We start from the raw sequence: 72089 nt of genomic DNA, 5'->3' as shown, positions 1-72089 counted from the left end.
TCTATTTAACTTTAAGTGTGTGAGTGCCTATTAGATATAATTATATCTAGTTGAATAATTGAAATTGTGTGGTTTATATTGCATCTTATGGCCTATAAATAGCTCACTTGATTGCATTTGTAAGTGTGATTATTATTCTTGAATCAAAGTTTAGTTGTTTCCTTAGAATTCTCTATTTGAGAATTGCTTTTGTTCTTATTTTCTCTATTGTTTTCTCTTGTGATCTTACTTCATTTCTTTCTTCTTTTAAATTCTTATGTCATTTATTGATACTTTATTATTCACCACCTAAATGGCCGGTTAGTTTATGCCTTTAAATTTCTGCAATTTTAATTCTTGTCTTCTAATTATCTACCGCCTAAATGGCCGGTTAGTTTCTGCTATTTTAATTTTTGTCATTTAAATTCTGTTATTTAAATTACGTCGTTTAAATTCCTATCAATTAACTTTTAAATGAAAATGAGTAGCTAAATCTAATCTTGGGTTAAGGCAAGAATAGTGTCCAACGCCAATGATTCCCAAAGAAAGCTGCGCTTTAAATGAGTAAATTTAATTTAAATTTTAGTATGAGTGTGTCTTAATTATTGAAAAATCACTAGGTTTGGATTAGAGCGTAAGCCTAACTTAGAGCTTTCATGTCACGTATGAGAGTTACTAGAACTAGAAACGCTATCATACCCAAACCCGGATAGTTAATTTAGTTGTCTTGTGTATTAATTGTAATTAGATTTATGGTAATTTCTTAAATTAGAATCCCGCATATCATGTATGGGGATTGCTTAAACTAGAACTATCATCATCTCTAATTGCATTTAATAACAAACCTTCATATCTGAAATTAAATTAATGTTGCTAATCTTTTCTGCTAAAATTTGGGAATCAACGGGTTGGCACTGAAATTATCTTAACTCAAGTACTATCTAATTTCATATTCTCACGTTCAGTATTTATTTCAATTTCTGTCTTGCTTTATTTTTTAGTATTTGTTATCTAAAAAAAACCATAAAAAAATCTTGTTATCAATCCATCTAAATGCATGTGCGTGTGTGTGACATTCTTTTTCTTTTGCCATAAATAAATCTCTCAGTGGACGAGCTGGACTCATCCAAAAAATATAAATTTAAATTTGGACTACAACTGCACTCGTACACTGACGAGTATAAACCTCTCACCTAAATAAAGAAAAAATATAAAATTTTTATTGTATTTTGTTTTGTGTTTTAATTGCAGGGTGAGAGTGCAGTCACCTCTCGAAACCTATGTGGCTCTAGCAAACCTTTACCCAATAATACAAAGTTTACTAGTTGGCCTTCTTTGAAAATGCCTTACGTAACTTAGATGCTAGCTTGATTAGCAAATAATGCTTAAAGAGAACAAAAATGATGCACAAGAGTTGGAAGGCATGCTTTTTCATTCGCTTAGTTCAAGTTGTTATACATGGTTGATAACATCTCATATATATAGGCATTCCACCTCCTTAATGGACGATGTAGATCTATTTGATCCGACAGTCTTTTTTGATACTCTAGAATACTCCTAGGATATTCATACATTCATCCTTATCCATTTACATCCTAGAAATTTTCATAAAACTCCATATATTTCTATAATATTCTAGGCATGTCTATATTTGTCCATAAGGTTCTAGAACCTTCCAAAGCCATCCAAAGAGTTCTAGGTCATTTTGGACCCTCGTGGAACCTTTTGGATCTTTCTAGAAACTTTTGGAACATTCTAGAATTTTATGGAACTTTCTAAAATACGTTTCATAAAATGCATCAAAACCTCATAAACCTTTGAGATATGCATCAACTAACCTTATTCAAGGCCTTAGTTGGAAATTTGTAACATTCTCCCCATCTAAGTTGGCAACGTCCATGTTGCCTTCAAGTCCTTGCAGGCCTTGATTTATTCCTTAAATTGCCACAAGTCATGAAACGACTTCCAACTAGCTTTACTCTTGGATAATTTTTTCCATTCTACTAACAACTCAAGTTTAGGAGGCAAATTAGAATAACATAACGCACGATCCACTATTAGTATCTCAACATTTTTGTCATAATGTGCTTGGATGCCAATCAACTCCTTTTTTGATGACCTACAACTTAGATCATCTTGATCCTCCTTATAGGCTTGAGTAAGCTTACATGAAACACTAGATGCAACTTGATCCTTGAAGGTAGCTCAACCTATAGGGTCATTTTCCAATTCTTTTCACAATCAAGAATTAACCTTTGCACCTTCTCATCAATCCTCAATGTAGACCTTGGGTCTTACCATGTATGTATAGTTTCACTAACACAAGGTCTCCCACTTGGAATTCCCTTAGTCGTCTCTTTTTGTCAGCCTATCTTTTCATCCTCTTGGATGCTTTCTCTAAGTAGGCTCGAATAGTATCAGCTTACTTGTTTCATCATTTCACAAACTTGTAAGCGGATAGACTACTTCCTTTATATCCCAAAGTGATAGTATTTGAATTCAAAGGTTGTTGTCCCATCACTATCTCGAAAGGACTATACCCCATGGATTTACTTTTTTAAAGATTGTATGAGAATTGGGCAATGTCCATCAACTTAGTCTAATCCCATTAGTTGGTGCTTACCATGAATGCATTATGATTCCAATAATGCATTCATCCTCTTTGTTTTCCCATCAATTTGAGGATGCATACTTATAGAGAATTTGAGGTTAGTGCCCATCAGTTTGAATAGCTCCATCCAAAATCTCCTCGTGAAGTAAGTGTCTCAGTTATTCACAATATACTTGGGCGCGCCCCAATACTTCACATAAAGGGCCTATACTATTGGGGACGGCATCCAAGCCATCCTCCATTAATTTTTTGACCCTCTTTCATCTTCTTCCTTTCTTATATGTATATATGGGCATATTTCACAAGAAATAAAGGTTTCAATATAATAAAAAAAAAATGCAAGTTTCTCTTATTAATTGGCTTCCTTATAGGGAATATGAAAGGTCCTATAAATTGAGGGAGGGTATCTCATTTGAGGTATTTGAATCAAGTGTAAAATTAAAGAAGAGAAAAAATAGAGAGAAAAAGAAAGAAAGAAAGAGATAAAACTAGTAAAGGGAAGAAAAAGCTTACCATCAAAGTGACCAAGGAGATGTTGAGAAGTTAGGAGAAAGTAATATATTTTCCCAAAAGACTCCAATGTGAGGTTCTCTCACCCACAAACTTTTACTTTTGTGATTTTTTCACATTGCATGAGAAATATGTTTTGAAAATGTACCTTATTTTGACTTCTCATTTGCACCCATGATCATGTCTAGTCATGTTATTTTACTCTACCCTAGTTAGACCCAATGTGACATGGTCAAGGACTTTCCAAGAGGTAATTTTGGCACCAATTGAGAAAACTCTTAGAAGAAGGCCGACACGATCACAAATGACATTGCAGAGTAGAAACTCGTATTTTCTTTGTAGCCTAGGCCCGACATGACATGGTTAAGGACTTTTTAAGAGGTATTTCTAACTCCATTTGAGAAAGCTCTTAAAATGAGACTGACACGATCACAAGTGATACTACAGAATAGAAACTTGTATTTTCTTTCATACATGCATTTCATATAAATGTTTTACTTTTGGAGGATGCTCACTTTGAAGGTTCATCTTCTAACTTAAGTTCGTCATTTAAAATATTCAAATCTTTTAGGTGAGGCAAGCAACTCAAAGGGGAATGAAGTTTTTGAAACATAGGTTTTTGGGAAGCTTTGTTATTTTTGTGACATGTAATGTTTTGTAAATGTTGTATATGTTTTATGTGACACATTAAAAGCATATATAGGTATTACTTTGGTGATATTAAGTGCATTAAATATGTCAAACATGTTGTAAGAATTCGATTTTCATTAAAAGTTTGTTATTTTATTTTGGTATAAATAGATGATTTTTAGGTTCATATATTAGGTTGTAGTGACTTAAAAATTTACTCTTAGGATTATTAAAGATTTTTGGCCGGGACACCCAAGAAGTCTTTGTTTTTCCTTTAAACTCGATATTTTAGAATTATTTGAAATTTAGACTTCTTAATACTAGTTATGACTTAAACTATGTTTGATATATTAAAATAAACACACTCACAAAGATCTCGCCTTAATGAACTAAACCCAACAAAAGAGTTTCGATAGAAAGGTAAGGTTACTAGAGGTAAACCTCCATAAACATCGTTTAGGAGAATAATTTTTAATGAATTTAAAAAAAAATGAAGGTCAAGCAAATAAAAGTTTTAAAAATAAGATATAAATCATAAGGGTTAACAAATGGCTTCTATAGAAAATATTTTTAAAATAAATCTTCAAATTATGACATGACAAAGTTGTTGGACCGAGAGATGCTATGGCACATACCAAGAGGGGGGTGAATTGGTTATTTTAAAAACTTAATTGAACTTGAAGAACTTTTTAATACAAATTGAGGTTTTAGGATTTAAAACGTGAAGTATATAAAATGACATATGTAAGTTTACAAAGATAAATATGTGAACCAATTGAGGAATAATGAAATGCTTGGAAAGATAAATAGATCAAAGTACACAAGCATAAGAAACACAAGGATTTATAGTGGTTCGTCTTAACCCAAGCCTAATCCACTATCTTAGCTCCTCACTAAGGATTTTACAAATAATTCACTAAAACCCCCTACATAAACCAAGTAGGTCCTCTAGTACAAGACTAGGAATTACAACACCTTGCTTATACAAGCAAGCCCTCTAGCACCTAACTATGAATTACAACCCCTTACTTCAATGATCAAGTCCTCTAACACAACAAGTTAGGAAAATAAAAGTGATACAAATGTAAACGAGATGCTAAAAGTTGACACTCTTAGTTACAATTTCTCTTACAATGAAAACAAGGCTTGAATGAAATAATACAAGTTAAAATCAAAGCCTTGAAGAGAGAAAAAAATGAATCACAATCATTGTAAATACAAACGAGAGTAACAGTAAGCTCAAATTATTTCATTCTCGTCCATTAGCCGTCTCTTGATCCTCCTTGAGTTGTATATATAGGATTCCCAAAAGATTGAAGAGAAATGTAACCGTTTGTGACCGTTGGGATTTGAAAAACTAGCCGTTGGAAGTTTTTTGCGAAAAGAGATAATCGACAGAATATAATGGATAGTCGACAGATTCATAAATAAAACAAGGTATAATCGACTATCCTTAATAGCATAGTCGACAGAATGAACCACATAGTCGACTATCCATTTGAAAAGATTGAAAACTTAACAAATCCTCATTTTGATTCTTTTGAAAGCAAGTTGAGATTATCAAAAATATATTTTGAAATAAACCACACTCAACCATATTGAACATATCTTCTATAGATTTTCATACCTTACTTCAAACTCATTTATTAAAGATTGATTTTCATATAGTCATTATCAAAACCACTTTATTACCAAGAGTAGAATATCAATCTCCCCCTTTTTTATGATGACAAAATAAATATGAAAATCAATTCACTCATTTTATCTCCCCCTTTTTGTCAATATCAAAAAGATGAATACTCCCCCTTTTTGAAACACACTGAGGCTCCCCCTTAAACCAATCTACATATCGAGATTATTCAACTATTGAAGCATGCAGTTAGATTTAAACATACATTAACAAGAGTGAAATGTCAATACTTAAACATTCATTCATAAAGTGATAATGTAGTTCAACAAACCATATGATAAAAGCAACAGTTAAATTTTCCAAAGTAAGCATACATAAAGCAAAGGTAAAGTAGAATGTATGATGAGGGCATCATCTAAACATCCGAAGAGATTGATGAAGGAGAAGACTGAGCTGATGAAGGAGATGAAGCTGATGGTATAAATGGAGATGCAACAGGAAGAGGGAACTAAAAATAGAGCATCTGAATAAGGTGTCCCATCTAAGATGAGAGTTCTTCTTGATGCTGATGGAGACTCTACAAATCTAATCTGACTTCTTCTCTAAACTCTTGCAAACTGGCTTCAACTCTTGATATGTCTAATTTTAAATTTGTCATTCCTTGAACCACTAACTCTTCATGAGATGAAGATGGTCCTTCTGATCTTCTCTTTTTCCTAGGATTTTCAAGCTTATCAACCTTGAGCCATTCCTCATCCTTATTTGCATAGCCAATTCTAATGGCTGTCTTGTCATTTATATGCTAAGAGAGGCTGAAATAGACTTTTCTAGCACTTTCCATGTTTCCCACTAAACTATCTAGTAATTCACTAATTGCCATGTCATAGGGAAGTGACCTAGTCTTTGTTGAAAAGGAGTCTATCATCAAGTTGATCATCAGTAGACATAGATTTGGCTTTCTCTTAGCCTTAATACATTGAAGTAGCCACAAATCAAGTCTAGTAACAAGAGAAAAACTGTCATTCCTAGGGTAAATCATCTGACAACAAATGAGATGGAGAATTCTGGTGTTCAAGTCTATACTTGTTGTGTCAGTGATTTTAGATGTAAGAGAGTCATCTCCTATGACTTCTTTGCTAGCCTGAATATAGTCTTGTGTCCAAGAGACATATTCCTCACCATCTAAAGGAATTCCAAATTGATTATGAATCAGTATCAATGTGACTTCCATATGAGAATCCCTAATGTTGGTCTTAAACTTCTTATTTGACTTCCTCTTGTGATATGTATTATCAGCATTTGAATAAAAAGCCTTAACAACATCTTCATATATGCATCGATGAATTGTTAAGAAGTCCCACCAACCAAAATCCTTAAACGTTTGAATATAGGGAAAACCAATAGTTTCTAGAAATGTTAAGTCCAAGTAACGACCTTCTAGGACTTCTCGAGACTCAAAGTGAATGGAGTATCTTTTTTGTTGTCCCTCAAAATTGAAAAGTTGGATTTGAGGCCTTGGTTGAGATGGAGGACGGCTTGAGGATGCCGGTTCCTTTCCTTTGCCTTTGCCTTTGTCCGAGTTCTTCGTCCATGCCATTGAGAGTATCGAAAATGCACTTGAATAAACCACATTTAACCGTACTCAATATATCTTCTATAGATTTTCATACCTTACTTCAAACTCATTTATTAAAGATTGATTTTCATATAGTCATTATCAAAACCATTTTATTACCGCGAGTAGAATATCAAAAGCACTTGTAAGAAATGGGTGTTTTATTATTTCTCCTTCATTTGAAAACACAAATGATTGTCAAACCATGACTAGCATTTGTATTTTTTGTTGATTCTTTTATGGGCTTTTAATTATGTGATGAAATCCCAACACATTGCTTTATTAACCATGACTTGGACCTTTGTGTAAATAATTTGGTGTCAAACCCTCAATACTAAGTATGAGGTATTATAATATTTGTGCAGGGCTTTAAAAGAAAATATATTAAAGTTGCATAAGTGCAACATTTAAATGGCTTAAGAGCAAGATTGAAATAAAAAATGTCCCAAGTGAAATTAATGAAAGTTAATGGGGTATGTGTGAGATATGCAAGGAAATTGTAATATAATTTTTCCCTTAATTTCTACATTTTGTGGGTGGGTTATTGCAGTTCACAAGCCCTTAGATGTGTAAGCCCCTTGAGATGGTTTAAATTCAGGAGACTCTGTGGGTTTGTGAATCCACTGATATGATATGGCAGTACAGGTGATTAATAAGGTGGCGACCCATATGGTTTATATAGAGGACAATGAGATGGTTTTAAACTTAAAATAAAATAAGTAAGTGTTAAACTAAAAATATAAAAAATAATAAAATGTGACCCTTTATATTTCTGAACAAGTTTTTAAGTTGTTTAATGTTTGATAACAAAGAAAATGACCATTCATTTTTAGATTTTTTGCATTTGTGGGCAAGATTTTGAAATCTCTTTGTGTTAGTTTATTTCTCTTGATCTTAATTACCTTGTCTTCTACATTCATCGGCGTCTGATTCTCATTCTCGTAGTGTTCGTTACCTTATCTTTATTGTCACATTTATTAATATTTGATTCTAACTATTTTAACCTCCGTTGTCTCATTCTCATTATCATTGATGATTGAAAATCACCGTCGATTGTTGGTCTCATCCAAAAAGAAAATGACCACAATGTTTAATTAATCTTAAATAATTACACATAATTATATTATCACAAATCAATTGAAAAATAAAAATACCAAAGTTACTCAAAAGTGGCTCTAATTGATAATTTGAAAGGAAAAAATAGAGAAAAAAAGGTGAGAAAAAGTAATCACTAACTCAAAAAGAAAATAAGAAAATTTTAACTTTTGAAACTAAAAGCACAAATATTGTTTGAAAATTCAATCAAAAAATATATTTATTGAAAAAAAAATTAAAGAATTGTGTGTTTAAAAATTTAATCAAAAACTATATTAGTGAGGGAAAATAAAAAAAATAAAAAATTACATGTTTGAAAATTCAATCAAAAATCATATTTATTGAGAAAAATACAAGAAAATTTAAATTATTTAGAGGTTACTTTGCTTCTCCAATTTAAAGATGAATTATAGACTAATTTTCTTTTACACTTATTTGGAGGTAATAAATTATTTTTTTTTTTACTTGGGTTTAAGGATTGATTATGATTAATACTTACATTTTTACAGTTTTTTTTTTTTCTGTATTTTTACTTCTCAAATTATCAGTTGGCGTCAGTTTCCTCCACTTAATGATAAGTTTAGTATTTTTATTTTTGATTGATTTTCTAATAATAAAATTGTTTAAAATTAATTGAGGGTATTTTTTTTTCAGCATCTAAATTTAATTTTTTTGCTAAAAAATAATGTTTCAAACGAGATATTATCAATTAAAAATAAAATTAACAAAATAAATATCTAAAAATATAAATTTTAAAAGAATTTAATGAATTCTAACATCTAATTCTTATTATTAACGAGGAACGGATGATGAGATATATGAAATCTAATGTAGGAAGCTGCAGCACTGAATTGCTTGCATCTTAGTTGATTGTCATAATCGTCCTTCTTACAATTGCAAAGTTCAAGAACTACTCAACAACGCGACAAACAGCACATATATATATATATTATATTAAGTAATGAATTCATTCCAAGTTGTGCTTGTATTGTTATTTAAGTACCGACACCTTCACCATGGCAATATAGAGTAGATATATATAGATAGATAGATAGATAGAGAGAGAGAGAGAGAGAGAGAGAGATTAGCATCCAAGTTAGATGCAGCATTATTATCAAGAATGACCCATCCATCCATCCTTGATTTATTTAGTCGTAGTTGGGTGGCATGCTTGCTTGCTTGCTTGGGCCATGGGGGGAGGGAGATGAATGAACAGCGGCCTAATTATTTTTATTACTATTGTGATTCACGAAGAGGGTGCGACTGCCTAGCTATTAATTATTATATAATTAATATCTGTGAACTGTGATTCATAAATAAAGAGCTCGAAATGGGATTGAATGATGGGGGCGATGGCGATGGGGATAGAGTGCCTACCAATGCCATGCCTGATGACGAATGCACTGACCGCTTCCCCCATCTTTTGTCAATCCCCTCTCGGCGCTCGCGCCCGTTTCGATTCGAGTCCATCTCATCGGATGATGCCTTTCTTATTTATTTCGCCACCTTAATTACTACAGTTTGTTGTTCCTATCTACATTTACATTTATAAATAACATATATTTATTATTATTATATTCTAAAGAATAAAAACTGATTTAAAACTTAAAAACGTAGCAGATAATTAACGACGAAAATATGAGAATTATAATAGAGTGGTATTATTATTAGTTAAAAATGTCCGGTAATTACTTGAAGCATCAGAATTAATGACATGTGCAGTGTGCATGATAAATTAATGGACTGGAATGAATTCCGGATTGTGCTTCAAATCAGATGATGGTAGTGGCAGTGGTAGTGGTTGTGGTTGGGTTGTCTTTTATCTCTGTAATAATGGGCGTTGCTGCAAATTAATTATATTTAATTTCATACGTAATAACCCAGGATAGGAATGGGATAGATGACTTAGGTAATCAATACCCATCCATGTATATATAGGCTACAAACTCAGTATGTGAGGAGCACTGCACCCACCTGATGACTGGTTAGGTGGGTGGGTGGTGATTAATGGTTTAATGAGGGGCATGGTAGCTCAGTTACCGATTAAAATTGATAAGAAAACGAATTACAGAGAATTCAATGGAGCCATATCCATCCAAAACCAAACCAATTATCCAATCCAATCCAATCTAGGCAATGGAAGATGAGATTCGTACGTAAAAACCGATGAATGATCCACTTCGACACCCACACAAACAACCTGCAAATATACATTCCATTCTCTTTCTATTATTCTATATCACCGGATGTGAACCTTGAAAGGAATTGAAGGAAATGCCCATGACCGGAATGGCGAACGAAGTCTCCATCAGAATCCTCTGCTGCACCGACTCCATGCTCGCGCTGCCTTCCACGATGTCCCTCACCAGCGACCGGTAGTACTGCTTCAGCTTCCTCAGCCTCTGCTTCAGCCACCGCAGCCGCACTCGCCGGAACAGCCTCGCCACCCAAATTCCCCGCCGGGGCTTCCTCCCTCCCAGGCGTACATACGGCCGCTTCCGCCTCCGCAGGAGGAAGGCGGCGGCGGGATGGGTGCTGGCTCGGATCGGGAGTGGATTGGAGGTGCGGTGGTCCGGCACCGGATCCGCCATGACATGGGCTGACCGTGAGGCAGATTAATGATATTGATTCACTTGCAGAGAGAAGCTGGCTCCCTCCCTCTATATATAATAAGACATTGAAATATTAATATTATAAAGTATGTTTTATTTTATAATAATTTTATAGATAAATTACAGTAGTCACCTTTATGTTTGCCTAAATTACAATTGTTACCTCTATATCTTGGAAATTATACATTAACATCATCATCGTGACTTCTAGCCTAAAAAAGTTAGGAAAATTCTATTTACAGCCACTATTTTACTCTTCACAGTCACATTTCAATATACCTCAAATACCTTCTTTTGAAAATTTATTTTTATCCTCAGCCACTTTCTCTCTCAATGAACTACTCGCCAGACATATGCAATCACACCCATTCACACAGAAGACAATGCGGAAATAAACGTCGAATGCGATATGAAAACAAAAAACGAATGAAAGTAAAAAAATAAAAAAATGCATACACAGACATATATATACACACATGCAATGCCTCCATACACAGACATATATATATATATACATAAATATATATATATACACACGCAGACACACATACATATATATACACACACAGACACTAGGCACATTGACCGTACTCGCCGATGACCACACCCGTTGGCGGTACTCCATTCATGGCCCTCCGAACCCTGGGGTTTAGTGCGCTTTCATTATGCCTCGAACCCCAGGGTTCGGGGGGCCATGAATAGGGTATCACCAGCGAGTGTGGTCACCACTGATGAGTATAGCCGCCATGCCCAATGTCTGTGTGTGTGTGTATATATATATATACATGTGTACGTTTATATATGTGTGTGTATAAAGGATGATTTGGTACAAACAATCTGATCAAGATCATGAAATGGATTACACATATAACATAAAGGATGATGCTGTGGAACAAAGGTGAATGAGAGACGAAGTATTTATGTTGGTGAGATCACATAATAGGTTTTATAAATAGTGTATAAGCTCATGTTGTATCATATTTTTTGGTATATGAGAAAATGTGTTTGATGAAAAATCATATAAAAATCTCATATTTCGAAACATGTATGATTAGTGTTTAGGCGCTTAAGGTCAAATGTTTTAAAAATCCATTTTTATCTCATCATGTTTCGAAACTATGTTTCTATGTTTCGAAACATAGTTCTGTAATGTTGATTCGAAATGCTCTTCAATATAATTTATTTCGAAACATAGTTTCCATGTTTCGAAACATCAGTCTGCTATGTTTTTAAACTTGTTTCAAGATGTATATTAAAAAGGGTTCAAGTTGTGCTTAATCTATATGATGTATTTCGAAATCGATTTGAAATCCAAGCCTATGTTTCGAAACCTATTTAGTATATTTCGAAACCTTTGTCAGTAGTGTATCCTTGTTCAACATGTTTTGAAATATGTTTCTGAAGTATGTTTCAAAACCTACTTTTGATATTTCAAAACATACTTTTGATATTTCAAAACATCTGTCTCTATCAGAAGAATTTCAAAAATCTGTCATGTCTTTACACTTTATTTGAAAAGCTATTTTAATAATCTATTTTTAAAATTATGCCCATACCCTGATGTTCAAAATACATGTATGTTTTAAGTGGAGAATAAAACCTAATCATTGTGTTTTTTAAAGAGAAGTCTTCCACTCATTTTGTCTCTTGATGCATATCCAGCTGTAAAGGCTATATGTTTCGAAACATGTTATGTATGTTTCGAAATCTCTGTGTAAAAATGAGTTGTTTCGAAACTTGCTAAGTATATTTCGAAACCTACTTTCTTATCTTGTTTCTAACGGTTATAATTAGACAAAAGTTTATCCATTTAATATATATAACAGCTCCTTGAAGACAAGAAAATCTCTCTCCCAAGCATACACAATTCTTACACAACTACAAGAGATTTTTGCCACAAGCACAAGTGAACAAAGCCCTTCTAGCGAACTTTCAAAGAAGTTTCTTTCAATCATTCATTGGTGTGCATTGTGGTACTAACAGGAGAAGCAAGTCAAATCCAAAGCTTTCATTTCTTCAAGCTTTCCTCATTCCATACCAATAGGTTTGCTATAACTATTTGGTAAGGTGTTTTAAACTATACTCAAAATTGTTGGGTTATAAAAAATAAGTATTATTTATCTTGGTGTAAGGTTTGAGTTGAGTCCGTAAAAACTCAGTGTGTAAGGTTTTAGGGTGAACCATGGTAAAACCCTTGGTGTTATTGATCGCTAGTAAAAGTGATTGTGGTTTGCAAATCCTTCAAGTGAGTAAACTTGAAGGTAGTGGAGTAAGCAAGTGCCGAACCACTATAAATCTTGTGTGTACTTGATTTCTCGTTCCTACTTGTTGTTATTCTTGTTCAAGTTGTTTAAAAGAATCATTTTTGAAAATCTAAAGGAGTTTTATTATTTGCAAATCAATGAACACTATTTCAAAACACACATTAGTAGGTTTCGAAACATACCTGCCAGTAAATTTGATTTCGAAACATACTCATCTATATTTCGAAACATACTTAACAGAAAGATTTGTTTCGAAACATACTTCCTCAAGTTTCGAAACATAGTATCCTGCAACTCAAAGTTTTCAAATTATTGAAAAATTTACCCAAATCCCAATTCACCCTCTCTATTGGGATATACTTGCCATTATATAAAACTAACAGCTCATGCCTCAAACATAAACTCACAGAATAACACATCACTTGAAATAGACATGAACAGAGCTATCCCAATAACCTACAATACGATCAGGTGTAGAAGGATTGGATTCTAAATGGAGGAAAATAAGAGGCACAGAAGTTACAAAACAAATATAACATTTGAAGATAGAAGAACCCATTATTTTGAGAGGACATAAAAATGTGGGTAAATATATATATGTGTGCATGTATATATATGTGCGTATCTACCGTGATAGTAGCGGTCTCGCCTCTAATTTTGCAGAGACGGCCCACACCTACACTTACACAGTCGGTCGGCAAACACCGACTGACGATTCGAGGTGTTGAAGTTTGAGGATGTGTTTTAAGAATGGCTGTGTATATGTACAATGGTGATAGAAAATGATATTTTTGGAAAAATTTATCTGTAAAGAATTATTAACGTGGTTGTAAAGAGTAAGATGGAAAAATAAATTTTTAATGGCTACAAAGAGTAAAAAAGGTGATTGCGAATATAATTTTTCAAAAAGAGGTGGGTTAATGTACATGTATGTATGCATGTATATATATGTGTGTGTGTATCTGCGTGTGTATATATATATATGTGCGTATTTATCGTGATGGTAATGGCCTCATCTTTAATTTTGCATAGGCGACCCATACCCACACCCACACAGTCTATCGGCAAACACCGGCCAACAATTCGAGGTGTTGAAGTTTGATGATGTGTTTTAGAAATGACTGTGTCTATGTACGATGGTGATAGAAGATGGTATTTTTAGAAAAATTTAGTTGTAAAGAGTTATTAACGTGGTTGCAAAAAGTAAGACGGAAAAATAAATTTTTAATGACTACAAAAAGTAAAAAAAGTTACTATAAATAGAATTTTCCAAAATGATAATGTCAACAAAAGACCATTTTACCCATTCTCTTTCGAAGTGTTTGTTATTATACTACATAACTTTCAGATTTTGCAAAAGTGACCTTTTCATAAAACATTTACTTTAAGGTCATGCCAAGTGAACCTTATATCTTGCAAACCCAACTTCTAATTTTTTTTTTTTTTTCATGATAGCAAGAGTTTTTAAGGGCTATAATCATTGATATATGGGGCTTTAGAAAAGAGACATTTTCTATTTTTAGATGTAAATTGTGTGTTGAAAATATATAGGTTTGCATTTTTTTGGGGGGGGGGGGGGGGGGGGGTTTGGTGTTTGAGAGTTGAAAAAGGGTATTGAATGGTAAATAATGAAATGTTATAAGAATGGGAAAAAAAAAATCTTTTTGGGGAAGAAAATGGACAAAACTATCATTAATATTTTTTTAAAAATTATTTTAATGTGTCCATTGAGAGGGTGCAATTGACATTCAATTCTTTCTATTCCTAGCTAAATCTCTTCAAAACATAGTTTAAAGATTGGGTTTAAAAAGTTATTTTTGTTCATAATAAAAGAAGAAAAACATCTAAAATAGAGATTTGTTAATTAAAATAAGATATTCAAGACAAATAATATCTCCTCAAGTTACGTTTTTTTTTTTAAATTACGTCTCATTATTAACATTCTCAACCATCTGCACCTGAAATTACACTGATGGAGAATATGCCCTCTTTGGCAAGGCTTGAACACATGGCCAGGGGCTATGAAGCACCTAAGAGGCCTTGCTTCTGCCAACGGAGTTATGACCTGGGCCTAGTCACGATTTCATTGGTCACCCACGTGTTACACACTACACTTGATATTTTGATAAAATATATTAATTATCTATATACTTTTATAAATGCCATCAATCTTTTTTGAAGTCAACTCTTGTATGACACATGTTCTTTTGTTACTAATTAATGTCGGTTAATTTTGCGAAATTTTTCAAAAATAATATCTCTCATTCTCTTAAAATTAAAAAAAAAACTATTATTTATCAAAATTAAAATAATCTCCCTCTATATATAAAATTCATTGTGTAACGTTAATGGAATGTATAAAATTAATATTTATATATGCACGTCACTTTCCTGCTTACGCATTACGTTACGTGGGTGGGCCCAACTCCAACTCCTTGTCGGTTCTGCTGCGGGGCTTTCGGGGCCCACTTCACACGTTATGAGCTGGCGTCATGGACGGCGTTATATTAATTCAACTAAAATTATCTCCAAAAACTATTCCATGGATAATATAATTTAAGCCTAAATTCCAATAATCACTCTTTAAATTTATTTTAATAGCAAAAAGTACCCTCTATGTTTTAAAAATAACAAATACTACCCGATCCTTAAAACCCAGTGCAATTTAAAAAATACAATAGATATTAATTTTAGATTATACAAACTTTTATTTGATAAGAACAAATTATATATATTTTTCTAAATATGTTTCATATAAAAATATTATAAAATTAAAAAATAAAAACAATGTGCGGTCAAAAATTGAGATTTCTTCTCCAATTATGTAGCGAATCATTTGTATTTATTATTTTTTTATTATGGAAATCAAGTGTCACACCTTTTTTTATAGTTTGAAATTAAATTTCTCAAAGTTAAGTTGAAATTTGCCCCCGTAAGCATAGTCCAGCAGTCAGGGGCGGACATGATTGAAGAATCTTAGATTGTAACCACTATACAGTCAATGAGACGTCTTATATTCTATTCTTGTCTGTTGAGTTCGGTGATTTATCTCTCCTCTCTTAATGAGGTTGATGGGGAATGAGCTCTTAAAGTGAAGAACTTCACATTTTGAAGTTCAATTGAAATTTTAACGTGAATGCTCACCAGTGTTTTATGTTTAGATTGCAACAACCGTGAATCAATAAGACACTTCAAACATATTTTATTTGAAACCCCATCCTTAATTGAAAGATAAAAATTACGAGACTAAAAGATTCATGAAAAAAGTGTTACAAATATCCTTATCGACTCTTGTAAGAGTGGAATCAAAATAATTTTATCAAAAGAGAGAATTAATTTCAACAATTGAAGACTACAAACAATGGAAAAGATCACTGAAACAGAGTAGAAAATGTGAATGTGTACAACTCCAAAAGCGAATTCCATTATTTAAATTGAAGAACTATCAAGTTTAGAAAAATCAGTTTTGCTCCATGTTTTTTTCTATTTTTATTTATTTTTCTTTAACCCTAACTGAAGACCTTTTTAAAAGGCTATTTATATCACTTCTAATGTTTAATTAATATTGTTATTATTTGAATATAACAATTTAATTTGTAATCGAGAAATCGCTTCTTGAGTCTCTAGGAATTTGCCAAGACACATTTATGAAATTTTTAAGAGACTGCAAGATAAAAGGTAGCTAGAGGACATAAGGTGTTTTTTCATGTATAGATTTTTCGATATTTAAGTTAGTTCAATTGGGAGTGGAAGGAAATGCAATAATTATAATACAAACTTCAATAGATTTCTTATATACTTAAAATTGCTTCTATTTATGGAGATAAGAATTGACAGATAGTTGAGCTTTCATTTCTTTTGGGATTGAACCCATTCGTCGGTTCCGATATTGAAGGCAAAGATTTTAAAAGTAAATTGATGTGATCTTGTAGTGGTTTTTGGGAGACTTTCGAATCTCTCAAAAAGTCTTCTCATTTTGCCTCGAAAGATGAGTTTGATCGAGGGTTTCCATGTGACCAAATCTCTTTGTCAAGAAAATCTTCTAGATCATTTTTTTGACATTTTGTGCAGTCTCTTGGACTTTAAGCTTTTATTTGGTGGATCTTAACTCATGACACATTAATTGCGTTCCAAAAATAAAACCCAAACTTGAGCTTTTCTTTCACGCAAGAGCGAAAAATCAATCGAAAATCTATTTCAATTATACGTCGATTATAAAAACAAAAACTAACACCCTCAATAAGTATCCCAATAACCACTCATTCATTCATTCACCACAAATTGTGCAGTATTGTTGGGTAGTTTTTTCCAAAACAAGAGAGAAAGTGCAGTGAGTACTCAAAAACCAACCTAAATGGTTTTGTTTGCATTTTGGAGAGAAAATAGTTAGTTTTACACTCAACAAAAACGTGCCCTTAGCCCTTAGCCCTTTGCATTTGGATTTTAGCCCATTTTTCTTGCTTGGTTTGGCTTCTCCTCTCCTCTGAAAAGGATATGTTTCCAGTGCCCCAAAAAACCTGACGTGACCTCTCTTATTTTGCAATTAAATTTTATATCAATTACTTTATTCTATCTATCTTCCGGAATTTGGTTTCTTTTATAATTTAATCTTTTTTTTAATATTTTTAAAAATATTTTTATATCCAAACAATCTTAACTATAAGAGCACATGTAATTTCATTGTTAAAAAATACCTTTTTTATTTGTTGGCCAAATACTTACAACAATATTAGAAGTGCTTTCAAATGATCCCACCAAATGCTACATTACTTTTTATAGAAAGTGATTTTTTGTTAAACATCTTCATGGTTTTTGTCAATCAATTAAAATTACTAAATAGCCCTTGAAGACACTGATAGGAAAATCCCAATAAGATTTGATGGTTCACTATTTAAACCCAACATAAAATGAGTCAACCATTATTAATGAGAGTGTATGAGACAAAAATGACACTCACCGTCACAAATAATCCCAATTAAGTTACCAAGTTTGAGTTTGATGGGATTTTTTTTCTATGTTTTGAGTTTAACAAGTTGAGAAGATGGCAGGGGTATTATTTGCTATTGCCAGATGAAAAAAGTCTTAAAATTCTAATATGGTACAACATCACGTACTTTAGGTTATCTACCCTCATAGGAGATCCTTTTATTTATCGGGATTATTGCTCTTGCATGGTCCTTCATCATTCGTGCTCTTGATTTTGACAAAAAAAAATAAATTATAAATAAAGACTTTATTTCATTGTGTAGGGTAATGAATCGAACCCACGACCTAATGGTCCCTTTATCTTTACTTGAATGGGCAAATATATTCTGCCACGACTTCTATGTAATAAGTTCAAAATTACATTTAGTTATATAATTTTAATATGTCATATAAGGCTCGGTATTATTGTGCTATTTATTTAATTTTACATTGAATAATCTCATCTAAGGTTATTCATCATTGATGTTAAGTGTCATACATATATATATATATGAAGTGTCAAAATTTTGTGTAAATGACATTTTCTATCATTTTTTTTATAAATAAAATTCATTAAACAAAAAAAAGTGCAAAGCATCTACAATAATAAGTAGGGCATACCTTGCAAATACAAAAACTACACGAATCAAAAATCATAGTAAATTAGGAAATAATGGGGCGACAATGGTACAACATAAATCCCTCAAACAAGCGAGCCAAAAAAATATATATATAGTAGTATTATGAAAATCGTTCACATGCAAAGAGCTCCAACCGACAAAAATAATCTTGGCCCAAAACCACCACAAAATTTTAGAACAAAGTCGCATACACATGGGCGGTAAGAGGCAGCAAAAAGAAATCTATGACCCAAGAGATAGAAAATTGATAATTCCATTTAGATTTTGTTTGGAAATGAGATAATATAAGGTGACTTTGATTATATAAAAGTGTTCGATTTAATTAAGTTGAATTGAATTGCAACTATGAGTGTTTATAGTAAAACACTTGGAACTCATTTAATGTACCACAACACTTGAGTTGAGCTTAAATCCACTAGGCACATAATGTGGGTTGAGTTAAGTTATATTAAAATTTACCAAATATCTCATTTTGTTGCATTTGATCATGAACTCAACTCAATGCAAATTCAAACTCAAAGCCAAATGGGCCTTAAGGAGTTAAAATAAATTAAACCAAATCATAGATTATCCTATATATAAGTGACATATATTTGTACCAAATCCTCTTAGAAGCATTAGATTACCTCACTTTTATAGATTAAATTTTTGTGATATAGGTGACTAATATTCTATAATTATTTAGTTTGATTTCTATTTTATTTTATATTTAATTTAATTCCATCATTATTTTATTCAAATACTAAATATGTAGTAAAAGTAAGGATTGAGTGTTTTTTTAAAAAAAAATAAATTAAAACATTTAGAATAAATGATGAAAGAAGGTTATTTTCTAAAACTGATTAGATTCAACATAAATGAAAACCTTTTTATTAATTTATATCAAAAGTTATTTTTTTTTATAAGAGAATAATTAAAGGGGAGAGAATTTACTCTATTATCATACGAGTTCACTAATTATTATGCATCATACATGACAAGAAAAACTAATTCGAGATTCACTTAGAGTTCCACGTGTCTTCAAAATCTCTAAAAATCTGTCTCCATAATTCAATTTAGATCAATTGTTGGCATGAAAGATTAATCTATTTTTTTGAATTTAAATAACATAAAATCTCTCTAAAAAATCAAGTCAACCAATAATCTTTTTAATATATCAAAAATCTTTTCAATTACTTGAAAATCTCAACTAAACAATCAAACTACACACCAAATGTCACTCAATACCATCTATAAATGGAATGGACTTTTAAAGACATGGACACATTAACATAAGCCTATTCTATATTAACTTATCTTTTCTTTATTGACTTGAGAATTAAAATTCGTTCAAAAAATAAAAATCTCATCTTTACAAGTACTCAACTCGAGATAAAACTTAGGTGATGGGTCCAACATAATCGTCTTTGTCTTTCGAATTGAGAGAAGAGAACTGAATGAATGAAATGCAACGTAAAATTATATTTTTGTGTTGTCAATTTGATTAATTTTAAAAAAGGTTAGAAATGTTTATAAATGAGCTCTCAATAATAATAATAATAATAATAATAAACAGATTATATTTGAAGACGTAAAAGAGAATGCATGTAAAATACCCTTAGTAGGCACCTCATTGGTGAACAAACAGGTTACAAACGTGCCTATCGACATCACCGCCCACCATAGTCAAGCACGTGCTCAAGGCCAGCTGAGAAGGAAGCATATTCACTCCCTCTCTGCTCGCAATCAATCATTTTTGTCTCCACAACCCAATGCCCGATTCACGTGTGAGCTGCTGGTATGGGCCAGTTTATAATTAAAATTAATTTTTATATTAAAAAATAATTTTTAATAATAACACAGTAAAAAAAAAAATTATAACCCATCCTAAAATTTATAATGCAATTTTACATCTCAAAAAAAAAAAAAAAATTTAATCTCTTCCTACATAAATTTTTGAATCCGCGTCTGTCACGACTCATAGACCAATTATTCGTTCTTACTTATCATTTAGAGTGTCTTTCGTATCTCAATTTAGGCGACATAACTTCTATTTCAGTTGCATGTCTTATAATCGTTGTCACATTTCTCAATTATGCTGAGTCACTCTCTCTAACGTTATTTCAAATGTCAATTTTTTTTAAAATTTATAAATTTAAATCTTGTTAATATAGTTAATTTTTTATTTTTAAAATAATACATAAAGATATTTTTAAAAAAATACTTTCTTCACACAATTTCACAATACCAAAAACTGGTGCTTATTTATATAGGAGTATAGATATTAATAATGATTCACTACACCATTAGTGGGTACTAATTGTAATTTCTGGGAAAATTGTATTGACTGCTTTAAGATTTAACTTAATTCTAGATAATACCCCCACATTTTAGAAATGATAAAAACTACTCATGCCGTAAAAGATTAGGATGGATTGACTATTTCACCCGTGTTTGTTTATCACATGCCCTTTATACTTTCGACTTTTGATCTAAACATTAGTTTAATTTAATATTGTTAGTAATGGAGAATTATGGTTATTTAAGTAAATATAAGAATTAGTTTGACAAAAAAATAAATTATCATTGTTACCTAACGATAACAATAAATTTATAGCACAAGAGAATGAAATACCAATGACCCAATGACATGCATGCGAGTCTTTTGAGTTGGGTGACTCGCGAGATGACGAGAAAGTTTTAGGGTGATGAGAGAGTCTTAAAGTAATGAGTGAGTCCTGAAGCAACGAGTAACCCTTCAGATGACTCGTGACTCTTGTCCTGACGAGTAACCTCATTCAATAACAAGGGTCTCTTTTTGTAACAAGAGTCTTGATAATTGAGAGATTTAAGATAAACCAGAAATCACTTGCATAGAAAGAAGCAAGTTAGGGGTATGAGTGAAGTTTAAAATGTTTTGCAATGCATGTCAAATACCCTTATTTGTGCGTAATATTCTTTTTCTAAATAGTTGTTCTGTTATTCCTCAAACTCTTCCCAGTTCTCCGTCAATATTTCAGTGTAATAATCTATGATCGATCATAAAATGTATGAATCGTTGATATGTATTTGAGAGAAAATAGATTAGTATGAGTGTGAGTTTGAAATTGAGTTTCAAATGAGAGAGATAAGAGATTTTAGGAGAAAAGATTTGATTGGGATATAAATCACTGTAAAAATGAAAATTTCTCTGGCGAAAGACATGTTATGTGGTGGTTGAGTATTGAAGATAAGGATAAAATTGAATTTTTATTTAAAAATATTTTAAATATATTTAAAAATAATTACGAAAGGTAAAATGTTCGGTGTGAATAGAATTTCACGCTATAATATCAGACTCATTCTCGCATATTTCTGCAAATGAAAAACGTGTGGACGGCAGCTACGTTGTACTAAAAAAGCACATCTCTCTCTCTCTCTCTCTCTCTCTCTCTCTCTCTATATGCATATATATTTGTGTGTGTGTGTGCAGGATCCAACGGACAAACCCCCCAAGTAGAGTCCCAATTAGCTGCCATTGCTCTACTCAGTTACAGGAAACCCGAAGCAGGGAGAGAGAGAGAGAGCTACGGAGATGGCGCTGGCTAAAGAGCTTTTGGGTTGTTCTGTGATGGAGAGACGATCGGCGTTTCCTTCGCCGACAGTCCGTTTCCAGCGCCATTTTCGTCAGCGGCAGGACTACTCGTTCCGGGTCAACCCGGTTGTGGCCGAGAAAACGCGGCTGGGAGTTAGGAAGGTCGTAGCGAGTCCTCCGGTGCCAGCCGTCAGCGAAGATTTAGTGACAGCGGCACCTGAAAAACCAGCAGCCAAAATCAAGGTCAGGGCCGTGGTGACGGTGAGGAACAAGCGTAAGGAAGACCTCAAGGACAGCCTCGCCAACTACCTCGACGCTCTCGCCGACAACATCGGCCGGAATGTCGTCCTGCAGCTTGTCAGCACCGACATTGACCCAAGTATGCCGCCATTAATTCTCTCTTCCATCTTTCTGTTTTGCCCTTAGAATTTCCTGTGCTGAATTGGGTATTTTTGGAATATTGGGTGAAGACAGCCAAGCTCCGAAGAAGAGCAACGGAGCGGCGTTGAAGGACTGGTCGAAGAAGATGAATCCCAAAGCGGAGCGGGTCAACTACCTGGCGGAATTCACCGTCGATTCAAGCTTCGGGAAGCCCGGGGCGATCACGGTGACGAACAAGCACCAGAAGGAGTTCTTCGTGGAGAGCATCACCGTCCAAGGCTTCGCCTGTGGCCCGGTTCACTTCGCCTGCAACTCGTGGGTCCAATCTTACAAAGATTATCCCCGAAAGAGGATCTTCTTCTCCAATCAGGTCATATTTCAGTTAATTTCTCCCCTTCCTTTTTAACTGTACAGAGAGGATTGGATTTGGATTATTTAATCAAATTCGGTGCTATTTGAACAGCCATATTTGCCGAGCGAGACGCCGGCGGGGTTGAGAGCACTGAGAGAGGAGGAGCTGGAGGATTTGAGGGGCGATGGCAGAGGCGTCAGGAAACTATCCGACAGGATTTACGATTTCGACGTGTACAATGATTTGGGAAATCCCGACAAAGGGATTGACTTTGTTCGGCCGACGCTAGGGGGCGATGAGCGGCCGTACCCACGGCGGTGCCGCACCGGTCGTCTGGCCACTCTTACTGGTTAGTCCGCATAATCTCTTTCAGTTAATATTTCGGTTTTGGTTCGGTTGAGGTAAACGCTTGTTCGATCAATATTATTGTTACAAGAAGAAGAACTCTCTCTCTCTCTCTGTGTTAATTTAAAAACTTGATGAGCTGCAGATTGGGAAGCGGAGAGCCGCGTGGAGAAGCCATTGCCGATGTACGTGCCGAGGGATGAACAGTTTGAAGAGAGCAAGAAAAACGCCATCTCTGCGGGGCGGCTGAAGGCGGTGCTGCATAACTTGATACCATCACTGACGGCCAACTTATCAGCCAAAAACCAAGATTTCAACGGCTTCTCCGACATCGACAGCCTCTACAACGAAGGTCTTCTCCTGAAACTGGGCCACAAAGCCGATGATCTCCTCAGCAAGGTCCCCCTTCCCAACTTGCTTCCCAACATCCAACAATCTGGCCACGTCCATGGCAACATTCTCAAATACGACACCCCGAAGATCCTATCAAGTGCGTAATTATAAAGACAAACCTATAATAATATAATTAAGATTTGAACTCATATAATTCGATTGATACAGGTTGACTAACGTGGTTTCTCCGTGTGCAGAGGATAGGTTTGCATGGTTGAGAGACGACGAGTTCGCTCGCCAAGTGATTGCAGGGGTGAACCCGGTCAACATAGAGAGGCTTCGAGTGTTCCCTCCGGTCAGCAAGCTTGATCCTCAAGTCTCCGGCCCGCAAGATTCCGCCATTAACGAGCAACATATTCTGCCCCATCTCAATGGCATGTCCATTCAGCAGGTAATTAAACTTTGAAATTCAAACAATTAAAACCATACATTGGAGCTTGTCTTTGGTACTTTTGACAAACAAGTGGCGTGCTGAACAGGCTATGGAGGAAAACAAACTGTATATCCTGGACTACCATGATATTTACCTGCCGTTTCTAGATCGGATCAACGCCCTTGATGGCCGGAAAGCCTACGCCACTCGAACCATCTTTTTCTTGACGCCGTTGGGCACTCTCAAGCCTGTCGCCATTGAGCTCAGCCTCCCGCCGGGCGGGCCCAGTTCTCGTTCAAAGCGGGTGGTGACGCCGCCGCTGGACGCCACCACCAACTGGGAATGGCAGCTCGCCAAAAGCCACGTCTGCTCCAACGACGCCGGCGTCCACCAGCTGGTGAACCACTGGTTGCGAACGCATGCGGTCATGGAGCCGTTCATAGTGGCGGCGCACAGGCAGTTGAGCGCCATGCATCCGGTGTTTAAGCTGCTGGACCCGCATATGAGGTACACGATGGAGATCAATGCCTTGGCCCGCCAGACCCTGATCAACGCCGACGGCGTCATCGAGTCCTGCTTCACTCCCGGTCGCTATTCTATGGAGATCAGTGCTACTGCCTATAAGAATTTCTGGCGCTTCGATCTCGAAGGCGTTCCTGCTGATTTGATACGGAGGTGAGTTCCTACTTCTAGGCAGAATTCAGAAAAGACCGACTGAGACATTAAGAAGTTAGGATCGTTTGAATATCTATATCTCATCTAATCGTGGGTGGGTGGGTGCGTGCCAGTCTCCAGTTAAAGATCCTAACTTGTCCATTAATTTAATATATACTACTGTTTATTAAAAAAGGTGAGCTAATACAATATGTTTTTTTGCTTGCATGTGTTGAATCAGGGGTATGGCAGAACCGGACCCAACGAAGCCGCACGGGCTGAAGCTCCTGATTGAGGACTACCCTTACGCCGCCGACGGCCTTCTAATCTGGTCGGCCATCAACAACTGGGTTCGAACTTACGTTAACCATTACTACTCGGATTCAACCCTAATCCACGCCGACAATGAGCTCCAAGCTTGGTACGCCGAGTCCATAAACGTCGGCCATGCCGATCTTCGCCACGAGACCTGGTGGCCGCCGCTGGCAACGCCTAGCGACCTTGTCTCCATCCTAACCACCCTAATCTGGCTGGCCTCCGCCCAACATGCCGCCCTCAACTTTGGCCAATACCCTTACGGCGGCTACGTCCCCAATCGCCCACCACTCATGCGCCGCCTCATCCCCAACGAAGGCGACCCGGAGCACACCAACCTCCTTCTTGACCCTCAAAAGTATTTCTTCTCAGCTTTGCCCGGCTTGCTGCAGGCGACCAAGTACATGGCCGTGGTGGACACACTGTCGACTCACTCGGAAGACGAGGAGTACCTTGGCGAGCGTCTCCAGCCGTCGACTTGGTCCGGCGACACAGAGATGGTGGAGGCGTTTTACGAGTTTTCGGCGAAGATGGGGCGGATAGAAAAAGAGATCGAGGAAAGGAACAGTGACCGGAAACTTAGAAACCGACACGGCGCCGGCATTCTGCCTTACGAGCTGCTTGCACCGAGTTCAGGGCCCGGCGTCACTTGTAGGGGGGTTCCCAACAGTGTATCAATTTGATGATGTTACTTTTATATTATAAAGTAGAAGATTGATTTAATCAAAGAACAAAATAATATGCAATTTGGGGAGGGGACCATAGCATAGTATATAGATTCAGGATGCAGCTGCGGCTTCTTTGTATTATATTTATATATTTATTTATATGACTTGAACTCCTTATGGAGCCCTCCCTGCCTGCCAATTGTTATCTGTGTAGTTTAATACTAATTACAGAGACAAAAATTGACATTTAAATATATATTTGTCGACGTTCGATTCCAGTCGACTGTGATTCGTTTTGGGCCGCGGTGAGTAAATATAAAATATCAAGGAGAAGAAAAAAACCCAAAATCCAAACATGAGCCAACATCAGGATTTTTACGTGGTTCAGCCAGAATGACGCTTACTTCACGACCGCACTCTGATTATTCTCTCACAATGGCAGTATCTGATTATTTTTCTTTTTCTTTCCCTCGTGATATCTATAACTCTTATTTATACTGAGGGCTCTTATAATTTAGATAACATATAAAAATACAATGATTATGTAATAAGGGACAAACAGCCCTTATCGCATGTACAAGACTGGGAGTGAGATTCTCATTACGAGGGGTATGAGCTGCTGCAGATAAAGTGAACGAGCCCTGTCTCTGACTTTCTCAGCAGCTTCACCACTTATGCGAGTTGATGACTTTAGATTAGCGACCTGGATGACTCAGCGAACTGAGGATTTTGTATTGAACTTGTTAGTCGATCATTGAGAGCTCGTCAAGGGGTTTCATCAGGAGCTCACAAGGTGCTTGCTCTACGGGTTTCGGACTTTGGTGGTGTATGGATTTTATTTGACGAGATAGTTAGGATCTTTCGAGCTCTGGGTGATTGGGTCGACCCGTTAGGCTGAGCTTGGTTCATAAAAGGGGGTGATGTGGGAATAACGTATTACAATATTATTTATCCCACATGTAATACTCTCAAATATTGGTAAATTATTTCTAACCACCCACTCTGTTTTATGTTTTATTTTTTATTATATTATAAATAATTCATTCTTTATTTCTTTTATATTTAAAATTATACTTACTCCAACTAAACTTTCTCTTATCTATTTGTCTCTTTATTTTATTTATTTATTAATAAATTTTAATTTTAATTTATTTTTCCTTACTTATAATATTTATTATATTACAAAAATTTAATATTTATTTTCTAAATTAATAATAAATATTACTGTATTGAATTTTAATATTGTTCAATATATTTTTAAAATCAGTTTACTAATATTTCTTAAACAAAATTATTGAACAAAAGGTTTCAAATTATTCCATGATAATAAATATATACAATTTTATCAATATTCAAATATACAAAATCAATAATCGCACAAACCCACTGTTCATCTTATGTCGATGCGTCTATTCATCCTCTATTGTTTTTTTCTATTGATTATTTGTCTTTTTCGATCGCAAGTGTTTTTCGATTTGTCGCGTCCAACCGCTTGGACCTTTTGTTTTCAAAGTCGACGATAAATCGACTATAACCGATAATGAGAAGGGCTAGGCTACAACGATGAGCTCGATCACTAAATCTAAGGAGATGATAGCGGATCAATATCAAAATAGTGAGAGGAATTGGCGATGACAAGAATATTAGAGTAGAAAAATTCTAAAGCCTCTCTAAAAATTTAGCTTGGCTAGAGAAATGGCAATTGATTGGAAACCTTGCAACTTCAAACATTAGGCGAATGGTCTATTCCTGGGTCAAGCGACTATAATTTAATTACCGTGGTAGTCTAAACCAACCAAAGCGTTTATAATGTTTTAATTTGGTCAAATTTTGATAATTATAAATTTTTAACTCGATAATAATGAGGTTTTCTATCACTTCATAGACTCTTGAGTTTATAGTATTGAATTTTAAGACCCACCAAATAAGAAAAAGAAATACTCTTGGTGATTATAAATCTATGATATATAAAAATGTGTTATCATGTTGTTTAGTGTTTTCAAAATATTTTGTGTATTAAAATATCGAGAAATATTAACAAAATATTTATTAAGTCATTTTTATAAATTTAAGAATATTTTAGAATCATTTTATAATAATAAAAAAAAAATAATGTTATTGGTATACCTTTGTGTATACATTGAGCTACACAAAGGTGTACTAATGACAAAAATATCCCTCATGAGGTGCATAAAGGCGCGTGAAGCACATGAAGACGAGGGGTATTTTGATCATAATATCGTTGTATGCAGCCCAAGATATACAAAAATAATGTACATTTAGTTTGATTTTAAAAAAAATATTAAAAATACATTTTTGATATGAAAATGCGCTCCTGTTTACGGGGAGAAATTTTTTGTCTCTAACCTAGTTTTTTTAAATCTTAATTCGTAAATTATGATACATGATTGACAAAACTTCTATTTATGTTTCTTTAAATTCATTATGAAATTTATATTTATTTTTAAATTAAATAACTATTTTTATAAATTTCTATATTAAAATTATATTTCTAAAAAAAATCTTATATTTTTTACTTATAAATTTTCTCACATTTTAATTTTTTTAAAATATTATTTTTTCATTTCTATTTTGATCTGATCTGTTTTAATGTAAATTAACTAAAAATTTTAGTTAAATGTAAATTTTTATATAAACTTATCTTTGAAATCAATCAACGTATAATTAAAATTTTTAGTACTTGTTCTCAGGGTATTGCATAAGTGGTAAAACTTTCAAGTTTTCTTGAAAGTGGTAGGACATCAACTCTTAGTGGAGGTAGAAATGTCTCATTTAGTGAGGACTGACTGTGTGTCTATTTGAAAGTGTATAACCTTATGATCGTGTCCGATTTACTAGAAGGTTGAACCAAAAAAGGCTGGTCTCCTTCGAGATTAGATTGACAAACATCGAACACCTAAATCATCAAAAGAAAAAAATTCTTAGTACTTAAAAAAAAATATTATTAATAAAACACCAAACACTTAGATTATTCTACTTTGCCCGACGAGCTTATTAAGTGGGGTAAAAAAGACCCATTTGGCTTCACCTAGTCTTCGCCTCTCTCCCTTCCCCCATGGTCGCGCGACCATTGACATTGCTGCCTTCGCCTCGCTAACCATCACTGCATTTGACGGTCGGCGAGGCGATGGCTGCGAGGCGCTGATGTGATGGTGGTGAGGCGATGTAGCAACGTCTGTAGTCATGGTAGAGGGGAGAGAGGAGAAAGGTGAATGCCTTAATTTTGTAAGACTTTCGATAAGCCTTTCTGACCCTACAAAAAAACTCAAAATGCTGATGCCTATGCCCCAGACATCACTCCTCAAACGAAAAATGTTAGAGAGCCCGACGGGCTTACTGAGAGGGGACAAAAAGAATATTTTGCCCCCACACCCTACTCTCCCCCTCCCATGGATTCCCCCCTACCCTGTGCCTTCTCTGCCTGTCATGGCCACTGCTGGCCTCATCGACTGGCGGCGAGACGAGGCGGCGATGGCGACGAGGCGAGGTCAGGTGATTGTAGTGAGGCACGACGGTGAGGCAAGTGGCGGCCATGACAGACAAGGAAGGCGCAGGGCGAGAGGTGGCAGTGGCCCGAGGGCAAAATCATTTTGCCCCATCTCTATGAGCCGCTTCGTAGGCCCGTCTGGCCCTGTTGAGCAACTCCTCGTCAAACTCTGCATGCATCATAATAATTGCTAAAGGCAACAACAAATCATCAAGAACCCTTCTTCCGTCGCCAGATCGAAAGTGGATTTGTTCTCCCTTACTTTCTTACTTCACCAGAGCTAGTTTTTTTTTTTTTTTTTTTTTACTGTTAACCTCGCTTACTAACCGAATTGAACTTGGAACTCTTGAAATATTCCTTCATTCTTTACTCGTTTACTCGGCTCCCTGTGAGTGTCGAAGTTCTGGAGCTTCCCCAATGCCCGGCAGAATCTAGCCGGTGAGGGTGAGGCAGCGTAGAAGGAAATGGTTTTCCTTTCTTTCATTTTTCACTTCTTTCCTGGAACTAACCATCAAGCAAACGAGGGCTAGGGTTTTAAGTTCAGAAGCTTTGGGATTGTTGTGGCTTGTGGGGCACATTTGGCCTCGATGATCAGGGGATTTTTGAATTTGAAAGCGGTGATGCTACGCAGCAACGTCTCAGCACGGCTCTTGAGATTGACGACTCAATCGTTTCAGTACATCCAAACCCACGACACATCTCCGCCTTCCGCTCGTCGCCGTTGCCATCCATCCATTGCCAGCATTCGACACTTCTCTGCCCGTTCGGCGGAGCCAAATCGGTGGTCCGAGTTGGTCCGGGTGCCGAAGCTGGTGGATGGGTGCGACTACGAGCATTGGCTGGTGGTTGTGGAGCCTCCAAAGGGATACCCCCTACGAGACCAAATCGTGTGCCAGTATATCGCAACCCTAGCCATGGCCTTGGGAAGGTAACGCTTCGCATTTCAATCAAATGCTTTTACTTTTTACTGTTATTACTTTCGTTGTCCCTTTCAGCCAGATTTTATTTGTGAGAAAGTTAGTAAGAGGATGAAATGAAGTGAGATGGAATGGAAAATGATGAAATGTAAGGCATCTTTTGTTTATTTAGTATGATAGAAATAGATCAAAACAACGTAATATCAAAATTTATCTCCCTGGATGGGATTTTTCTTTACAAGTGATATAATTTTGATTTCAGGGATTTTATATTGACGGTCGGCTATGTAATGTAACTCTTCTCCTTTATCCAGTCCTGGAACTAGCGGTATATAAAAGTGAATAGGCGGAGTTATAATAGAAATAGATGATATAAAAAATATTAAACAAGAAATAATAGTTGATGCCTTGTAATATAAAGATAATATTTGCCAAATTTGGTGCAAGTTTGAACCTTAAGTTATTGAGATTAAAATTGTTAGCTGATGAAAATAATTTTTTTTCTAGATTCATTTTATCTATTCTTTTTCCAAATGGGCCAAGACAAAGAATAAGGTTTTGAAAGAGAATTAGTCAAAAATATTTTCATCCACTTCTATTTTATTCCAGTATTATGATCTCTCCTAAATGGAGATAATCACTTCCTCCAAAATTTTCATTTTATCTATGTCCATTCCTTCCCCTCTCCCGAAAACACTGTTACAGGAAAAAGAAAGAGAAAAGACAGCCTCTGTTTTGGTTGTACATTATGTGATTTCAGTTTCTTTGTTTTTGCTGTTAAAATAGCAGTTCTTCATCTTTGTATTCAGAACAGTAAAAAGATTATTTTAAGATCAAGTATTTGAAAATAGTTTCAAACTCAATTCAACTGAGGCATTCTCTTGAATTTATTTTTTCTGGTTCTGCGACCAGAAAATAGATTTTGGAGCTATAAACTTTCATGGAAATTAACCTCAGCTAGTACTTAAGGCATGCGATTGCCTTAAGTACAATGAAAATTAGCTATAGCTAGCTTACTATTTAGATTTATGGTATTACAGTGAATAATTTCAAATTTTAAAGCTCTACTGGTGGAAAGAGTTGCTCTCTTTTTCTTTTTTGGAAAATGAATAACTATATATCTGAAAATGGTTCTGTTTGGCTTCTTTGGCTGGTTGTTAGTGAGAATATGTACGTGTAAATAAGTTTAGTTCTTTCCATTTTGATTCTCTGGAAAGTTTATAGTCTCAATCACAGTATTAGTACCTTACTAATTTGTGGTTTTATTACTTGGGGACACTTTGGCCTTGTCTCTTTTTTTTGTTTTCTTGTGGCAGCCAAGAGGAAGCAAAGAAATCCATTTACTCAGTATCTACGAAGTATTACTATGCATTTGGTTGCAAAATCCCAGAAAATTTGACACACAAAATAAAATGTAAATTTTAATTGCTCCCTTCCTATATTCATATCTGTTTTATGTTTGAAACATATGTTCTTCATTGATATGCTGCTTTTAATCTGCAGCCTTACCCAATGTAAGATGGGTTCTTCCAGATTCTTATTTGTCTAATGGTGAAAATAACTATGGAGGTAATCTTCTCCTTCGATTTCTTTTTCTGTCATGCATCATGCTTGTCAGGATCTACAAAAAGCATGACTTGAGAATAGTACATCTTTTTGCGAGTTCTAGTAATTACGTGGTTAACAATATCCAATTTTTGTTTTGAGCAACTCAGTTAACATCATGAGCTCAATGATTTGACTCCTTTTCTGGTGGATGATTTTCTGGTTTATGTTGTTTCTGGATGTCACGACCTAAGGGTCCATTTTGTAACTTTTTCAAACTTTTACAAGTAGGCAGTAGCTGACTGATTCGGTTATGTTGTAATGACTCTTATACCCTCACGAGATGGCTGTAACCGCCAGAGGCATGGCCTATAAAGGCTTAGATGCTTGAGGATGGGAATTCATTCACAGAAATAATATTGAATTCTTTCCCTCCAATTTCCTCTCTCAATTCTCCCTCCAAATTCTATCTCTCTTTTCCCCCCTTTTCTCTCTTCCTCAGTTCTTTTATAGTTTCAGAAATTCAAGTCTCGATCCAGAGACTTGTCACTGGAGAGATGGATTCCTGTAAAATGTACTAGCTTGTGTGATGTAGTTATCTTCTATCAATTGATTGAAGAAAAAATTCTACTTGATATGATGCATGACTTCTATGCGTCATTTTGCAAACAGATGCTTAGTTTCCTTATTGTTGATAAAAGTTACAAGAAATAAGGTTTTCTAGTTCAGGGAAGCATTATTAAGTTATAAAGTTCAAGAGAAGTATAACTTCATGATGAACATTGAGTCTAATTGAGAACATGAGTGAGAGCAATGATATTAGTACGATCCTGTACTGGCTGTTGTGTTCTGTTTTGGTGCCCTTGATAGTACACAAAAATCAACACTTTTGTTCCATCTACTGCACCTGTTAATACCAGATGTGCCGGTTGATATACGAAAATACAGAAGTTCTGGCTGGTATTCTCCTAAATTGAAGAATTCCGTAATCCAGAAAACTCTCTCTATCTCACTTTCACTGTCACACTCTATCTCATGGTCTCACTCTCTTTCACACTGAACTGAATCACTATCTCACTCTTCATTGCCTCTCACTGCAGCTGCAAAATCAATCAGATTTTTTTTTTTTTTTGGTATAATATATTGTTATTATGTCTGCTTCTGGAGAAACAAAAGAGATGGTACCTTTGGTTCTCCAGACCACCAGTTTTTTATTCTTTTTCTTATTGTTTTCTGTTCTTTTTTATTTCTCCTCTATTCCTATTCTTCTTCTGTTATTTCTGTTTTGTTCTTCTATGTTTTATTTCTGTTATTTCTACTTATTATTTATCTTCTGTTTTTCTGCCTGGGTTCAAAGAGATTTTTGCTAACGATTTTTTTTTTTTTTTTATATATTTTTCTTGTTATTTATCTGGTTCTCAGTTTATCAGTTTTCCTTTTATTTGTAATCAACTGCTGTGTAAATACACTTACAGAGAAGTTTAAAATGCAACACAAGTTCAACTTCTTTGCAACATTGTAGAGAATTTCTGTTACACTTCTCATACATGCTTACTCTTAATTTCCACTTCTCATACATGGAAGAAATTTTGATGCTATTTTTTATATGTTTTTTTGTGCAATCTAGTTTAGATGCAATGTTGTATTATGTAGTGCTTGAAGTTGATTTTTTATATTAGGCCAAATTACCAAAAAAAATCCTGACTTTGCCCCGTGTATCAATTATATAACAAACTTTAACTTTTATCAAATATGTACTCTACTTTCATAACTATAACAATTACATAACACTGTCGAATTCAAATAAACAGAGTAACTTGCCATCCAAACATTAAGCTTTGTATTTTTACAAATATTCATAAAAAAATCAGGAAAATGAGAAAATTAAAAAAACAGAAGATTCAGTTTTTTTTTTGGAAAAAATAAAAAATTCATGTTCTTCTTCCCTAGCTTGGCCATGGAACTGAATGCCCAGTGTGTATATGGCAGGTCATGTTCTTCATTTTGCTTACTCTTCTTCTTCTTCTTGCCTAGTTAACTGAATGCCGGTTGTGTGTGTATATGGTATATTCTCTTCTTCAGTTTGCCAATTCTTTTTCTCCTTCTTCTCTATATAGAGAGAGAAAGATAGTAGATTTGGAGTTGGCGACCAATAAATGGGGATGCCGAACCCAAATTTGGGGTTGCTGACCCTAGATTTGGGTTGCGCACATGTATATAGATATAAATATATATTTATACACACACACACAGATGATGGATAGTGGTTGATGATGCTGGCCAATGGGAGGATGACAGTGATGGTGATTGACAATGGGTTTCAGAGGAAGATGACATAAAGGGGTTAAATGTGAAATGGGTTTTGTGAACTTGTAATGAAATGGAAATTATACAAGATGGGGAAAAAGAACATGATTTTCTAGATTTTTTATTTTTTCAAAAAAAAAAAAAAAAATACTGAACCTTTTTCCCTTTCTTCTGAATGTTCTCATTTTCTGAGTTTTTGATGAATTTTTGTAAAAATAAAAAATTTAATATTTGAATGGAAAGTTGCTTCGTTAATTTGAATTTAACAGTGTTATGTAATTGTTACAATTATAAAAGTTCAAGTATATATTTGATAAAAGTTAAAGTTCATTATATAATGTATCATTGATACATGGGGCAAGGTTCATGAATTTTTGGTAAGTTGGCCTTTATATTATTATTATACTTTTTTCTAGCACATTTATTATATAGTAATTGAGAGAAATGTAATTAAATTTTCACATGTTTTATGTACAAGCAAATTTTGATGTAATCTTGTCTCATGTCATACGTCCGATTGATTTGTTTTTTTTTTTTGGTTGGTTTATCTAGCATTTTTATATTGTATTATAATTAGTTTCCCTAACAATTTTTGGTACTGGTACCTGTTACGACCCTCGGGGTAGATTAGATATTTGGGGGGGAAAGCTTAAAACTAATTGTAACAAAAAAGAGCTTGAGTAGTTGTATGCAGTTATAGGTAGGTGGTTGAGTGGTTGTAGACAGTTATAACTCCTTTAGTTAACAGTTACCTCTCAATAGAAAAGAGGATCAATTTTTGAAATAATAATAGAATCTCTTCAATTCTTTCCCCCTCTCAAATTTCTCTCTTTGCTTTTTCTTGCTCTTTTGCTCTTTCTCTCTCTCATTCTATCTGTTCCTTCCTCAACTTCTATTCTTTCTTCTTGAATTCTACCTAAATTCCCAGATTGCCCAACCCTCAACTTGAGAGTGTGACAATTTGGTATCAGAGTCGACGATCTTAAGGCGCGACTCGAAAGCAAGGGTGGCAATTGGTGGATGGCAGCAGCTCCAAGCAAGGAAGGCGATCAAGACCAGGTTTCCGATTCAATCAAAGAATGGTTGAAGGGACTCGAATGAAGCAATCAAGGATGGAGGCGTTGGAATTTGGCATGTCCCAAACCCAAGAAGCTATGATCTAGAGCTAGGAGGATATTGCGGCCATCAGGGAAAGTGTGTGAGAACTGGAGAAGAACAAGGGGACAATGGAACAATATGGTCAGAAGATCAACAACATATTCAACATGCTAGCCACACTACCCCAATTCCGTCTACTACCTGATTTTCCCCCAAGAACAAGTCCTAACCAAATCTTGACCTGAGATGGCATTCTTCCTAGACTTGGTGAAGGGTTAAAAGTAGAGGATCAGCTTGCTTTGGAGCAAGGCAATCAGGTAAAAGGAACTCCTTCCCAAACTACTGTTCATATGCCTATGCCTCGACTGGAAATTCTAGTGTTTGAGGGTGTGAAACCACGGTGGTGGATCTGCTGTTGTAAAAGATTTTTTCAATTCTATCGTATTAATGAGGAGCATAAGGTTACCTTGGCAGCAACCTATCTTAACGATTTGGCTGGACTCGTGGTATCAAGGTTGGACACAAGCCAAGGGTGGTGAGTCTAGTTGGATTGAATTTTCGGGGGAATTATGTGATCAGTTTTGAGAAAAGAGTATGGCAGATGTAGTCGAAGAATTTAACATGTTCGATGATAGAATACCAAATGTAGTTTGAGGAACTGAGAGCATTGTTGTGGACCTCTCAACCGAGCCTAACTGAATCATACTTTGTGTAGTAGATTAAAAGATGAGTTGAGACCTATGGTTAAGATGATGATGCCTACAATGGTGAAACAAGCAGCTGAGAAGGCAAAGTTACATGAGCTTACTCTAGAAGCAATCTTCAAAAAGCACGAAATGCCACTGAGTAATAATCCTCCCACCAATTAGCAGTTGGAAGGAAATCTCAAGGTTAACTCTAACCTTAATATAGTAAAAAATCCTATGCCAGAACAAAGGAGGCAGCTAGGATTGTGCTATAAATGTGGAGACAACTTTCGTCTAGGCCACGATTGTAGAAGACTGCTACTGAGCATGAAAGAACTAGATGAAAAAGAGGAAGAAGAAGAAGAGGTTGTTTTCCAGGAAGAAACCAGTGAGTGCAAGGTGATCACCGGGGAGGAGTTGCAGAAACTATTACGGAAGGGGCTTAGGAGTCACAGCTGCATTCTATACAGGCTGTTGAGTTTGAAGAAAGGGCTGAGGCAGAGGAGGAATATTCAAAAGCTGCGAACGCTGCTACACTTCTACTACTCAAAAGGGAAAAAGCAAAGGAGAGAAGGAGGTAGCAAGTATTGAAAGCAGGGATTGGTGAACCGAGGCCCGTCGCTGTAAATTCTTGGGGACAAGAATTTTCTTAAGGGGGGGGGGGGGGGGGGGAATGATACGACCCTAGGGGTAGATTAGACATTTGGGGGGAAAGCTTAAAACTACTTGTAACAAATAGGAGTTTGAGTAGTTGTATGTGGTTATAGGCAGGTGGTTGAGTGGTTGTAGACAGTTATAACTCCTTCAGTTGACAGTTACCTCTCAACAGAAAAGAGAAGCCTTTAAGAAGACTTTTGTAAGAAGTTGGGATCAGTTTTTGGAATAATAACAGAATCTCTTCAATTGTTTCCCCCTCTCAAATTTCTCTCTGTTCTTTCTCGCTCTTTCTCTCTCTCATTCTATCCGTTCCTTCCTCAACTTCTATTCTTTCTTCTTGAATTCTACCTAAATTCCCAGATTGCCCAACCCTCAATTTGAGGGTGTGACAGTACCATGCCAATAATAAATCCGGTATTTTGTCCGCTGTGGTATTCACAACTATGGCCTGTGAGATGGATCAGAGAGGGCTACTGGTTTTCAACCTTTGTTGTGCTTTGTGCCTTGGACTGATTCTTTATGATGCTTCAGTTTCAAGGTCAAAGTGGATAGCGCCAAATTCTTTACTGTCATAAATCCATAGGTTTTGTATTTGTTAGAAATTATAAACATTGAAGTAGTTTAGTGATGAAAAGAAAAAAATGATTTAAATTAACAAACATGTATGGCATGGAAACATCCACTTTCGATAAAGTGAGATCAATCATTTGTTTGTGAGCTTCCATGCAGCAAACTAACTGAATATTTTAGTTCAATCATATGGTAAACTTGATCACCCATCTTTTTTGAGCTGAATTTCTGCATCACATTATAACATATAATAACAATAACCATAGATATTGGTCCATCCTGATTTTTCATAAGCATTTGAGTGTTATTATGACTTTGGACTGTTTAAGTAAAGTTGAATTTCATGATTCATGAATGAGCTACTTCAATTTTTTGCAGGAGAACCATTTGTTGAAGGTGATGTAGTTGAATATAAGGAGAAGTACCACGCCAATTGGTCACATGACAAAAATGATGATGAAAATGAGGAGCGAAGTCTCTCAAGGAAATCTAGAAGGGAAAAGAAAAAATTGAAGTCTCTGCAATATCAAAGACTAAATCTTTTGAACTAGATGACCTCCATAGAGAAGAAACTCCTTGTGCGCCTTGATGGTCTGCGCCTGCCTGGAAGCATTCTAGGCGCCCAAGGTATGCTTTTAATAACACTGATCCTCATAATTCTAATTAATTTTATCATTAAATGGTATACATTCTCACCCCTTTTTCGTAATTCATTTTAGCCTTCTAATTAGTTTTATTATCACTTTTTAGATGTCATGGAATGATACTCTGCATACAATTGAAGGAGCAAGTTCCGAGAATATGAAAAGAAAGGCAGATTTTTGGGAACATATATGAAATTTGAGGCAAGTGATTGATGCGGATATTAGAAGATTATTTTCATTTATCTTGTTTAAGTTTATCTTTTGTTTAGATGATAAGAGTTATATTTAGATTAGTTTTGTCCTGTTATATTTAGATTAGGTTTAATCTTTAATAAGATGACACTATAGTTTGGATAGGATTCAAAATTATGTTTTAAGCTAGGATTAGAGATTATTTTGCCTATAAATAGGCAGATCACGTATTCAGAAAATACACCCTTTTATGGTATTGTTATTCTTATTTTTCTAGTTCAACATTGCTTATATATAGTAATTAAGAGAAATTTAATTATATTTTTCACATGCTTTATGTAAAATTATAATATTTATATGGTATTTGAGTTGGAATTTCAGGAACAACTTATGCTTACACTTGATTTGGAAATATTGTTATGTTATGTTAAATTGTTTGTTTAGGTTATGCTCTTAACAATGGTGATGGTTTTTTTTTTGCTTCTAAGATGTTATTTTGTATTGAAATTTTTATTATAATATGTATTTTTATGATACATTATTAATTTTTATACAAGAGTATATCCAAAAAATGATACTTCTGTACTGCTACCGGTACTACAAATCTGGGATCTTGTTTGCTGTGGTATTCACAACTATGGCCTGTGAGAAAGCTACTGACTTTCAACCTTTTTTTGTGCTTTGCACCTTGGCCTGATTCCTTTATGATCCTTAAGATTCGAGGTCAAAAAGAGGATACCTCCAAATCCTTTACTGTCACTGATCCGTATTTTTTGTATTTGTTAGAACTTAGTAAGCATTTAAGTAGTTTAGCAATGAAAAAACAAAAAGAGAGAGAATACAAAAATAGTCAAAAGATAAAAGTAAATATATATTATTTTTACTCAAGTACAGTCAAAAAATACTTGAATACAAACAATTTTTACTCGAATAATGTTAAAAAATACTGAGTATTGAATAAAATTTACTTGAGTTATGTTGTAATTTAAAAATAGAGTTGTTATAGACAATTAAAAAGTGAACAATTTTGATTTTAATCGTTACAAAAAGACTTTCTAAACATACTTTGAGCATTATTTATATATTTAATCGTTTGGATAAAAAAAATAGAATATATCTTGAAAATTTTATAGGTTTTATCCATTGGACAAAAGGTTACCTGTTATGAGAGAAGGAGAGCTATGAAAGGTATAGGTGATTCAAAAAGAATTATGTGGATATTGAGCTAACTTTCTCAAAATCATTCATGATAAGAAGATCTCCTCAAAGCATACATCTTCTATTTAAAAAAAGAGAGATTTCTTCTTATTCTCCTTACCTTTCCTTACTTTGTGAGAAGTTATTTCATTTGTTGAGTGATCTATATAATATTTCTTACATGCGAAAACATATGAGAGGCACCATTTTAACATTTTTAAAACATTTTCATTTTTAAAATGCTAAAAAGGATGAAAAAAAACATTTCCAAGCCGTTTGTGCAATTTCAAAAACATTTCAAGACTATTCTAGACTATTTTGTCCACAAAAAAGGTTAGATATAAAAAACAAAAAATTCATCTTTAACTTAAAATTTTTAATTTTTTTTAAAATTTATTTAAATACGTTATAAAATTTATATTTATTTTAAGATTAAATAACCATTTTTTATATTAAAAATTATATTTAAAAAAACATTTATATTTTTTTTATTTATGACTTTGTCTTGTATTTTTATTTATCTTTTTAAAAAATAATATTTTTTATTTTTATTTTATATCATATTCGTGCCTATTTTCGTGCACCTACACCCCCAAAAACATATCAATTTACATGAATTAAGAAAGATATCATTAAGCCAAATCTCCTAACACATCACCTCGTAACACCATACAAAGCAACCATTACTTCACAAACAGGATTATATAACACAGCCCAAATCGAATGTTACGTTAGAAGAAATAAAAAATAAATACAATACAAAATAAAAATATAAAAAATATTATTTTTTAAAAAATAAGAAACAAAAAAAACACATAAATATAAGAATATTTTTGTAAATGTAATTTTTAATATAAAAAATTATAAAAAAACAATTATTTAATTTAAAAATAAACATAAATTTCATTAATTCATTCAAATAAATTTTAGAAAAGAATTCTAGAAAAAAATTTGAAAATAAAAACATTTTTAAAACGTCAAATCGGCGCCCTCAAAAAATTTTGGTGTATTATAAATCAAATGGCTTTGAGAGAGAGAGAGAGAGAGAGAGAGAGAGCAGTACCTCAATATGCCATCCGGGAGGAGGCAGCAAGCGTCTTCTTAAGTTACAAAGTTCAACACTCTCCACCAGATTCAAGTTGCAAAGCATAAATAAAATCCTTCATATGAGAGAGAGCGTGATAAAAAATAACAACAAAGGCATTGTGCTTGACAACATGTTGCATGAATGATCACTAACACAGCCTTTACTAGCGCATCTTACCAATTTCATTATTATATAGCACAAATTTATTGAAACTTGGCAGCCGTGTAAAGTGTTCTTTGATGATGTGGGCACGAAGTGCGACAATGTCCTTTCAAACAAGAACAGTAACAAAAGAATCCTAATCCTGTAAGAAGAAAAATTCCAAGTCTCCACAGATAGAACTGATTTATCAGAAAGATTCTCTCTCTTTTTTTTTTTTGGCCTTAACGTTATGTTTTCCTGAATCCACTTGGCTATAAAAGAACCATAATCATCTCTTTTCCAGACTGACATTCTAAACAATAAATAAGTCGGCCTCAAGCACACAAAACTGGAAAGGCGTCCAGATCTGAAATTTGTCAGCACCAAGCCCATAAATAAAACGGGGAACTATCAAAAGTCCATACAGAAAAAGACTCGTGCTGAATCCTTTTAATCAGCTGCTACCAAAGACCAAAATATATTCTCACATTTCATGTCAAAGAAACTGCTTCCGGAAATTTACACCTGCAAAATTGAATAAAATAAGATTAGCTACTCGCATGAAATAATGGATTACAAAAGAAAAGGAAGACCTAGTTGGTGATGGTTAAGATGTTATCTTAACCCAATTTAAGGAGTGTATGCTATACCTCACTGTCCACGGAAGATCCAAATAAATGATATTTACAGCATGAAAAGAACCCTAAAATAAAACGGTTGCAAGTGAATCATAAGAATTATGCTGAAGAAGATCATGACATCCAACAGAGATGCGCGCAAAGAAACAGATAGAGATACCTCCAGCCAACAAAATTTGATAGCCACAACTGGTTGAGGGTGGGAGAACAATAAACCATCAAACATCAGTGAGAGCAAGACTTTCATCATGGAATGGTGCTATCTAAAAACAAAACTTCCATTTTGTTGGAGTCTCAGATTTTCAATGACTGACTGGTAAAATGATTTTAGTGCCTTCATATCATTACCCTGAGAAAAACAAAACATTAAACACCAATGGAAGATATGAGTATCTAACACAACATATTTCAGCTAATTTTAGTTTTGGGATCATCAAATCAATGCTTGATTCAATTTGCAATGGGTCAGGCCAAAAAATCAAAGATGAGTTCCAGCATAACTTAGGAGGATTCAGTTGGTGCCATGGAAGCTAAAGAGGCCAGTAGCTATTTGAACCTTGCCCAAGCCTGGAAAAACTCTCAACTGTTAATGGTAAGCTCGAGCTTGACAGACAACCAAAATAAGCTCAGGAACCTTCACTAGGCTTCAACCAAGCATGACTAACTGTTTGTGTGCAGTGAAAATGAGCTGGAGCCACAGTGTTGGCGCCTGGATGAAATGTTAAATTTGCAAAGATTCTCACATTTTCATGAATGGATGCGATTAAAGAAACTAGTCCAAGATCACAGATTAAGGATTGAATTATGGATTATCAGGACTTTGATTGGAAAATCCCTTATAGTGGTGAACATGAGGATTACGAATTAAATATTAAGTGCCTCCAAGAGACTAGATGTGGGTTGGAGAAAAGGCTACAATGTTGACAGAATCTGGATATAAACTTTGGTACCGTAGCAAGGATCGGGCAAAGAATGGAGTGGGGATTATCATGGATAAGACTTTAAAGAGGGGTAAAGGGTGTGAAGAGAATAGGAAGGTAGGATTGTGACAGCTAAACTTTGGAGGGGTAGAGGAAATAAAGACAAAATTTTGAAAAGATTTATAAAGGTTCATACAAGAAATACCTCATTATAGGAGTTGACTTAAATGGTCATATGGGTAGATGAGAGAATGGGTATAGATGTAACACCTGGATTTTTTAAAGAAATACACATATATATATATATATAGTTTCAGAAGGAAATAGGATTTCTAAAGCCATTAGGATAATTTAATCATACTTTCAAAGAAATTGGGATTGGTTTTAATCTAATGGAGATTTAGATGAGAGGGATTATCATAGATGTGGTGGGATTTAGATTGGGCTGGAAGTCTGAAATGAGGATGAACTTGATTTCAAAAATTAAGTACTGGATAAATTGGAAACAAATCAAGTCATTGTAGAAGAGGGAATTGTTTATCCAAAATTTGGAAGCAAGTCAATTCCTTGTTAAAAAGGGATTAGGATTGATGAGGTAAATTTTGAGGATAAATTATAAGAAAACCTAGGTATTATTTGATTAGGATTTTATAAGGATTATGATTAATTGGACAATTAGAAATGAAAGGGAAATTGAATGCAAAACCAAAGAGGAATTAGATGAACCCTAAGAAGCTTAAAAAAAGAAGCTCAAAGGAGGATTAAATCATCAAACTTTGAGTTATAAGAATCAATGAGATGCAAAATCATTGGATATTTGTAGGTTCTCTCTACAAAGGGGCCAGGCGAGTGGTTATCTCTGCATTATTATGCTTTGAAAATCATTCCCATGCATGTTGAAAATTATTTTGGCATATGTTCTCACTTTTGTTATTCGATATAAATATATACCTGAATTGTTGATTTAAAAACAAATAGTAAATGGGGAATTACAAAATCATTTTGAAAAGTACGTTAATGGTGTTTGCATGTGAATATAAACTGTCTGGACCATTGTGGAAATCTAGGGGTTGTTTTGGCAACTAAAATTCGGCTCTCCATATGATGCCATGAGAATTTTAGTTTCTCAATAGGAGGAGATGAACTAATTATTTTGGCCATGCTCCACCAAGTATCGGGGGTAGATCCCAAGGAAATTACTAGATCCCTAGTATATTGAGATATTTATTGGGGTTTGAATTGATTATTGAATATTATTGTGGCTTCCTTGAATAAATGATGTTTTATATATCGTGGAAAATTGTCAGCTAGACCATGTGAGGCATGGTGTGATCTTTATTGGTAATACTTCTTGTTGCATGGGAAATATTGGTGCATCTTTGAACAAATTCTCTATTATAAACATTTATCTATTATGCAGGGTAACCTTCACTGGGCTTTAAGCTTGCCACTTTCCCTAACATTTTTCAGTTGAGTAGGATTAGCTGGCTAGACATGGACTTGGATTGGGGGATTATCGATGGACTTAGTTAGGATAGTTTAATTTTAAGTTAATGTTAGTTATTTCAGTTATGAAACGGTTGTTAGTGGTTTTTATTTCAATTTATTTCTTCTATAAGACTTTGGAGTATTTTTGAATGGTAATAAAGATGGATGGTCGATTACACAACCCATAGAGGGGGTGTGACAATAGATATGAGCATGGAGATTATAAATTCGGAAAAAGAAATAATGATTTAGGATTTTGCCATAGCATATGAGCTCATCATAATAGATTGTAGGTTTAGAAAACGAGATAAACACTCAATCACATATAAAAAAGACTTATCAACTATCCAAACAGACTACTTCATTACAAGACAAAAGGACCACTAGTGTTGTAAGGATTCCAAGGTTATGCTAAGAGGATGCCTCACCACTCAAGGTAAGACTTTCATTGTCGTCCATATTAAAAAGTGGAGGAGAAAATATGATACAAAATGAAGCCCAAGAATCAAATGATGGGATTTTTATACTAAGTAAGATGATGGGATTAAAAGGATAAAAAAAAACTATTTTCAAGGAAAAAGCGTGGGAGAAGAAATTGAACTGCAAAAGGAGAGGCAAACCAAATGTAGATTGAAATAGTTAATTCATATTTGAAATACAACAAAAGTGGTTTTAGGAGAGTGAAAAGGAAAAGTCTCAAATGAAAAAGAGTCCTCTAGTGGTGGAATGAAAAAATGCAAGAGAATCAAAACTAAGAGAGTTTATAGTTACAAGACTTTGCATAAATGTCATAATGAAAATGAAGAAAAAAAAAAACTAAAGAGGTATAGTTTGGCCAAAAAGAAGCAAAAAAAGGCAGTTAATGAAGCAATCAAAAGCTTATGAAATTTAAACTAGTGACTCTATACAAAAAATGGAGAAAGATATATATATATATATATATATAAACTAGCTAAAACAGCAAAAGGAAAAATAAGGGAGTTGAGCTAAGTGAAAAGCATAAAAAGCAAAAGCCAAAAGGTACTAGTAAGTGAGAAGAAAATCAAAGCAAGATAGGAGGAGTATTTATTGAAGTTATTCTATGAAGGTGGAGAAACAAGTTCATATTGAGGCATCTTAGTAACTTTGAAAAAAAATTGGAATTACATGTTATGTAGACGTAAATGAAATATAGCAAGCATTAAAAACGATGATGAATAGTATAACACTTGGACCAAATCATATACTAATAGAAGCATGGAAATGCATGGGAGAAGAGGGAAGTTTTTTGTTAACAAAATTATTTAATGCTATACTTGAATTAAAAAAAAGGATGATGGATGGGTGGAAGAAAAGCACTCAGTGCCTATTTACAAGAATAAAGGAGATGTTCGAAGTTGTGAAGATTATAGAAGAATAAAACTAATGAGCCATAATATGAAACTTTGTGAGAGTGATTGAGTAAAGATTAAGAAGGAAAGCAAGGCGTCTGGAAACCAATTTGGTCTAGTGCCTGGTATACCAACAATGGAAGCTAAATACTAGTTGAGGTGCCTAATTGAAAGGTATAAATATAAACAAAAGGAATTTACATATATGTTTGTAGATTTAGAAGAAGTTCCTAACTAAGTTCCTAGAGAAGTCTTATGGGGGGGTTTAGAGAATAAAAAATCTAAATTGCTTATACATAGGTGATTAAGGCATGTATCACGAAGTAGAAATATGTGTCAAAATATGTGAAAGATATTTTAAGGCTTTTGCAATTACAATTGGATTACATTAAAGAGCTTTAAGCCCTTACTTATTTTCCCTAGTAAGGGATGTTCACTAAACAAATCCAAGTAAAGGTGCATTGGTGTATGCTATCTACAGATAACACAGTGCCCGTATATGGAACAAAAGAAGGCACGAATACTAAACTCGAGATATAGAAGAACACTTGGAATCTAGAATGTTTAAGTTAACAACAACAACAACAACATATCCAGCCTTTATCCCACTATGTGGGGTCGACTACATGAATTCTAGACTTCCATGTATTTCTATCTTTTGTCATATCCTCATTTAGATCCATATATTTCATATCAAATTTTAATGTCTCTCCCAAAGTCTTCTTGAGTCTACCTCTACCTCTTTTTGTGACTAATTGTTCCATTTCATCAACTCTCCTCACAAGAGCGTCTCTTAGTCTCCTTCTCACATGACCAAACCATCTTAGTCTAGTTTCTCTCATCTTCTCCTCGATTGGCACTGCTCCGACCTTATTACGAATAACTTCATTTCTAATTTTATCCTTTCTTGTATGTCCGCAAATCCATCTTAACATCCTCATCTCTGCTACACTCGTCTTTTGCTCATGCTGGTATTTGACTGCCCAACATTCTGAGCCATACAGCAAGACTGGTCTTATAGCTGTCCTATAAAATTTTCCTTTCAATTTTAATGGGATTTTACCATCACATAACACCCCCGATGCATTTCTCCATTTTAGCCAACCTGCCTTAATTCTATGTGTGACATCCTCGTGGATTTCTCCATCTTTTTGAATCACTGATCCCAAATATCGAAAATGGTCTTTTCTTTGTAAGATTTGGTCTTCTAATTTTATTATAACATCATCCACTCTTGCATTTTTACTAAATTTGCATTCCATATATTCTGTTTTCTTTCTACTTAATTTAAATCCCTTAGATTCTAAATTGTTTCTTCACAACTCAAGCTTAGTGTTCACTCCTTTTGTTTCATCCACCAACACTATGTCGTCTGCAAATAGCATACACCATGACACATCTGTCTGAATATCTTTAGTGAGTTCATCCATTACTAGGGCAAATAAGTATGGGCTTAGTGCAGAACCTTGATGCAGTCCTATTGTAGTTGTAAATGGTTCAGTATCCCCTCCGCATGTTCTGACCCTTGTCTCTACACCATGATACATGTCCTTAAGGGCTTATATATAGGCTATTTTGACTCCTTTTTTCTCTAAAACCCTCCATAATACTTCTCTAGGGACCCTATCATAGGCCTTTTCTAGATCTATAAACACCATATGTAGGTCCTTCTGATGATCTCGATACCTTTCCATTAGACGCCTCAGTAAATATATAGCTTCCATTGTTGACCTACCAGGCATGAAACCAAACTGATTTTCTGACACCTTTGTTTTCTGAGCCTCTGCTCTATTACTCTCTCCCAGAGTTTCATGGTATGACTCATTAACTTAATTCCTCTATAATTTTCACAGTTTTGAACATCTCATTCGTTCTTATATATAGGAACCAAAGTACTCTTCCTCCACTCATCTGGCATCTTTTTTGATTTAAGGATGGCGTTAAATAGTTGCGTTAGCCAGGAGATGCCCTCTTCTCCCATGCATTTCCATGCTTCTATTGGTATATTATCTGGTTCAACTGCCTTATGATTTTTCATCTTTTTTAATGCTTGCCTTATTTCATTTGAACTTATGCGTCGATAGAATGTGTAGCTCACATTCCCTTCGGAGTTACTAAGATGTCCCAACCTAACTCTTGTGTCACCACCATCATTGAATAATTTTGTGAAATACTCCTTCCATCTCTCCTTAATCGCTCCCTCATTTACTAAAACATTTTGATTGTCATCTTTTATGCATTTCACTTGATTTAAATCCCGTGTTTTTCTTTCTCTTGCTTTAGCTAATTTATATATATCCCTTTCTCCATCTTTTGTATCAAGTCGTTTATATAGATTCTCATATGCTTTTGACCTTGCTTCACTAACAGCTCTTTTTGCTGCCTTTTTTGCTTCTTTATAATTTTTTTGATTTTCTTCATTGTTGCATTGATATACCGCCTTATAGCAAGTTTTCTTATTTTTAATTTTCAATTGTACCTCTTCATTCCACCACTAAGACCTAGAATGTTTAAGTTAAGCAGATTAAAAAATGAATATAAAAACATAAATTTAGTAAAAATGTGGGTAAATGATATAATGGTAAACTGGAAGATAAAGTCATATTGAGAAAAGATCAACTTAGATATTTTGGATTTTAATGAGGATGTTATCCACAAAATTAAGAAAAGATGATTAAAATGGAAAAGTGCATCTGAGTTTTATGTCATAACAAGATTTTGACTTAATGCTAAAAGCAAATTTTACAAGACAACTGCAAGACCAATTTTATTGCATGGCACAGAATGTTGGGGCAGTAAAGCACCAACATGTGCAAAATATGAGCATAATAGAGATTACGGCGTTAAGATGGATGGGTGACCATAGAAAAAAAGAGAAGATAAATTTAGGAATGAGGTTATTTATAATATAGTTGGAATGGTTGTTACTGAAGAAAAGATGTTTGAGACACATTAAGATGGTTTGCTCATGTGAAAGAAGACAAATAGATATAGGTGTCAAAAGGGCCGGCCCGGCCCGGCCCGGTCCGGCCCGAGTCGGCCCACGGGCTTTTTAAACGGGCCGGGCCGGCCCTTTTACTAAAAGGGCCGGGCCGGGCCCGAGCCCTTTTGTCATTGATAGGGCCCGGCCCGGCCCACGGCCCCCCTACAAAGGGGCCGGGCCGGGCCAGCCCGTGGGCTAGAGGGCCGGGCCGGGCCCTTAGCCCACAGGGCCTAGCGGGCCGGGCCCGGCCCTTTTTTTTCTTTTTTTTTAAATAATTTTTTTAAAAATAATACATATAATATATACATATATAAATATCAAAAAAATACATATATAAAAATTAATTTGTTTCTTTTTAAAATATTTTCTATCTTAATTCTTAAGTTTTAAATATTATTTCATTATTTTATATTTCAAAATTTTATATGCCTTATAATTTTTCTTGTGAATTGATATAAAAAATAATGTACATATAAAAAGGAGAATGTTTATTTATAATTTAAATATATAAAAAATTTAACTTAAAAATTTTAAATAAATTAATTGATGGTTATTATTTATATATATTGCGAAATTAAATTTTTTAGTATCCAATATCAATAATTACTAAAGAATAACAAAATTAAAAAAAAAAAATGAGTAAGGGCTTTACTGGCCCATAAGGGCCTCATGGGCCGGGCCCATAAGGGCCCAACGGGCCACGGGCCGGGCCGGGCCGTGGGCCCAATTTTTTTGGCCCAGCCCGGCCCCCCAATGGGGGCCGGGCTCGGCCCGGCCCGTATGAACAGTAACGGGCCGGGCCAAAACCCGGCCCGTCACGGGCTGGGCCGGGCGGCCCGCGGGCCGCCCGGCCCTTTTGACACCTCTACAAATAGAGGCTCCTATAAGGAGTGAACAAAATGGAACAAGTATCTAGCAAAAGACATAGAGGAAGAACAAGAAAAACTTAGTCATAGACTCTTAAAGTATGATATGATTCATAACAACATACAAAATGTACATGATGCAGGTAGAGAGAGGGATTGTAACAATTCCTAAACATGCTAGTGCTTTAAAATAGGTTGAAAAATGTGTGAACAATTATAAAATGCAAACAAGCATCACATAATCTAAATGAGTGTCTGTCCATGAAATAGCCATTTCCATTTGTCCTATGATAAGCTATTGCTTGTCCTCAAGTAAACATGCCAAGCATGGATTTTTGGGGGCTTGCTCCTCAAATTGGAGCTTATTAGGTTCTGCTGGCCTCAGTTTTCTCCATCTTTATCATGTCAAGCAATGTGTGTTGTCAAAAAAGAAGAGGAAGACTTGGATGGTGGCTTTTTTATGCTCAACAGGGTGTAGTTAGAGAGAACAAAACCATTGTTCATTCGAAATTTTATGATCTACAAATATAAAGATTCAAACTGTCCTTGCTTCATGGCTTTCATTATTGTTTTGAGAGGAAATCTTGTAAATCTTTGTTTTCTCTCATTGATTATATAAGTAAAACTCATTCTCTTAACAACTTTTCATAACTTTGAATACTCTTAGCCACATCTGCATGGAAGGACAAGGCTCAGGTAGGATAAATTTATCATCCTGTTTCACATTTATGTCAAAAAAATAAACAGGTAAGCCATTCGATTAGGGATTTAAGATATATCATAGTCAGGTGTAATATTTTTTCTATCATGTTGTATGAATTTACCATGACTAAGTTGCACAAAAATAGATTCCACCAGATACGCACTGTCTTCCTCTTTTCAAGAATTATTTCCTAGTTTTTGGCCCACCCTTTTCCTTCTTTTCTTGCATGTTGAACATTAACTATTCTAGGGTTTTTACCTTCTTGTATTTGATCATGCCATAGAATAAACAACACAAAATTATTTCAGATATCATGTTGTCCTTGAAAATGCAGAAGGGATTAGTCTTACACATTGCATTTTTGTGTTATATATATTGTTGAATTGTTAACTACCATCTCATCTAAAAGCTTAAACTACTAAATACAGGGTTAATTTCATGTTTTATATTATCATTTTACCCTTAACACGTCCCCTCAAGTGTGGCTAGGTACATTGCATAATAGGTCCAAACACATGAAACTACTTAAATATTAGGTCAACATTGAGGTTTGAATCCAGGACCTTTGCCTGCTCTAGTACCATACCACCACCTCATCTAAAATCTTAAGATGTTAGATAGAGGGTAAACTTTATCTTTTACATATATAAATATATATATATATGTAGAATCTAAGAAGTGGGATTGAGGTTTGTGATTATGGTTGTTGTTGTTGTTGTTATAATATATAGAACTTGGGTTCTAGGAGAGAAAATGTGACCTAATATGACTCCTTTGCAGTTAAGGACCAAAAACTGGATGGTAAAATACTCAAAGTTGGAGTATGATTCTCACTCTATCCAATTTAATACCCTCTCCAGAGATCCAAACTGGGCCTCACCATGCAGAGGTTACACCTGTATTGACATCTTTACTCAGCCAATTTAGCTACAAGAAAGAAAGAGAGAGATTGTTATCAGAGCTAAAAATGATACCTGCAACTTTTGACAATATTGCTCTGCCAAATCTTGAGGGCAATGTGCATTTGGGAAAACTTTGGGAACAAAATGGATGAGAAAATCATTGCCAAACTTGTCATACATAACCTTCTGTGCTAATACTATTTCTCCAAACAAAGCAACCTGCAACCAGAAATAAATAAATAAAACATTAGCTGCACAGCAGGAAAAATGACCTCCAGTTCAGAGCACATATCATGATAGGAGGAAGTTAAATTTAGCTCATTGGGTGTGTTCAGATGACCAAACGTGAAGCTTCGGTCAACTGATGGCCCCACGAGCACATTGATCAGATTTTGTTCCAAAAAATGAAACTGAGACAAAGAGAGGATGCATAACCCAAATTGAGACATAGGCTACGTTATAATTTTCATGAGAATCCATAGGTATGTTCATTTTGAAAATAGTTAACCCACATGAAAACCGTTATAGTCTGAAGTGGTATCAGAAATTCAGAATATCAAAAAATAACAGTATAAGCTCATGATTTATCAAGGGTAAGTTGGAAATGACTATGGAGGATCAAGACATAATTATTTGGGTCCATAAAAGACCTCATGATCTTAGTGGTGTTAGAGATTAAAGTAGTAGAAGAAATAGAACAAAATTTGGTTAATTAGTTCAATTAGGGGTCTGAATTTCTTACTCCTTGAAACTGAGATGTGGTGGCCGATTGCATGGTTTAAGAAGTGGAATTGATTCTGCCATCTGTCACCATGAGGTTTAAAGGGCAGTATCGAGCAATTGAGGTGTTAAAATAAATCAATTTGAGAACATGAGTTGGCATTTATATGACCTTAGGACAAGTAGAGAATTGTCTTGAAAATTTATAAGGTTTGCAGATTGGAGTTCTCGGTCAGCAAAGAATGGAGTGAGGAGAGAAAAGCAGAGTCAGGAAGAAAAAATTGGAAGAAACTGATGGTGCTCGGCCAAGCACAGAAGCTTAAGCAGAAAGTGAGATGGGGAGAAGAAAAAGTTGGAAAGAATTTGAGAAACAGCTGTGTGTGTTCTAGCTGAGAATAGGGAGAAAAGAGGTAAGAACAGAGAGGTAGAAATAAGAGAGGAAAAGTGAGATAGAAGAGAGAACTAAAGAAAAAAATTAGAAGGTACTGCAATTTGAAGGTTGTTCTTGGCTAGTTGAGAATAAAACCAAGAGAAAAACATGGAAAGAGAGGAAGAAAAACAGAGAGCGTGGAGGAAAAAAAACAAAATTGAGAGAATGAAAGAGTAAGAAGAGGAGAGAATAAGAACTGAGAGCAGGAAGTAGAGGAGAAAAGAAAAGAAATAGAGGGGGAGTTCTAGGCTATTACCAAGTAAGAGAGAAAAGAATGAACCTGAAAGTTTGTCGCATCAGTCAAGTGAACAACCGAAAGGGAGAGAAATTAACAAGGAAAAGCTGTCCCTGCTTGAAGAACCTAGAGTGAACAAGAGGAAGAAGAGAAGAAGAAGAGAAGGAAAGCTAGGTTCTATCGAGGCTTCTTCTTCAAGCTACTATTAAAGATATAGGGTATCAGCATAATTTTACTAGCATCAATTGACATGAACTTCTAGATTGCATGATTTATTCTTCATATTAATTGTTAGAGACGTAGAAAATGGCAATGCATGTGCTAGTTTTCAATTTCATGAGAAAAGTATGTTGAAATTGCAATCGATAGATGATGTGTTGCATTTAAACGTGAAAATGCTATTAGTGTCATAATTTTATGCAAGATGTTAGAAAAGTGTGCAACTCACCCTAAAATTGTATTTTCTTACATATACATACGTATATATATGTAGATGCAAAAGATGATTCGTGAAGAAAGACCAAGACAGGTTTATGAACCTCGAAAATTATGTTGAAGACCAAGCTTAAATTTAGATATATGTTAGTTAACAAGGTGTTTGTCTTTTTTGCAAATAATGCCAATGGTTGTAAACTTGGCTATGTAGTAATGTTTTGGTGAAGTAAACATGTCAAGGTTATGTAATACATATGTTGAGTTATTGTATTGTGCCTGAGATGAGTAGTAGGAAAAAAAATCGGAAGAGAACAGAAAAAACAGAGCAAGAGCAAAGTCTTAACAGTTTGTTAAAAGAGTGTTTTAATTGTTCATTAAAGCTTTGGGTGTCTATAATTGAGTAACGGGATGCTCATTATTATTTTTATCAAGTTTAGGTTCGATCCTGTTGTGCAAGATCAGCCTTATTAAATTCATGAGACAAACATGGAAAAGGGTTAAGGGTGAGGCCCATTAGAGGTTTATGAAGGTTAAGCTTAACCTAATTATGAATTGAGAACTTCTAGCTAGGTACATGGGGAATTTTATTTTTAAATTGAATGGTTTTTGAGAAAAAAAATCCCCTAGTTTTATTTATTAGTAACGTTCCTAGAAGGTGAAGGTGCTTACAAAAACCCAACAGAAATTAGAAAAGAATCAGGTATTCTGAATAGGTAATAAGAATTAATCAAACATGAGTTAAGAATTAATCAAACATGAGTGAAGAACTCAGTAGATTTGGGTCCTTATTAATCTCAAGTGTATTTTGAATGTTTGACACAACCTTTAATGAATGAAATTTTTTGGGTATCCAAGCGATCCATGACCATATCAGTTCTTTTCATGGGCCTGAATTACTTTTTATCCTAAAAATTAAATTAGTTTTTAACAATTAATTTCACTTGGAAATGAAATGTTGTTTTTATGATTCATTAGTTTAAAGGAATAAATGAGGAAACTCAGTACATGAAGCTCCCACCCATGCCATGTGGAAAGCATTACTTCTCACAAACTAGGCCTTGCCATCAAAACGAAATTAACTCTGCTCTCACCCTTGCACCAATGCAATGTGGAGAGCATTTTATGATGTAGGATTACATAACACACCCTCCCACCCGAATTAACTCCAACCTCAAAGCAAGTCAGACCACCTATTGGCTCCCCATAGAGCACTCTGACACCATTTAGCAACCGGCCAGTTGCCATGCAACCTAAAAGCACATGTTAAACCTTAAGCTTGTAGATGGAGAGGTTGTTTAATGATTAAAATTGTGACAGATGTTGCAACAAAGCAACTCGTGATTCATTAGTTACGGCAAGGACATAAAATAATTGCCAAACGTCATGATATTTAATGAACATTGAGCAATCATCTATTGTTTATGATGTTCTTATACCAAAATTGCCACACTATTTTAGCTTGTTTGTGCTTTAATTTGACCTACTACAGACTTGGAGAGTCTCCAATTATTTTAGATACATAATGGGATAGTTTTTGGCATGTTTAATAGCCATGCATTATATTTGGGGATGAAGCCAAATAAACAAGTGAAAAATTGCAACCAAAAAAAAAGTCACCCAACAGAAATTGAAGATTAAGAGAGCTAACTTTTAAGCTGCTGAATGGTGAAAGAGATGTTCAAATCGGTCCATTCAAATGGGTGGAAAATACAAGAATTTTTTTTTTTTTAAAAAAAAGAAGGCTGGCAAAATGTTCAACTAGAAACACATTTTCAACAATCCAACAGAAGATCAAACTATTCCCAAACCAGACTTTGTCAATATTTTCCTATTCTACACAAAGGAGTTTGTACATACAGTTTAGATCCTTTTGGTATTTTAACTAAATCCCTCTTTGGGCTTGCTTATTTCTCAAGCCATAAGTAATTATTTTCCTTTGCTTAAGCCAATGTAAGGATACCACTCTTCATACTTTGCAAGTACAGGTTTAAAAAAAAAATACATTTTACATCGTGCAAATCTTGTGTTGATGATTTCTATTATTTTTAGGAATGGTAACGGATTCGATACGGGCACGGTGCACCTTATCTCATACTGATAAAATATATTCTCTATTCTCCTTATTTATCTTGTATTTTATCTATCTTGTAGTTTATCTTTATCTTATTTCTTTCTTGATTAGATTTATTTGTTTTTTCTTTGTTGTAATCTAGTCCTATAAAATAGGAATGTAATCACTAAAAACTGGGAAAATTCTTTGGAGAATTCTTAGGAAACTCTTGTATAAATATTTTTCATTCGTATAAATAAAACATATGGGAATACCGCTTCCCTTCCTCCTTTTCTACATGGTATCAGAGCCTCGTTAATAGGCTGATATAGTAAACCTTAGTGCCTTCATTGCACTGTTCAAGTTGGAACTCCTCTGTCCAGCCATCACCTTGCACCACCACCACCACCATTAGGTTTGCCATCTCCAAATCGGCTAACCCCAGAAAAATCACCGGCAACCGGAACACCACGCGCCGCCGTTCAAGCTCGCTCCGACTCCACACCCCAGCGCGTGAAGGAGCGTCCGCGGCCCTTTCGCCTCCGGCTTCTCCAAATCTGATATCCAACGTCTCTCTAGCCCATCCCTGGTGTCAAAATCTTCTGTTGCTGAGTGCTTCCGTTGCTGTCAGTTTGCTTCTTCCGTTGCTGGTGTCAAACTGCCTGTTGCTGTCTTATTTTTCTTTATACTGATACTGTTGCTAAGTCTTCACCATGACGAACACTTTTGAGACAAAGAACGGTGCTTCATCTAACATGTCAATGGGGAGTTTGTCTAACAGTGACCTTCCAGGGTTACATCAGTCTTATACGCTTGATGGAAGGAACTACTTACAATGGGCGCAGCTTGTGCGGACTTTCTTGAAAGGAAGAGGAAAGATGGCCCATCTGACCGAGCCTAGTCCAGATGCTAAAGACCCTAATTTTGCTGCATGGGAAGTAGAGGATTCATTGATAATGTCTTGGTTGTGGGGCTCAATGCACCCTGAGGTAAGTAAAAATTACATGTTCTTGTCTACGACTAAGGAGATTTGGGATACTACAAAGCGTACTTATTCTAAAGTGCAAGATGCCTCGATTATTTTTGATATCAAGATGAAAATAAGTGGTACTAAACAGGGTTCTCTAACTGTCATCGAGTACTATAATAAAATGAATGGATATTGGCTTGAGTTGGATCATTATCAAGATGAAATGTAGTGAAGATGCAGCCACCATAATTGCAATATTTGAAAGAGATAGGGTAGTTGAATTTTTAGTAGGCCTTAATGCTGATTTTGATCAAGTAAGGGTGCAGGTCCTAGGGAAAGACAAAATTCCTTCTTTAAATGAAGTCTTTGCTATTGTTCGTAGTGAGGAGTATAGGAGAATTGTTATGCTAAATGAGACTTCGCTTGAGGGATCTGCAATGGCAACTAACAAGAAAGATGCTTCTCGGTTTAGGTCACAACAAGGTGGGAATGTTTTTAATCCTAAAGCTCAAAATAAAGATGGTTTATGGTGTTCTTTTTGTAAGAAACCCAGGCATACCAGGGAGACATGTTTTAAACTCCATGGAAAAGAAACGGTACTGAATAAGGTAGGAGGAATGAAGAATCTTTAGAATTTTCAACCCCGACAGCAAGTTCAAGCCTATCAAGCAGCCAAAGAGAAAGAGACTACATTGGAGAAGACAGATTCAGTTACAACTGATTCATCTATCATGACCGAACAGCTTAATGCTAAAGAAATCAACAAGCTTAAAAGCTTCCTAAAGACTATTCAAGGTGGTTCTTGTTCCATGGCCCAAACAGGTATTTGCTTGAATTCTGAATCTAGTATTGCCTCACATACTATTAGGAATAATCTATGGATTCTGGATTCGAGGGCTACTGATCATATGGCCTTTGATATAAATGTCTTCGATTCCTATACCCCACTAAGTAGCTCCAAAAAGATAACGGTGGCCAATGGTAATACAATTCCTATAGTTGGACATGGTAATGTAAATCTTAATTTCTCATTGCCTATGCAACATGTTCTTCATGTCCCAAATCTTTCTAGCAACTTGATTTCTGTTCATAAGCTAACTAAGGATCTAAATTGTTGCGTTGTCTTTTTCCCAAACAAATGTGAATTTCAGGCTCTGGACATGGGGAAGAAGATTGGAGTTGGTGAGGAATGGAATGGGTTGTATTTTCTGAAGACATGCAGTGCTGATCTTAAGGGGGAGATACTTTCAGCCTACTCTTCTCAGCCAGCTTCAGCTTCTTTGACTCCTATTCAACCAACTGTTTCAATTCATGATTTTTGGCTTCAACATTGTCATTTAGGGCACCCTGCCATTAGTACTATGCAGTCTATGTTTCCAACCATGCTTAGAAATTTGGACATTTCTAATTTTCATTGTGATGTGTGTGAACTTTCTAAACATCATAGAGTTTCATATCCTGTGAGTAACAATTTATCTTCTCTTCCATTTACTTTGATTCATTCAGATGTGTGGGGACCATCTAAAATTCCTAATTGTTCTAGGGCTAGGTGGTTTATTACCTTTATTGAGGATTGTACAAGAACAACTTGGGTTTATCTCTTAAAGAATAAGGCTGCTATTAGTTCTATCTTGCCTATTTTCTATAAGATGATATCTACTCAATTTAGGTCTAAAATTAAAAAATTCTGAACTGATAATGCAAGAGACTACTTCAATCATCACTTGCATAACTTCTTCATGTGTCTTCATGTGTTGATACTCCTCAATAGAATGGTGTAGCAGAAAGAAAAATGAGACATTTGCTCAATGTTACTAGAGCTCTCTTACTACATCATTCTGTCCCTAAGTTTTTCTGGGGGAAGTCAGTTTTGACTGTTGCCTACCTAATTAACCAAGTTCCTTCTACTTTTCTAAAACATCAAAGCCCAATTCAGTGCTTGTCCACCTATTTTCCAGCAGTGTTTTCTCATACTCCTCTTCCTTTGAGAGTTTTTGGTTGTGTTGCTTTTGTCCATGTATCCAAACATCATAGGGATAAACTGGACCCTCGAGCCCTCAAATGTGTGTTTCTTGGTTATTCGCCCACTCAAAAAGGGTATAAGTGTTATCACCCTGCTACTAGAAAATTTTATGTGACCAAAGATGTTACATTTGTTGAAAATCAGTCATTCTTTGGTCCTCCTAGTGCTGATATTCAAGATACACATATATCTTGGGCTGATATAAATAATGATCTTCCCATTTTGGAAATCTCTCATGATTTGCAGATTCATGCTCCATCTAACTCTTCCTTAAATGGACAGAACCAGCCGGAACCTCTAGAAGAACAGCTGCCATCCACTCTAATTCGATTCAAAGGATCTCCCTATGTATTTAAGAGAAGAACACAACAACAGCGGCCCATTCCAGAACCTCTTCCAGCACCAGTTTCCTCTCCTAATCTAGGTAATGAAACCTCACGTTGTTGTCCCTCTGATTCTCAGCCCAATTCTGCCACATCTAATTCACTACCTGCATCAATTACTAATGACCTTGATCTACCAATTGCCCTTCGCAAGGGGAGCAAAAGTTGCACCCAACACCCTTTGGCCAATTATATGTCCTATCACCGCTTATCCCCAAATCATAAGGCTTTTCTGACTTCCTTAGACACAATTCCTATTCCTAAGACAGTTAATGAGGCTTTCCAAGATCAGAATTGGGTTCAAGCAATGCAAGAGGAGATGAGGGCCTTAGAAAAAAATCAGACATGGGACATTGTCCCTAAGCCAAAGGGAGTCAAGCCCGTAGGTTGCCGATGGGTTTTTAACCTCAAATATAATGCAGATGGGTCCCTAGAAAGGTATAAGGCAAGGTTAGTTGCTAAGGGATACACACAAACTTATGGTATTGATTACCTAGAAACTTTTGCTCTGGTAGCCAAAATGTCAACTATGCGTATCCTATTAGCCCTGGCAACGCACTATGGCTGGAAGTTGCACCAATTTGATGTAAAAAATGCCTTTTTGCATGGAGATTTAGAGGAAGAGGTGTTCATGAAACCTCCTCCTGGCTTTGATAAAGGGTTGCCCGGACAAGTATGCAAATTAAGAAAAGCTCTTTATGGCCTTAAACAATCTCCTCGGGCCTGGTTTGATCGTTTTTCTAAAGCCATGAGACATATGGATTATTCTCAAAGTAGGGGTGATCACACTCTTTTCTTTAAGCATTCTTGTGGGGAAGGGTAACAGCTCTTTTGGTTTATGTGAATGATATTATTGTCACTGGAAACGACTGTGAGGAGCAAGTACAACTTAAGGATAATTTGTCCAAGACTTTTGAAATTAAAGATCTTGGCATTTTGAAGTATTTTTTGGGTATAGAGGTAGCTTATTCTAAAGCAGGTATCTTCTTATCCCAAAGAAAATATATTCTTGATCTATTGCATGAGACAGGTTTGCTAGGTGGCAAAGGTGCACGTACTCTAGTGGAATTTAATGTTAAACGATGTGATCAAGGTAAACCGGTGGATAAAGGGAGGTATCAACAATTGGTCGGCAGACAAATCTACTTATCTCACACCAGACTAGATATTGCCTTTCGCAGTAAGTTTGGTTAGTCAGTTCATGCATTGTCCTACAGAAGATCATATGCAAGCTGTACAACGAAATCTGTGCTATTTAAAGACAACTCCAGGTAAAGGAATCTTGTTTAAAGCTGGGACAAATTTGGATATCACAGAATACATTGATGCCGACTATGGAGGGTCTTTGGTTGACAGACGTTCTACCACAGGTTATTGTGTCTTCTTAGGTGGAAATTTGGTTTCTTGGAGGAGTAAAAAGCAAGGGGTAGTCGCGCGATCAAGTGCGGAAGCAGAATTTCGGGCACTAGCAATGGGCCTATGTGAGTTGCTGTGATTGCGAATTATTTTGGAAGATTTGAGGATTTTCAGCCATGGGCTAATTAAATTGTGTTGTGATAATAAGTCAGCTATAAGTATAGCCCATAATCCTGTGCAGCATGATCGCACCAAACATGTGAAGATAGATAAACATTTTATTAAGGAAAAATTGGAAGCCGGATTGATTTGCATTCCGTATGTGTCTTCGGAAGAACAGCTGGCTGATTGTTTGACCAAAGGGCTGCCTCCTAAACGGTTTGAAGACTTGGTGTGCAAGCTAGGGATGATTGATATCCATTCCCCAGCTTGAGGGGGAGTGATAAAATATATTCTCTATTCTCCTTATTTATCTTGTATTTTATCTATCTTGTACTTTATCTTTATCTTATTTCTTTCTTGATTAGATTTATTTGTTTTTTCTTTGTTGTAATCTAGTCCTATAAAATAGAAATGTAATCACTAAAAACTAGGAGAATTCTTAGGAAACTCTTGTATAAATATTTTTCATTCGTATCAATAAAACATACGGGAATACCGCTTCCCTTCCTCCTTTTCTACACATACCCTTACTCATATCCCATTCTTAACACCTGTACACATCAGGTAATATACTTTTAGTTCCCCATCCCCATCTTGATCAAGTAATGGATATCCATAGGATACTCGTACCAGTTCAATTTAAATTTAATTTTTTTTTAATAATTTCTTATCTTAAATTCTCATTGAAATTTGCGATTGTTACAACGTTTAATAGAATTGTTGTTGAATGTTAATTTTTTTATTTTGACTAAATTAAATCCCAACTGCAAGTTGCCTGGGAAAAGTAGGAGTGGACCTAACTAGTAGCCCACAACTAGCTTTGGTTTAGGTAGGCCGCTTGGGCTAACCTTGTATGCATAATGCATGACACTACGCCAATCAAAATAAAACATATAGATATATATACACATATATATTGATTAATGCATGTGGATCAAGTATAGATTGGGCCCTGTATCCATACCCATGCAAGTATTTTTTTTCTTCTCCATATCAACTCTATTGGACAAAATTTTAGGTCTGTAGTCCGTGCCCACCTGAAACAGTCCGGATTTGTAAAATACCCATAGAGTAACTAAAAGTTGCCATCCCTACCTATTTTATGGATGCTTCCTTCGTAGAATTATTTGATTCAAATTTAATAAAACAGTTTTAGTAGTTTAAGTGCTTATGTTCCTTGTTTGATTGGAAACTTGGTCTTAAGATCTTCAAATACATCAATTAAGGCCTAAGGGATTTATCTTTGTAACTCTATCATAGCTTTCAAAGATAAATCTTCCAATTGAATTGCACCAACCACAAAATTGAATTATGTTATGGGACTAACCAATATTACTTTATTGCAGTAAAATCAGTCGATACCCAAGGACCTAAGTGATTTTACTATTTTTTACTTTGAGCAACATTGAATTGCTTTTTAGACATTCAAACCAGAGTTTAGTTTTTTTGCTTCATCAAATATTATCAAGAAAATCCAACTCTTTCCAAATCAATTTTCAATCTTTTATTCCATTCTAGAGAATGATACTTGGACTCCTAGAATGTTACAGAAATTGGAGCCTATGTCTAGGTGCACATTGTGAAGCTGTAAGAGATTTGCGAATAAAATAGAGGTGGTCTGCATAGAAAGGCTTTTAAGTGTTTGGATCAGGAGGATATTGTGTTGCTCTAAAAAATGTTTCAATTGCTTTCAAACATTCAAGAATAATATTAGTTTTTTGCTAACTACAATCTTTTTAATAAAGCCCAACTCTTTCCACATCAAATATCATCATTTATTCCATCCTTGAGGATGATACTGGCACTCCCAATATATTTCTACTGATGCAGACTACCTATGATTGTGTATATATTGAAGTCACAGCAGTATTACTATTATAAGCTGGAGTAACACTTCTCCACAAGTCACTATTTTAGGTAGGAAGCATATTATAAGCCCTTCTGTGTCTCAAGTTGAAGAAAACTTGTGCTTTTTAAAGAGAGAAAAAGGAAACAGTAAGCAGAATTTTGGATCATGCAGAAAGTTATTTGGTCACAAAAGTACAAGTAGTTATTAATATTTTTTGTTCTTTTTTGAAGGAGAGTACGGTACATGTAATTACGACTTTCAATATTAATTCTTTTAAAAGAAGGTTTTATAGGGACTAAAAATGAAGAAAAAAAAAAAACCTTAATGCTAGAGAAGGGATATATATATATTATAAAATATATGTGAAGAAAAACAAGGGGGTATTCCAAAAGAGGAACAGAATAATTCTGTGATACTCCAGCAACAAGGTACAACTACTCCAGTGTTTAAAAAGGGTGCACTTTAAGCACAAAGCCAGCATGCTTAGGGCTGAGCACGCTTAAGTTGCGCTTTTACCTAAGCTTTGAAGCACAAAAAAGCATGCTTCAGAAATATGCTTGGTTTTTTTTTTTTTTCATTCAAACAATATGAATGGTTGGATTTGTCTAAATGTTTGCAATGATGTAGCTGCTTGAATGGAAACCTTACCTAAAAAAAAGCTGTGTAAGATATGATAAAATCATATATATATATATATATAAACAAAAAAAAAATAACTCGACTGTATTTACTGGGTAAAAAATATTAATGGAAACATACAATTAGGTATATATTAGGATTTGCTAATACATTCTTGACTGTTGCAAATTAGGGATTGATAATTGATTCCTGATTGCTATAAATTACCGTTTGTTGATTAATTTTAAATTAAGAATTGATTGTTTAGGGACTGTAGTAAGTTAAGAATTGATTGCAGATAGGTCCAAATTAGGGGGGGGGGGGGGGGGGGGTTTCCTTATGCTTTCTTTTTTTTTATGATTGTATGAACTTATAAACAAGTATAAAATATAAATGAAAAATGGTATCTTGTCATTAGTTAAATTTGCAGCCCTCATTCTTATTTTGTTTTTTAAAAGATTACTTTTTTAATATTTTATATTTTTATGCTTATAAAAGTCTATACTCTTCACTTCGCTTAAACGTGAACTTCACTTTGCACAGCTCCATAGGCCTTCTGCGCTTAGTGCTTTTTGAAAACACTGAACATCTCTAACAAAAAAACTGGCAATTCTGTATATGAAAAACTTACAGTACTGGCATCTTGAAACTCAAAGGACTTGTCAACCACACTATACAGGCAACAATTTGTTGCAAAGATCTCAACTATAAAGCTCCTGAAACCAGGTACCTGGAACATTTTTAATTACTTAGAGAGGGAAATTAGTGACTTGGAAAGAGGAGTATCAGTGAGCAACTGTAACAAAAAAATACCTTGTCTTCACCGTAGAGATTGCTACACCAATCTTTGATCAGTCTAATAAATGTCTGTACACAAAGCTAACAAACAAAATAAAATGAAGAGTTAGATACAGAAATTGATGGTTAGGGAAAAATAAAGATACGGCAGATGATGGTATAAATAATTTATTGGATAACACATTAACACTATGAAAATGCAAGTGAAAAGAAATTAAATACTATAGTATATTTCATTTTTTTTCCCCCTTTTCTAAACAAAAATGCCACAAATATGTTGACGCTACTAATTTAAGAAGCATAGCAATGTTTTGAAGATGTTCCAACATTGTTAAGACACATTTTGGCTACCTTGTGTAAGGGTTAAAACATATACAAAAGGATGTTTTGCTAATACATGTAACATAATAGTTGTAAAGTCCAAACATTCCAGTTTACTTGGTAAGCTTTGACAAAATATGTATTGCAACTGGTCCACCAAAATTGAGGAGCTTAATTGTTAACTCAAAAGATACAATATGCAAATCAGAATAACATACATGACAAATAAGCAAAATAAGCTTGTTGAGTTTCATCTTCTACATGCTGAAGTAATAAATAAAAAAATTTAGAGCGTTATCTAGAGTTGTTTGCTCTCTAAGGAATGTATTCATGAAATATATATATATAAATGTGCATATAAATTTCACCCCCACAATGTTCATATGCAAATTGCAGTTATCATCTTTATGCATCTATGTATCAACTTGAGTCTATAATGTATAGCTATTAAGTGTTATACACACCTTTCTTACAGAGAATTCCTTGTGATGGCAAGCTGCATACAGTAGCAATTGCATCATGGGGTTCAAGTAGTCTGTACTTTGGGGTGAAAGGAAAACAGAAGACAGATCATGTGTACTTATCACATGAAGAAATGTGCACATCGTTCGGTGAAGTTCTTGCAGTTCACGAATTTCCTACAATAAGGAAACAATGATGAGAGGTTTATAAGATAACAATATCGCCAGCACTTCAAAAAAAATGAAATCTATTTCCTATTGCAGAGAATTTCCTATAATAAGAAGGAAACAATGATGAGAGGTTTATAAGATAACAATATCACCAGCACTTTAAAAAAAAAAATGAAATCTTTTTCCACTGCAGAGATTTCCTACCTGGAATTCATGTTCACTAGTTCGATGTAAAATTATTTCCTACCCAAAAAAAAGGTCTATCGCACTCATTTTTTCCACATGCAATGTATACCTCAAGTGGAAAAAACTGTGAAGACGTCAGACTAAATTTTCTCAACCTATGTCCAATACTGAAATTGTCACTATGAAGGTAAAGAGCTTCTTCCATTTCCTTTTTGTATTTATTTTCCTTTTCCAGAAACAACCATACTATCAATCTCCTACCAAACAGTGTACAGTTTTCAGAGTATTATTTTGGATTTGTCATTATATTTACTATATTTTTAAAATATATATATACTTTTACATATAAAATTTAAGAAATTTAGGGCATATTACCAAAAAAAATTTCTGAACTTTACCCGTGTATGAATCGCATAATGAACTTTAACTTTTATCAAATATATACTTTAACTTTCATAATTGTAACAATTATAATGCCATTAAATTTAAATTAACAGAGCAACATTCCATCCAAAAATTAATTTTTTTTACAAAAATTCATCAAAAAATCAGGGAAACGAGAAAATTAAAAAAAAAAGGTAAATTGCACTCAGATGCCCTCCATTACTAACTCAGTCACTTAAACCCTACTTAAGTTAAACTAAATTAATTAAATGGTAATTAAGTAAAATTAAAACTAAATTTAACCAAACAAAATAAAAAAATTAAACCAAAAAATTAAACACAGAAAACACTGAAGAACAGACTTGTTCTCAGCTAGGCAACCCAAAGGTTTCTTCAGCATTTTCTTCTTTAATTTTTTGTTTTTTTTATTTTACTTGGCTAAATTTAGTTTTAATTTTAATTAATTATCAAATTAATTTAACTTAATTAGGGTTTGAGTGACAGAGTTAGTAATGGAGGGGTCTAAGTCAATTTACCATTATTTTTTTGATTTTTCTCATTTTTCTGGTTTTTTGATGAATTTTTGAAAAAAATAAAAAATAGAATTTTTGGATGGAAAGTTGCTCCGTTAGTTTAAATTTAACAATGTTATGTAATTGTTACAATCATGAAAGTTCAAGTATATATTTGATAAAAGTTAAGTTCATTATATAATTGATAAAGGAGCAAAGTTCAGGAATTTTTCCTTACCCCAAAATTTAACCTATATAATATAACAAAACCTGGATATGGGCACAGATAGAGAAGATTGGAGAGCCAGAAATCATGTGGCTAACCCCAAATTGTGGGATTAAGGCTTGTAAGGATGATGATGATAAACTAATTTTACTATGTCTAATATTAAGCTTTTTTATAAGAATATAACAATATTATTGAATATAATATACATAATCAAAATACATATACAAGTTTTTTGCTTGTTTCTCATAGTTATTTAATAATTAAACTTGATCAACTTTAACTCATGAATTTTTTATTTTTTTTGTAAAATTTTGATTCCCTTTTAACAATGCTAAAGAAATTTTATATTTCCAACAATTACAAATTAAATTTAAAAGATTAATTTTATGCCAAAAAATAAAACATGTATAATATAAACAAAGATAATAATATGGAACACTTTTTATTGCTTAAAAGGAGCTGAATTTTTAATTAATGTGTTTTAAAACTAAATTTAAATAAAAATTTAAAATTAAAAAACCACATACATCTAATAGAAGCCAGTAACACCGGAAAATTCCTGGCATTTGTTGGTATGGATAATACAAACCTATCCACACCTGTATACAAGCTAGTACGAAATATTTTTAGTTTTTACCATTTTTCATTTGTTATGCATGGGCTTACCAGCAAAATAAGGTATACACAGTTATGGATACAACTAGAAATGAGTATGAGATGAGAAACAAAAACAAAAAGTTCACTTATTAAAGACACAAAAAAGGAAAAACAGAAAAAATCAAAGCACAAAAATGAATGACGAACATGCCATGCTGCCAAAATATAAAGCACCTACCATTTTTGCTAGCTGTAAAGAAACACGTATAACATTAATTGCACCTACCTGTACCCAGAATGACAAGGTAGCAAAAGCAATCTCCCATGTATGACTCTTAGTAATACATTCACTAAGAAAGAACACAAAAATTAAGTGCTTTTATTCATCGGTGAAGTAAAACATAATCCCAGTGTGTGAAAACTCAAACAAATCATCTAATGACCAGTTGTAACAGCATATTTATATGATGATAAAAAAATAAATAAAAGACAAAACAAACACTATTTTTTTATTATTGCTGATTTGGGATATCTTACTAAATAATCATAAGAAAAAGTTATATTTAGAATCTCAAGACTTTAGGGAAAGAAAAAACAGCAGATAGAGATGCCTGCACGGCTTTCATGCCCCAAGGCATGTATAACATGAGCATGCCACAAACACGCATGCCAAACAAAATGCATGTATTAGTATGTTACCAGTATATAAGTTCACATACCTCAGCATTGCTTCCAGGTCCAGAAGGAAATGCTTCCCTTGGGAGAATATTAAATATCTTATTAGCAATACCAGGGTACACATCCTTCAGAATTTCATGGAGTGCACTCTTGAATTTGCAGATCAGCTGATTGAGTAACACAAGGAAAGACACCATATCTTTTGGCTGCAGAAATTTGATTTTGTACAATTAAAACACTAATGCAATGGGACAATATACAATAAACAACACAGAGACACAGACCAACACAATCTCACTCCTAGAGTTGGCACACTATGAAGCCAGACGATTACTTCATGCATTGAACTGCTCTTTAAGAGACACAATACCAAAAGCCTTCTTCCATCTTAAGATAATTCTCATTGCTTGCTGATATTTACCCTAGTATTACTGCTTGGCTTGATTGCAAGGAAACGAAAAGAAAATATATAAATTTCAATAACCCCATTTTTTCTTCTCTAATGTATTTCTGGATCATAATGAGTGGCTTCACTTACCACAGAAGACTACCAAGCATAGGTTCTTTAAAGCTAGTAAAACAACATCCAGAACAGAAAGATGAAATGCTTTGTTTCAATATGTTGCTCCTAATCATACCCAGATCTAGTCATTTTTTGAAATGAAGCACAAGTTGCACTTGATAATAAAGGACCATAAATCATTACATGACACAAAATCTTTAATTGTAATTGATAATAAAGGACCATAAATCATTACACGACACAAAATCTTTAATTGTAAACCATAACATACTATGCCCTCAAATTTTAATATGGTAATGAATCAAGTCAAAAACATTAATAGACATCATCAGTACATACAAGGTCCAAACTCAGTCATTTAAGACTGCAATAATCCCCACACTCCAGATAGGGTGAAAACGGGTGGAAGGACAGAGGCACTAAACCATTCATTAACAAATTAGTAAAGTTTAACTGGTTAAATATGAATAATACTTATACCTCACTTTCAGCTAGCAACTGCTCCAATGCCTTAGGGAGATAAGGAAAGACAGATGTTCCTAGAGTTTCCACCATACGGTGAATAAATGATGTGACCTGTTATAGAAAAAGGGATAGAGGGTGAATAATTTAATCTCAATAGTACATAGCTAGCAATAGGGGACAGTGAAATCAATGCAGTGAAAGATCAATTTACAGTGACATCATACCTTACAACGCAATGGCTCTACCTTAGGAAACACAATCAAAATTTGGAGGAGAACATCCAATGTCTGAAGTAAGAGAAAACAAAACAAACATCAGCAGAAAAGACTTGAAGATTATGCAGAGTCCCTGAAGGACCCGAACAGCATTTCCATAGTTTCTAGGTCCATCTGCTATCATTAGCAAACCAGATCAGCCAAATGGATACCATATTCCTTTATGCAGTATGAAATTTCAAAGCATCTTGCCTTTCTTTACATGAAGATTGAATATACAACACACTACTGTTAAGTGTTATTGTACTGACAAAAACATGAATATGACAAGACAGAGATATGGCAAAACAAATTTTTATAATAAATTAGGATGCAATAACATCATGACACAACACCAAATAAAGATATAATTTCATGTATAAACAAAACTACACCCATTTTAATGCTATCTGAAAATGTTAGTTAGCAGCAAAGATGTATACCGGTACCACAATAGCTAAAATATTTTCCCAATTCTATCTAATGAAAAATAAGAGAGAACAGAAATTTTAAAAATCTACTTTCAAAAGATTAATTCATAAAATAAATAAAAAAGGAATTAAGAATTCAAAGTTCCAGAATTGCCTAAAGGATGAGAAACTAGGAAAGCAAAAAAATTCATGTTTTTGTGATTTTCATTGTTGGTCCCAAAAGTTACTCTGCTTTCAAACTTGTTCACTGTTTTCATATGGCCACATGATGAACATGAGTGTCCTCGAAGTACAAGGATGAAGAGGGAATAAAAATTATGAATTCATTTTATGTAGATCATAATTGGTTGCAGCAAAGTTACTTTCTTGTCTACAAGTCTATGTGATGGACATAAGTGTCGTAGTGTGTCTCTTTCAAAAATAATCATATTACTAAAATAACAATGCACAATCTGCACATGTAACACAAGCCAATGTGTGTTCAGTGGCACCTTTGTAGAAGTTTCCAACATTATGGAAAAAACAACAACATACCAGGCCTAAGAAACAGGCAAAAATTATAGAAGAAAACTGAAACCCCAATGTTTTAACTTAAAAATGCCAAAAACACAACAAAACTTACCAACAAACTACAAAGAAACAAAAGAATAGATCACATGAGTCACCTAGCAAAAATACTACAGGTAAGTTGAACAGGGATAGATCTGATCTTAAATACTAACCTGCTTAAACATGAGACCAATTGTGGGTCGACTAGCAGTAACAAGACGTTCGCTGAAGCCCTGGATTACATGGACATTGTAGCAAAGTAAGACACACAATAGCTATATCCTGACCACTTAAAAATTAGAGCCAAGAGGCCCAATCTGTAACTTCTAAACACTACAACAGTAAGTGGACTGCAGAAACAATGATGAATGTGCCTCCCAACTTGAAACTGCAGTCTCAGTTAGAGAAGCAAGTTGACCTTGGGCCCTCAGAAACATTGATGGTATAGCTTCAAAAAAAAAAAAAACACTCCTTTTCCTCTTTTCACTTCAATAACTACTAGGTTTGTAGATGTCACATCATATAGTAATGTCCATAACATCACTATGAATGAATTTCACATGGAAAATGAACAAGACTTGCGCCCAATAGATTGTGTAAGAATGAAAGAATACCCTTCCGGGAAAAAAATGTGAAAGAATGGACAAGAACCTTGCTGAGGGCATTGATTGCCATGATTGTTTGCTGAATATTTGCAATCTTTCCAGGAGATGCTTCTGGATTTTCAACTTTGGCATTTAAAACTGATGCCTCAACCTGATTTAAGTGTGAATATTTTAGTTCATATTGCTCAAAACCAAACTAGTAGAACATCTGATCAAACTCATGTCAATCTAATGGCTAGATGAATTTTGAACACCCCAAAATGCAACATAAAATAAATAAAAAGGAAAAAAAATAAAAAGGCAAAACACACGCCCACACACACACAAGGAAAACAAAGAAACAGATTTTAAGAAAGAAGAAAATAAAATGATGGCACCTTATGCTGCATAGTTGTTCTAACCACAATTTACCTGCTGACAAAGAGGAGTAAGCAATGCTGAAAGAAATTCAGTTTGCTTCTCTGCTGGTACATCTTCCATCCCAATTAACAAGCCAATTGCCTATGAAGTGTGGACACAAAACAAGAACAAAAGAAAGTAGTTTGAAACCAAATGGAAAACAACTCCTTCTACTTCAACCATACTTAGCAAAATGTAATGAACCAATTACCTCAAAAATATGACTACCATCTTCAGATCCAGAAAGCTCTTTTGATGTACAATTCATATTAGTAAAATTAGCAACTGTATCTTGCAGACTCTGAGAATACATTTCAAGGAATCAATAGAGGAAGAGAGAGATACAAGCATTGGAATTTAATGAAGCAAAATATTCATAATTATGATCATAAAATAGAATTTCAATTTAATACCTGTAAGATTGTCTCTATGAAAGGCACAAGTTTGGCCTTGAGCAATTTTACTACCCTCATGAAAAGATAACTTGCCCGTTGGCTGGTATTGATATTCGGATGGCGTATTCCTCTTTCATCAAGAAAGGTAGCTAGAACTAAAGGTATGTATTCAGTATGCTCCTGAACAAACTTCATATATCTTGCAATTGTATCCAGATGCACAAGCGCAACAAGCCTGCTAGAATGGCAAGGAAACCTAGTAGATAATAGCATTGGCACTAGTTCTCTCAGAATACCACTTCCAGATCTCATTGCCTCATCACTTATCGACTCTCCATATGCATAGAAGAGGGATAATGCAGCTTCTACTTCCTCAACATTTCTATCAGCAGATGATGCAACAGCACTAGATAATGAATCCCTGATAAATATCTGAGTAACTTCAGGTGCAACACGACCTACACTACGAAGCAGCACAAAAAAGTCCTTCCGAAACTCCATCATCCTATCTTCCTCTTCTCTCCCAATCTTGTCCAGCTTATCAAGATTATCACGATAACAGGGATCATATTGAATCTCAGCACGAATCACTTCCAATATCTGACCCACATGAAAAAGCTGTTTCTCTGTTAAAGGAGAGAGATTTTTCATTGTGGCGACATAGCTTGATAGAAACTGCACAATACTGAATGTTGTGTCAATTTCACAGTTCTGCATCGCGTAAAATAGAGAAGGTAAAACATCATTCAAGAGCTCCAGTGAGACACCAACAGCATCCACAGAATTCAAGCGTTTGGAGCACTCTAGAACCTCAGTGGCATACCCAGTGAGCAGTGCTGATACTTTTGAAACTAAATCAGAGTCACTATCCTCTGTTATCAAACCAAACACCCTACTTATCTGAAGGGTTTGCAAGAGCCTGAGTTTGGATTCTTCATCCATACGCTTGGAAACTACTGCCAGGATACAACTGACAGCAGCAGCTCGGAGTTGATCGGGCAATCCATCCACCAAAACTAGCTCAAAAAACAGCGGAATAAATGCATCATTTGCAATTAAACCAATATCAATCCAAGATATGTATCTGCTTATAGAATCTAAAACAATGGAGCATAGTTCTGGATTGGAATTTCTATATGTCAAGATAATGTCATACCACGTTCTAACAATCTGGCTTACACACTGCTGCCTCATTGCATCCTTAACTCGGGCTGCAACAGCAATCTCCCCAGCACTTCGAGGGTAGTCTAAGCTAATTAATTCATCATCCAAAGCATTTAAAACCCGGCAAAACATATCTATCACAACTGCACCTTTTCTCAAATGGGGCAGATAATCAACAAACACTGTGGGCCAAATCAATGGATACTCAAAGTAAATCAAAGTGACCAAAACCTGAGCAAGCTTATTCTTCACAAATGCAGGGCCATCCAAAACCTTAACTGGGTTATTCTCATCTATAGCCTCAAAACAAACCATGGAAAACACAGACTTCCTTATGAAAGACTTTTCTTCTGCACTCATGGATGAAAACCGAAGACGAATTACTTCATGTAGACATTGCAAGCACCAAAACTGGACTTGAACTAACTTAGAACGGCACAGATGTTCAATGCATATACTGCATATCGATGGAGACTCCTTAATTTGTTGACAATAAGCAACGGCTCGAGATTTGAGCACCGAATCCACAGTCCCAGACTCATCGAAACTTATAAGAATAGCTCTCTCGAGGTCATCCATCCTGAAAAACCCTGGGCACAGCCCTAAAACCTCATAAATCTCTCCTGTAATCACACGTATTCCAGAACCAAAACGTCCAAAGAGTGATTGGCACAACTGGACTGTGCAAGAAACGATTGCCTCGACTAGTATGTAATACACTGATTCGCTACTAGAAACAAGGATAGAGAGTATGGAGCAACAAAATTTCGTACCTTACGAGGGACGGCGAGCTGGAAGAAAGAGGATTGATTTAGAGAACGATCTTTAATGTATTATGTACGTTTGAGGTAGGGTTGGGGGCGGGGGGGTGTAGAAATTCAACAGAACCAAACCCTAGATTAACTTTGGATTTTTGATTATTAAGTTTCGGTTTTAAGTGTTTGTTCGTATCCAGGTGAAAAAGCAACTGCTCTAGAGTATTCCCCGGTTTACCGACGCAGCCTCCGGGAGCACGATGGTAATGGAGACGACGGAGAAGGCGCTTGAAGGGCTTTGCAATCTCAATATTTATACATACACACACACACATATATGTAAGTATCTGCACCGCAGACCAGCGTATTCTGTATGTGCGGAAAGACTTGGAAATTTGGAAACAAAACGTTTCCGAATATATAGCGGTGCGGTGAAAACTCAAAACGGGAGCCTGCCTGCACATTAAAACGTTTCCATAATTTAGCGAAGTTATAGAATTTATATGGTAATAACACCAAATTCTTATAAAAAAAAAATTAATTTAGGAGTGAATTGTCGTTGATCATGTAATTTAGCAAAGTTTTAGATTTATTGTAATTTATGAAATTATTATTACTTAATTATCATGTCGATTTATATTTGTTGATTATTAGGTTCGGTTGATTATCAGATTAACATTTATTTTTATTGTACATCAATTTTTTAGACTTTTTTTAAATAAAACTTTAATAAATTCCAACCCGACCTCGTGCTATACTAATCGAGCTTGAGCCTATGATAAAATTTGTCGAGCTAAGCTAAGCTCAACTCAGCTCGATTTGGCTCAACTCATTTGCACCCCTACTTATTAGTCATCACTTGAGTAGATAGAGAAGAAATTTAGGAGACTATTAAAGCATCTATAGTCTCGGTATTTTGTTAGTTTTGTGTAAATAATGGCAACTCACACCCAAAAGAGAGTGGATTGTATGTTTT

The 72089-nt window shown here is 34.8% G+C and overlaps 4 protein-coding genes across 5 annotated transcripts; 2 read left to right on the top strand and 2 right to left on the bottom strand.

Annotated features, from left to right (window-relative positions):
- Window positions 1-9980: 9980 nt before the first annotated feature.
- On the bottom strand, window positions 9981-10713 carry LOC127790584 (uncharacterized). Its single transcript, XM_052320154.1, has one exon. The coding sequence runs from the start codon at window positions 10659-10661 to the stop codon at window positions 10305-10307; it is 357 nt and encodes a 118-aa protein (XP_052176114.1). The 5' UTR covers window positions 10662-10713; the 3' UTR covers window positions 9981-10304.
- Window positions 10714-21988: 11275 nt separating this feature from the next.
- LOC127791065 (linoleate 13S-lipoxygenase 3-1, chloroplastic) lies at window positions 21989-25770 on the top strand. The gene is made up of 7 exons (XM_052320809.1): window positions 21989-22484; window positions 22576-22856; window positions 22950-23187; window positions 23329-23673; window positions 23774-23967; window positions 24056-24624; window positions 24845-25770. Exons 1-7 carry the CDS (start codon window positions 22106-22108, stop codon window positions 25599-25601), a joined length of 2763 nt encoding a protein of 920 aa, XP_052176769.1. The 5' UTR covers window positions 21989-22105; the 3' UTR covers window positions 25602-25770.
- A 3440-nt stretch (window positions 25771-29210) lies between these two features.
- LOC127789619 (multiple organellar RNA editing factor 7, mitochondrial) lies at window positions 29211-38003 on the top strand. The gene is made up of 5 exons (XM_052318554.1): window positions 29211-30022; window positions 31328-31425; window positions 31515-31580; window positions 37253-37501; window positions 37625-38003. The coding sequence occupies exons 1-4, from the start codon at window positions 29682-29684 to the stop codon at window positions 37423-37425; spliced, it is 678 nt and encodes a 225-aa protein (XP_052174514.1). The 5' UTR covers window positions 29211-29681; the 3' UTR covers window positions 37426-37501; window positions 37625-38003.
- A 2164-nt stretch (window positions 38004-40167) lies between these two features.
- Window positions 40168-71513, bottom strand: LOC127790095 (exportin-T). Of its 2 annotated transcripts, none has more exons than XM_052319379.1 (16): window positions 69213-71513; window positions 69011-69100; window positions 68812-68901; window positions 68447-68551; window positions 67969-68028; window positions 66786-66848; window positions 66577-66672; window positions 65615-65779; window positions 62820-62993; window positions 62050-62115; window positions 61868-61966; window positions 50078-50224; window positions 49938-49999; window positions 40934-41122; window positions 40786-40838; window positions 40168-40660 (listed from the first exon to the last, which is right to left on the bottom strand). In XM_052319379.1, exons 1-13 carry the CDS (start codon window positions 70935-70937, stop codon window positions 49994-49996), a joined length of 2886 nt encoding a protein of 961 aa, XP_052175339.1. In that variant the 5' UTR covers window positions 70938-71513; the 3' UTR covers window positions 40168-40660; window positions 40786-40838; window positions 40934-41122; window positions 49938-49993. The 2 variants fall into 2 exon arrangements, with proteins under 2 accessions (XP_052175339.1, XP_052175338.1); XM_052319378.1 differs by lacking the exon at window positions 49938-49999 and having other exon boundaries at window positions 69213-70948; window positions 71132-71513.
- Between the last annotated feature and the right edge of the window lie 576 nt (window positions 71514-72089).

Source organism: Diospyros lotus, chromosome 14 (assembly GCF_014633365.1).
Source record: "Diospyros lotus cultivar Yz01 chromosome 14, ASM1463336v1, whole genome shotgun sequence".
Classification (NCBI taxonomy): domain Eukaryota; kingdom Viridiplantae; phylum Streptophyta; class Magnoliopsida; order Ericales; family Ebenaceae; genus Diospyros; species Diospyros lotus.
Note: the sequence above shows the minus strand (reverse complement) of the source record. Positions and strands in the feature narration are given on the sequence as shown.

Excerpts from the sequence above, each read along its gene's own strand:
- LOC127789619 (XM_052318554.1), top strand. The coding sequence starts at position 29,682 with ATGATCAGGGGATTTTTGAATTTGAAAGCGGTGATGCTACGCAGCAAC. Across the intron at positions 30,023-31,327 it reads CTAGCCATGGCCTTGGGAAG|CCAAGAGGAAGCAAAGAAAT; the intron begins GTAACGCTTCGC and ends TTCTTGTGGCAG. Across the intron at positions 31,426-31,514 it reads TTTGACACACAAAATAAAAT|CCTTACCCAATGTAAGATGG; the intron begins GTAAATTTTAAT and ends TTTAATCTGCAG.
- LOC127790095 (XM_052319378.1), bottom strand. The coding sequence starts at position 70,937 with ATGGATGACCTCGAGAGAGCTATTCTTATAAGTTTCGATGAGTCTGGG. Across the intron at positions 65,780-66,576 it reads AGTTGCTAGCTGAAAGTGAG|CCAAAAGATATGGTGTCTTT; the intron begins GTATAAGTATTA and ends AAATTTCTGCAG. Across the intron at positions 62,116-62,819 it reads AGGAATTCTCTGTAAGAAAG|CTTTGTGTACAGACATTTAT; the intron begins GTGTGTATAACA and ends TTTGTTTGTTAG.
- LOC127790584 (XM_052320154.1), bottom strand. The coding sequence starts at position 10,661 with ATGGCGGATCCGGTGCCGGACCACCGCACCTCCAATCCACTCCCGATC.
- LOC127791065 (XM_052320809.1), top strand. The coding sequence starts at position 22,106 with ATGGCGCTGGCTAAAGAGCTTTTGGGTTGTTCTGTGATGGAGAGACGA. Across the intron at positions 22,857-22,949 it reads GGATCTTCTTCTCCAATCAG|CCATATTTGCCGAGCGAGAC; the intron begins GTCATATTTCAG and ends CTATTTGAACAG. Across the intron at positions 23,188-23,328 it reads TCGTCTGGCCACTCTTACTG|ATTGGGAAGCGGAGAGCCGC; the intron begins GTTAGTCCGCAT and ends GATGAGCTGCAG.